This window comes from Dermacentor andersoni, chromosome 2, assembly GCF_023375885.2.
Source record: "Dermacentor andersoni chromosome 2, qqDerAnde1_hic_scaffold, whole genome shotgun sequence".
Classification (NCBI taxonomy): Eukaryota; Metazoa; Arthropoda; class Arachnida; order Ixodida; family Ixodidae; genus Dermacentor; species Dermacentor andersoni.
In genome coordinates, this window is record NC_092815.1 from 192719836 (window position 1) to 192791924 (window position 72089).

At 46.6% G+C, this 72089-nt stretch overlaps 2 long non-coding RNA genes and 2 pseudogenes across 3 annotated transcripts; 2 read left to right on the plus strand and 2 right to left on the minus strand.

Moving 5' to 3' along the window:
• Nucleotides 1-10053: 10053 nt before the first annotated feature.
• On the minus strand, nucleotides 10054-11247 carry LOC126540786 (uncharacterized; annotated as a pseudogene).
• An 8402-nt stretch (nucleotides 11248-19649) lies between these two features.
• LOC129387192 (uncharacterized) lies at nucleotides 19650-27353 on the plus strand. The gene is made up of 2 exons (XR_008614473.2): nucleotides 19650-25720; nucleotides 26617-27353. It is a non-coding gene; the product is annotated as an uncharacterized lncRNA (long non-coding RNA).
• Nucleotides 27354-28478: 1125 nt separating this feature from the next.
• Nucleotides 28479-41235, minus strand: LOC126540785 (uncharacterized; annotated as a pseudogene).
• A 3728-nt stretch (nucleotides 41236-44963) lies between these two features.
• LOC129387191 (uncharacterized) lies at nucleotides 44964-63076 on the plus strand. Of its 2 annotated transcripts, XR_011892623.1 has the most exons (5): nucleotides 44964-45182; nucleotides 45974-46072; nucleotides 48742-48866; nucleotides 62676-62783; nucleotides 62932-63076. It is a non-coding gene; the product is annotated as an uncharacterized lncRNA (long non-coding RNA). The 2 variants fall into 2 exon arrangements; XR_011892622.1 differs by lacking the exon at nucleotides 62932-63076 and having other exon boundaries at nucleotides 62676-62906.
• Nucleotides 63077-72089: the final 9013 nt, after the last annotated feature.

Below are 72089 nucleotides of genomic sequence, written 5' to 3' on the forward strand. Positions count from 1 at the left end.
AGTTTTCTCCTTAAATGAAAGGGCCTTCCGTTTTCACGACATGTTGAACAGTGAATGCTTCAGTCTTTCCGCGCACACTAAACTTGCATCCGTCACGTTCAGCTAGTCCATGTTACAGCACTTTTGCAGTTACCCGAAACACAGGGCTGCAGCAGCAGCAGTGCGCTGCCTCCTGTGATGGCGATGGTGATTCGGCTTTTCCTTTCAGATCTGGTCACCCTGTGCGAAAGCGCAGCGTAGCAAAAAGATAAAGAAAAGAAGAAAAAAAACTAGTGTACGCCGATGAGCTGCCAGTAAATGGGTGATGCAGAGTTGTCAGGCACATCACTTGCCCTGGCTTGGCAGGTTTCGTGCCGAGCGCACTATGCACGTTACGCTATGGTGACGGCAAGCTGGAGGTGAAAGTAGGCGTGCGGTGAGGAGGGCTGGTGGCCGCTGCCGCTCGGCCGGCAAAGACTGAAGGTGAAAGGAAGCGGGCATGAAAAGATGTGGAGGTGATGGGAGGCCAGTATGGAGAGGAGCGCCGGTGGCCGCTGCCGCTCGGCCGGCAAAGACTGAAGGTGAAGGGAAGCGGGCGTGAAAAGGTGTGGAGAGGAGGGCCAGTGGCTGCTGCCGCACGGACGGCAGAGACTGAAGGTGAAGGGAAGCGGATGGGAAAAGATGTTGAGGTGATGGGAGGCCAGTGTGGAGAGGAGGGCCGGTGGCCACTGCCGCTTGGCCGGCAAAGACTGAAGGTGAAGGGAAGCGGGCGTGAAAATGTGTGGTGAGGAGGGCTGGTGGCCGCTGCTGCTTGGCTGGCAAAGACTGAAGCTGAAGGGAAGTGGGCGTAAAAAGATGTGGAGGTGATGGGAGGCCAGTATGGAGAGGAGGGCCGGTGGCTGCTGCCGCTCGGCCGGCAAAGACTGAAGGTGAAGGGAAGCGGGCGTGAAAAGATGCGGAGGTGATGGGAGGCCAGTATGGAGAAGAGGGCCGGTGGCCGCTGCTGCTCGGCCGGCAAAGACTGGAGGTGCGGGCGTGAAAAGACATGGAGGTGCGGCCGTGAAAAGACATGGAGGTGAAGGGAGGCCGGTGTGGAGAGTAGGGCCGCTGCCGGTCGGCCAGCAGAGACTGGAGGTGAAGGGAAGCGGGCATGAAAAGGGCCAGCAGCCGTGCATTATGATGGCTACTCTCCCCCTCCGAGACCAGCCGCATCGCCCCACTCGCGTGCGCCCGTCATTGGCGCGTTTGTATCATCCGCGAAGGCTTGAGAAACTGTTCGTGTAATCCCCAATCGTAGCGTATTCTATATAACGTAGCCCATCCAAAACACTTTTGAAATTCGTATCATCGAGATTCTACTGTACATGAATAAAAAATGTCGCAGTTTCGCCCACAAGGTGAAGCATCGATTGCGATAGCAAATTAGTAGACAGCTATCTGAAGTAAAAGTTATCAGCCGTATAAAGTTGTAAATGTTCGCTTACTAACTAAATAAACAAGCACGATGTCACGCCTGTACAGGTAAACATGAACACATCTCGCTCGATGACCGCGGAAACTCGTCAAAACGCTGGAAAGCACGCCAGCAGCAGCAGGCAAATTGACCTTCGTGCTGTCTCTCGTCTCGCTTCAATGCGAACGTCAAAAGCACAGCGCATACTAAGCTACCGGCATTTGGCGCATGCACTTCGTACCCATCGCAGATTGCTTTGAAGATGAGGCCCTGCGGGCGCACACTTCGGCCACATAATAGATCACTTTCAAGATGCAGTGCCCGCGCAGCAGCTCCGTCAGCAGCAGCCACGAAATCAGTATGCACCCACCACCCCTACCGTCTCCATCGCCTCCTCCCTGTGCACCGTGGGTGAACGAAGTCTGCGCGCTTCTGGCCGCCTTCCTCTCTCGCAGGTATGAAATTAAGGTGTGGTTGGCGGCTCACTCTCACACGCTTTCACTCGCACACACAGCCTGCGGCGCGCGGTGACTGTTTTATCGCCGCTGGAGTTATACGGAACCTCACGGCGACAACAACGGCATAAATGCACTTGGAGTGTGCATATAACTGCTATCGCAATAAAAGTTTAGCGAACTGTTGCATAATGTTTAAATGGTCTAACAAACATCTAAACTACACCTTGAATTATGTCATTGCAAGATACTCTTGCAATGATAGGTTGCAAGATAATCTTGCAATTCTGAAAGTTTATTAAAAGTTACAAAAGCAGTAAGTGTTCAGGCCTCAGTTGTAAAATGCAATTTTTTTAAATTCACAGAAGTTTATCTCCCACTGTTATAAGTATTATGTGTTTATCTGTTTATATGTCATCCATACAGTCGAACCCAGATATATTGAATATGAAGGGAATCACAAGAACTCAATATATAAAATAAAAAGTTCTACATGAATTTTCAAGGGGATTTTACAGCTGTTCTATATACATAATAATTCGTTATATGTGGGTTTAGTACATCTGGGTTTGACTGTAAGTACTTTGATAAGTGGGGCTGCCTCTATGCTAGGAAACCAAATGCAGAGGCTGTACCGTTGAGCACGTAGGAGCGCTAGGTATGCATAAGTCGATTGGCAATTTACAGAAATCTCATGGAAGATTAGTTCATTAGTTTTAATATCATATTTGCATAAATTACTTGCCAATTCCATTCACAATAAATTCGTAGTATGCATCGAGTGAAACAGCACAAACATCGCTGCAAGTTCAGAATGCATTATAGTCAGTGATGGCATATCTTACAAACTCACGCACTTAATAACCATGACAGTCAATTAATACAGACTTCCGAACTGACATGCACTGCCTCGTTCATACGTGTCTAAAATTGGCATGTTCATAATGCACAAAACTGCAGGCAAGGTTATTGTGCAGGTGACAGCGAAGCTTATTTCCTATAGTATAGTGGCTTACCACTGAGTCCATGTGGTCTCGATCCAAGAGATAGTCATATGCCAGATGTTCCTCTATAGTGCTGATGGGGAGTGGTGTACAGTCACTGGGCAGCTTCACGACAACATGGCTCCCACTGGCGCTTTCCTTGCGCACACTTCTCACGTTGACGAGTATGTCGCCAAGGGCCTTTAGGACTTCCTTTTCGAATCCTAAAGAAAGTTTCAACGTCAAGATTTCGTAAGAAAAAGCACTCATATACCCAGAAATGTTCCCACAACCGCAGTTTTCCGTGGCACCTATAGATGCTCAATTACACTTGATACTGGTACCCAAAAGATGCATATCTGCCCGTCTTAAAAGACAGTATAATTTTTATGCTGCTGTAGAGACCGCTTTTTTTTTTTTTTCATAAGCACTGTCATGCTGCATACACACCGGTGCCAACCGTGGGCAGTCGGCATGCAAGCTTGGGTGAGCACTTCATGTTGTATGGCAGGTATACGTCCGGCGACAGCTTCTGGTGGCTGTTTTCGCATCTTGCTCTCTATATTGTATAACGTGGTGTCTTGAAGGAAACTGTTCAGTGAGATGTACTCCAGCAATTTAGGTCAGCATAGCCAAAGTTTCTGTAGCGTTGAGGTGGATGAAGCACCCAGCGCGATGTGCAAGCGCATTTGAGCCGACAATCAGCCTCAGGATTAGTCGGTACTATTTCTAAAAAAATTTTTCGCTAATGTAACCTCACTGCAGCTTTCTCACTTAGTTTTAAGCTGTAGTTAAGCAGCGATAGGTACTGTTCTGCTGCAGAATAAGTTGTACTGTTTGCTTTGACTAGCGTTCGAACTGTTATCTGCAGATACATTGTGGGACTACCTTGTTTGTTGGAAAAGGCTTCTGCCCGCGAATAAAATAGTTTTTGTTGGTAATAACAGCATACCGTGTATAGTGAATCACACTTGTTGAGTGCCCGTCTGTGGACTGTGCAAGCGTCCGAAGCAGTGGTCGCTGGATTAGAGATCTATTTGTTCCTTGCTGCACATGGTCCAAGCATGCGACGTGAGCATGCGAGGTCTTATTACGGCGTTAGCCCGTTTTCCTTTTTTTTTTTTTTCTCTTGCAGAAGAAGAGGATGAGAATAGGCTTTTTTGGGCTTTGTTCATCCCATCCTCTACGATGCACTCACTTGTCTTGCGGAAGTTGCGTCCGCAAATAGCCGCCAAATTCTTTCTATGCGATCCCCTTTGGACATTACTGCTTTACACAGCAAAAAGGCAATGCCGACACACCAAGCAATATTCATCATGCTGGTTTCCCAACCACAGTGATCGTTGTGTTGAGTAATGCCATACAGGAGGCTCGTGCAGATATACCGTATTTACTCGCATAATGATTACACTTTTCTGTCACAAAAATTGGCGCAAATTCAGGAGTGCATTCATTACGCGGGTTAAATTTCCCATGAAAAGAAAAATTTTCTTTTTTCATCCCGCATTTGCTGCGGGATGACAAGCAAAGTGGCTGCCGCTGTCTGTGCGGGGCACCAAAACAAGAATGGTGGGTGGCGGAGCAAGCCGAACGCACAGAATGCAATTATTTTTCTTCTCATGAGTACATTGCACGCATTGAAACAGTTTCTTCTGTATCGGTAATGAATAATATAGTTAATATCGGCAAGTTTGCGACAATAACATAGTCATGTCCACTTTGGGGGGACAGAAACAGAGATGGGCATGCTTAGCTGCCAGTGACATAGAAACACATGGTGGGAATGCTGCGGTAACTGTGGTATTTTTCTTCACTGCTATCCTAATGCGGCACTTTTCTGCTAAGGGTGGGTGAATATCTTAGCTGCATTACAAGCTTTGGCATATGAATAGGGTACACTTCTAACGTATCAGTGTAAACGTGGCCACTATCGCTGCCGCTCGCGATTTGTTGCTTGCCCACGAGTGCAGACGAGAAGAATCGAAAGGTGCCCTTTATGTTGTTGTTGACCAAAACCATTATGAAGCCTACAAATAATAAAGCCGAGGCAAGTTTGGTTGTAATGTTTTTTTTTTTTTTTCATGGAAGTGCAGGAAGTGATGAAAGGAATGAAATGGGGCATCTGCTTAAGAATGTTGGGTGCGTGCAGACCGCTTGGTATGTCATCAAGAGTCACTCGCCTAGCATTCGACAGATGGTAAGCGCAATCATCATAAGCTAGACTTGGCACACGATATATCGCTGCAACAAGTTCAGGGTGCGATCATTACGCGAGTACGATCATTATGCGAGTAAATACGGTTGCATGGTGATTTCAAGGACTTGATATGCATGAGAACTATGCCGGTGACCAGTGCAAATATTTTATAACGATTGGCACTTCTGGGTCGCACTGGGTTGACCATACACGAGCACTCTTATGTTTTAGTTCCCACAAGTGATCACAATGAGAAGATTTTCCAATTCACAATGGCCATTCAGACATCGCTGCTCCTCGTCGAGCGGAAAACGATACTGCGAAAATAGTTCACAGCATGTGCACACACCTAAGCTGCTGATGCACGACGCAAGCATATATGCAGCCAAGAGAAATTTCTGCACTTTGTTGTTACCACTGCACTGAAGGGCTACATGGTTTCCCAATGACCTCATATGAACTGACATCACTTAAATTACGTGGAAGACAAGCTAAAACATGTTGAAATTGTTCCACAGCATGCAACGGCAACACATTCAAGCAGCGCCGCGTCAGCTTGCACAAGCCAGAGAGGAGGAAAGGCTCACTGCGTGCCCTTTCCGCCTTGCCCAATAAAAAGGTCTATAGACAAGAACAGCACCGCGAGCGGTGCTGCTGCGCCGGCGTTGAGAGCACCGCATGCGGGGCAAAATTCAACTAGCAGGTGGTACGCCTCTCCCATCTCTCATTCGCACTGCCTTCATTGCCTCTTGCACTGCGCATGTTTGGGCACGTTTCGTACCGCGCCAGTGTGTGCCTATTTGTGTGTGCGTGGACGTTTTCTTCGAAGGACAATGTACAGTCTGTTTCACACTTAGGGGAAAACTCGGAGCGCATTGCATCGCAATGCGGCGAGCACTTGAGCCAGGCGGCGGCAGGAGCTCGCGCAGGAGCAGGTGTTTGAGGGGTGGGGTCTTGAACGGCGTCGTCTGCTGGCTGCATTGTCGGGAAGCGTTCTACTGTCAGTTGCAGTGCGCCGATCTCATCGTTACTGCGTGAAAAGAGCTGGTGTTCTTTACTATGCGTTGTGCGATGCCCACTGATACGCCTCGAAGGTAAATTCATCGCTGAAAGATGCAGGGCATCATAGACGACGTAGTGATTCCATACATTCTTGACGGCCCATTCCTGGAAGGCGAGTATATATTCTAACACAATAGGCTGCCGATCCACAGTTCTCGTGTTGTGCAAGAACTGCTGGAAGAGTGCGCTGTCACTCTCTTAGAGTGACTGCCTCAATCCCCGGGCGCCAACATCATTTAAAATGTCTGGGGCTTGTTGAAAGTATTGCTGGCGCACCATCCCCTCTATCAGTCGCCCGAGGTAGGCTTCGATCCACATCGTCCACGACTGAGACGTGCTGCGAATGAACACATCCCTGATCAAGTCACTCTACACTTTACTGCCTTCCAGGATGAGCGCTGTCATCGCTGCCGCTGGGGACATGATGGGATACTAACTGAAGTTTGGAGCGTGACCTGTCCAATTCCCCGGCGGCGTGCAGGGTCTGTCTGGTGTAGTGACTGATTGTCGAGAATAATCACTTCCAGCTCATTGTCTTAACCTAAAACATTCCTTTAATCGTATCTGTTTGTTTCATCGTGTTCGACCCCCGTAGTTATCATTGTTGAGTGCTTTGTTTTCCTTTCGAGTCAAACAAAGACTGAGCACGTTGCGCGCACATCTTGGTGCGTCTTGTCGCTGCTTATTACGGTAGCACACACAGTAAAGACATACGTGCACGCGCTCAGTACCCCGGCCTTTCAAAAGAACAAATGAAGCATGCTGTCAAAAGAAGTGTGTGGAACTCCATTATCGCCAATGAAGGGTCAGAGTTTGGCGACGCACAACGTTTAGTAAAGAATATCAGCTCAGTTCCCGCAGTACTGATGAAATCGGTGCACTGCCCCTGACAGTAGCACGCTTCCCGACAATGCGGCCAGCGCGCGCCGCCGTAGCAGACGACGCAGATCACGACTCCGCCCCTCGAGTGTCTGCGCCTGCTCGAGCTGCTGCCGCCGCACGACTCCATTGCTTGCCGCATCGCGATGCAATAGGTTCCGAGTTTTCCCCTAAGTGTGAAACAGACTGTACATGCTTCTATTTGCCTTTAAGAAGATCAGTACACTTGACGATTATTTTGATGGCTGCAATGCAGCGAAAGGGCAGCGTCTGCTTAATCATGTAAATGATGTTGAGCAGGTAATTGGAAACGACATCGTATGTGCCGCTGGAAAAATCGTCGGCACATACGATGCTGTACATACATACGGCAGATACGAGCTAGAGTCATTTTTGGAGTTTCTCACAAATGTTTGCTACAAATCTGTGTTGTATTTGATGGCGACAACGGACTTCCATCGACACTGCGGAAATAAACAAAATATATTGCTGCATCGCACAAGTACGGCATGCGCATACAACTTTAACTAGTACGTCCCCTACAATATAGAATGGAGGCAGCAATGTAAATAGCTTGGCCATTATTTAACAGTGCTCAAGAGATGGAAGTTCAAAGTATTAGTAATCATTTCTGCTTCAGCAATGCCGGCGCGACCAAGACGGGGGCGTGTATCGTCCAGTAACTCGATCGATCGGTGCAGTGGTGATGCAGGAATGAACTCCGGTCATGTTCAATGCATTGTGCACATATTCAGTTTCACGGCACACGTGAACTTCGGCCACTGCTAACGCATACAACAGAAGTGGTTTCCATTCTTGGACAGCGCACACATAAACGAAACACGAGAAAGAAGACAGGACAAGCGCTCGTTGAACAACTGAAAGTTTTTATATGAATAAAAGGAAATCATGTACCGAGTAATTATTAAATTCATGTGGGTTACATATAAAGACCGTCATACACTTAGGAGTGATCAATGAACGAGCTCGCTTCGTTTGCCAGTTGTTTACTTCGTTCGGCGCACCGCAGTAATCCATGTCTGTCGTCTGCTTTTTTCGTACCATTTTCTTGTGAATCAGCAGAATTTCACTTTTGGCATCAACCCTTTCATGTTTACATTGCTGTCGTGACAGTTAACAACACAATTATAATTTCCGGTCATCCGAAGAGGCGCCATCGCAAACAAGCGTTTCATGCGTAGCACGAACTGAACGTGGGCGCAATCGCGAAGCGAAGCGGCGGCGGAAACCTACACCCGTTGGAGGTGAAATCGTTCCGCCAGGGGAGAAACGAGCGCTGGCGTCTAGGATGAAGCTTGGCGTGCGGACGTCTATAGGTTAAGTTTTCCACCTTGCGATATTCTTAATTCCCCAAGAAAACAGTCTTTTCAGATATTTGTACTCTTTGATGTAACTACATCGCGCAAGTTTTGGCTACCCAGGCAATATTTCACATGACTAAAATGCAATATTTTCAAACCGCATGCAATTTTGTCATTCAAGATGCATTCATGTTCAAGAAAATGTAATCAGGGTGACCCAGCAAGGCTGAGATTTAAGCATGAAATTCGGTGTTAGTCCATTTACGACACACGAAAGTATCAGTGTTTGCTCTATCAAGCACTGCATTTAATGTGATTCTTACCAAGCTGTCTCATGTGAAGCTTTTGCACAAGATCAAATATTTGCTGAAGTGTGGGGCATCGTCTGCTTTCTTCTGTAAATAAAATATCGGAGCATTTGAGACTAATGGTATCATCGTTTTATATATAAAACATACAAGTATATAAAAAATACCTAGGTTTCTGTGAAAACCTCATTCAACCGGAAGGGCAATAAGAATGTCGGGTCTAATCAGTCAAACAGAAAGGAAAACCCTGAACAAAAGTAAGTTGCAAGCACTCATAAAAGAAACATTACTAAACATATTGTTACGCGAAGGACGAGTCAGTAATACGAGCAACTATTTCCAGGTTATATCTACAACAGCAGTTGCAGTGCTGACCGATTAGATTCACAGTGTGATCCAGTTCGTTCTTCCTTCTCTTTTCTCGAGTGATCACGCCCACGCACCTTGTTCAAACAATCAAATACCACACGCGTGTAGCATAATCCCCCGGCGGCAGAAGCGATGTCCCAGAGTGTCTAAATGTCATCACTGGGAGGGTGATAGTGCTTTAGTCATGTAACGTGCACGATATCACTGGACTGGGAAGCAGATGGGGTGTCGGGAGCGATCTCGTAGGTGAGAGGAGTCATGGCACGAAGCACTGGGTACGGGCCTGTGTAACGAGATAGCAGTTTTTCTGACAGGCCGACCTGATGTGACGGAGAGCATAGAAGCACCAAAGAACCAGACGGGAAGTGCATGTCTCAGTGTCGCCAGTCGTACAAACGCCTTTGACTCTCTTGGGATTGCAGAAGGCGGTCACGGGCAATTTCCCTTGCGTGGCCACAGCGAGCGATGGCGTCAAGTGCACATTCACTGGTCGGTGCTGCGTTAACAGGGAGGGTTGTGTCGATGGGCAGTGCTGGTTCTCGGCCGAACAGAAGGAAAAATGGGGAATAACTGGCTGCTTCGTGGCGCGAGGAATTATAAGCAATTGTGAAAAACAGTATAGCGAGGTCCCAGTCAGTGCAGTCTGACAAGACATATTTGACATCATGGTTTTGGCATGGAGCCAACCATAAATTGAATTTGTATAGATTAGCTATCTTTTAATGTGATCGCATTTAGGAGGCCGTTCCTTAAAAACTTCTAATTCTTTAAGTGCAGCATAAACAAAGTTCAACTAATGTTGATGGTGTGCACATTGCTTTCTTCCTCCATTTGTGCAATTAGTGCCATTATTTGCGCTTTGCATTTCAGTGCCACCTTACATGGCATCTTGTCTAAGCTAAGACCTATGGATATTCCAAATGCTTCATTTTCTGACATTTTGCTGTCGAGTCTGCACCACAGCTGCTCTTCAATGTTGTCGTTTTTTTCTCCTTTTTTATGCTTCGGTGTAGCCTCTTGCTTACCAGTTACCGATGGTCGTTCTGCCAATGGTGGCAGCGTTTGGTGTTGGTAGCTCCTGTGGGGAATCCACGAAACTTTCAACGCCTGAGGGTGATGGTGGCGTATTTTCCATAGATGCAAGGATGCTCTCAGCGGTCTCGCCATCACCATAAGTGGCTGGCTCCAGGCTGCATGTCGTTCTGCAGAGAAAAATCCTAAATTGTTGCAAAGGGAAACAGGTGCACAACTGCAAACTAAGGACATGCTTCTGTCCTCGTTACATTTGGATGCATCGCTCGCTCAGAATGCCGAAGGTTTTTTCAGACCAATAATATCATATGTAAACTATAATACCGCTCTGCTCACTTATATGATGCCTACTGCCATGGCACGGCTCCTTGCATGGTAGTAAAATAGTCCTTGAAAATTTCTCTCGTTCTAGCTGCATTGCGACTGTAGTTATGGCCCACCGGAGGCACCAATTCGTGCATAGCTTAGGTGTCTTCTCGCCACTGGCCTTCAGTCACGTTGCCGTAGCAATCTTCTGTGTCCGCATAGTTAGGTGGCATGTAAGCTGCATCTTCACTCAGAAAATTGTGCAGCACACATACAGCCATTACCACATAATCTGCATTCTCAGGGAGCCGGTTAATCACTTGGCCAAAAATGTGAAACCTCGAGGCCATCACCCCGAATACATTTTCAACACGCCTCCTGAAATGAAAAGAATTTTGATAAAGTACATTGCACTTGTGATCTTGAGGGGTACATCAAATTAAGTCTACATTTTCTGCCGCCAGGCCAGTGATGACACCCACGCCGTAAATCAATGTAGCACTGCAACAAACCTTGCACGACTGAGCCGATAGTTGAATATCCGTTTGCCTTCATCTAGGCCTCTACCTGGGTGAGGCTGAAGAAAGTCTGGGCAAAGCTGGAACACTTCATGCCCTACGAAAACATGGGGTGTCACCGTTGAAGACTGGTAAGCATTTTGGTGCTGGGAGACCGAGGAGGCCACGCTCTAAGAATTTCCCTAGCCTTGAGGCTCCGAGTGTTCCGCCATCGCTCTGCTGCCCATAGGCCCCAACATCTACAAGGATGAACGTATAATGGTTTCCAGCAAGTACGGATGCGAGCACAAGATGTAGAAACGGACAGGACAACGCTGGATAAAGTACATTGATACTGTCTACAAGGATAAACTTCAGGTTGCTGTCAGCTGTAGCCATAAGTACTACAGAGCACATACCCTGGAATGATGAATGGTTAATATTTAGAAAATAGTAATTTACAAACAAAAAAAGTGTCAATGTGTACATTGCCTTATAGTTGAAGTACAGGCTGCCTGGATTTGGTGGAACCTGGGTCTGCATGTATCTGCCATCCACGGCGCCTACGCAATGTGGGAAGTTCCATTTTTCGAAAAATCCCTCAACCACCTTCTGCCAATCGAAAGTAGTTGGCACCTGTGGTGGGAATGAAGCAGACATATAAAGGCATTTTTAGTGTAAAAAGAGCAGCAGTGCAAACCAAAGCTCGGCATGTAAAGTGCCATCCTGCAGTTATTTAACGTCCCTGTCTTTAGTTTGTTCTATTTATATGTAGTATGAACTGACAAGCAGAGTGTTGTGTCGGCAGCGGCAGGCAAGTGGGGGCCCGCGACCAGCGAACGCGCGGCGAGCGCCGACGCAGAGAGGGAGACGCGGAGCAAACTGCTCCTGATGAAAACCGGACAAAGACTGAGCCGGCTCGCGGCCGTTTATTACTAAAAAGGACTTCACACGCCAGATGACACCTCCTGGTAGGTCCAAGCTCGTCACATGACAGAAGGGGGGTGCGCCATCTAGCTAGACTACTACGAAACATAAATGTATGATAACACGGAGATCTGGCAGGGGGAGACACTATACCACACAGAGCAACATATCGACCGATAAAAACTGAATGCCTGAAGCAACTGATCACATACAACTTCTTTTTTTTTTAAAGGGGGGAGGCATGTAAGCTTAGGAACCATTGAGTAAACAATTACCACAGTACCACATGTACCACACATATAATTCTGGTATCTTTACAGTATTTAACCATGTGCCTGTTGGTGGGAAGACTGCATGAGCTTGCTCTTGTAGCATATGCGATACTTTTTGAGTCTTCACACTCTCAACACTATCCGCATGCTTCCTATCTTGTCTTCAGTTTGTACTTAAACAGACGCATGCCTTTGAACATATTACAATGGACATTCATGATATGCAGTTTTCCCTTCGCTCTCTTCGAATTTGCCCTTCCTCATTATGTCATTCACAATGTGCACATAGTGGGGATTCTCATCCGTGCTCTTGGGACAAAGGAACGACAACACAGTAGTGCCAACAATCACAAGGGCATTTATTGCACCTTTCATAGATCAATGCCTGCTAGTCGAGTTGCTATCCCCAAAACATGCCGATGGGCGCGCGACAAATCTAGAAGTCCAACTCACTGCGACCGGATAACGAGCGAATATTTTCGTCCCATGCTGGATCCCAACGCCTGGTCGTTCGCGCGTACGGTCACGCGAATGGTGGCGCGTTCGAAGGCGGCCACGCGAGACGGTCTCGCAGAAGCATGGATCGGCGCACGCTCGGCACGTCCGTGCTGCCAGCCGTCCCGAACCAAAGAGCAAGCGCCTCTCTCTTTTTGCGCCAAGTAACCCCGCCCGTAGGCGGCGTTAGCGCAACACTCGCGCCATCTCTCGTACTGCGCCTCAACCAGACCGACTGCCGCGGGCATCACGCAGGCCACGCGGCGAAACCGGAGCACTGGAGAGGGGAGCCACGCGGGAAAACAACACATCAGGGGACGCGTGAGAGCCGCGCATCCCCACAACATAGAGTGGACAGTGTCTAATTCACACGATGCTCATTGCTAAACAAAGGTCTTAGAATACGCAGTGATGTTTAATGAGCAATCATTATGTATTATGAATTTATCCCTGTAGTATTTTTGCAATATGTAGGCTACCTACTTCATATATGTGAAGAAAACAGAAAGATTAGTGTAGTGTATGGGGTCGTTTAACCCTTTCAGCCCTGAATTTTTTTTACCTCTTCGGGAATTTTTCTGTAGTGGTATTTTGCTTCATGGCCACCCAAGGAACACACTAATACAAAAAATTTCTCTAGGACTCCCTTAGTTTAAAAGACGGCGCCGCGTCCTATATATAGGACACCAGGGCTTAATGGTTGCAAGAAAAAAATAAAAGCAATGTTTGGCGTTACTGTTTATTTTGAAGCTTTCACAAATATTCAAATATTGAAAACAAACATGCTGCTTGCCTTGAGGTGCAGCTAATACTGGACATTGATTAGTGTGTGTGAAACGTTTTGAAACAGTTCTTTGTGCTTGATATGCACAAGTGGACGTTGCACTTTTCACACTTAGTTTTTGGCTTTCCTTTGCATCCTTCCAACTTGCATCGCTGTTGGTCTTCGGCCATGAGCGGCCAGTGCCCGACTTGATCATATCTCACGTCGTACACTGCTCGCTGGGCTGTGCAATTTTATGCCTTTTGAGTGGCTGCAGGGGAGAGGAGGATGGCCTTCCACGTTTGCGTGGCAGATCAGGAGAACCAGCTTTTGCTAGACTTTCCACGACACTTAGAGTAAATTCGAGCAAATCTATCTTCTCCCTTAGACCTTGAACTTCAGCGTTACGCCTGTACTCGAGCCAGGAGTTAGTCACGGACTAAAAGAAATGATCACCAACAAGCAGAAGAATGCTATCATTTATACATATTCGTTACGTGCACTCAGAGCTTTAAATTTAAGCTCCACAGGTGAATCTCTGCTTTGCGATATCATGAATGGGGCTTTATAACAAATACGAAAGAACCATACAATTCCACTGGGTCGCAAGCCATGTTGGGATACTAGGGAATGAAACAGCAGATAGACGCATGTCCATGAAAGTCAAAGGCATAACTCGCACAACACTTCCATGCAAGGACTGTATCCGAGCGATCCATAAGGCCCTGGCATCAAAATGACAAGAATGGGACTCTCGTACAAATAAGTTTCATGCAACTAAATCCCTGCTTGGTGAGGGGAAGTTGCCAGGAATGGTTCAATGAGGTAATCTTGCGTCAACTTGAAATTGGGTACATACCTGACACACAATCTTCTACTTAAAAAAAGAACAGCCTACTTGCAAGAAGTGCCATGAACTTCTTGCAGTAATCCACATTGTTATGGCATGTCCACATAGTGAAACGCAAAGATGGAAACTTTTGCACAACTTATGTAACTTGCACTTACCTTTACATCCCACGTCACTATTGGGAGATGATCTGTTAGTGCTATTCACTGACGTGTTCGACTCTTTAGATGAAACCGGTTATTTACATAGGCTATAATGTAACGCAGCTTTTGTTGCCTTAACAGTAGAGTTTGTAATATCTTGTGGCTGGTGCAACATGGCCTTAGTCGCTTTTGCGCCGTTAAACTCAAATTACCTTTTCTTCCTTTCATTTGAGCTCAGCTTCTGTCCATCTGCCTCTCATGATCTGGATTGCCCTCTTCATTCAAAAAGGATATGCGAAGTCCATGAGAGTAGGAATTTGTCAACACACTATATTTTTCCCCTCCAGCATACATATAGAATTTTTTATTATGCTGATTACAAATATCATATTGAGGTGTTACAAAACCAACGAAAAAAAACAGGGATAAGGATAAAAAACGGGTGTATATGCTAAAAGGTAAACAAAATGCCCTAAAAATGCTACTTAGTGGTGTTAGGAATATAAAAGGGTAAAACTGTATAGGTGTAAAATAACGCTTCTCTAAAAACATAAAACAGATTAAGAAAAGCCAATATGGGCTTTGTATATACAAGTCGAAGCGTAGATGATGCCACTGATGCGTAGTCGTTTCATTGTTCTCGGATACTGCTGACTGCAAAACCTGCGCATCAGACGATGATTCCCGGATCTCATGTCCAAGCAGCCGATGATGACAGCGTTCACCGTCACACGCTAGAACCGCCGGAAGAGATGTCGCTGTATGGGGGCGTACTTCTCCTTCGCCTTCCGGGCGTCTTGGAACGCCTGCAACCTGTTTTCAAATGGTCAACAGACGTCCAGGATGAGTGCTTCCTCTCCACGGGCTAGCACCAGGTCGGGCTTCAGAGATGTGGTGCTGTCAAGGATTGGTGGTTAAGCAGTCACACTGTCCGAGCCGGAGGGGACGGGGTGACAATCCCACCCCGCGTGCATTACGAGTGGTTCGACTGGCTGAACACACCTGTTATCGACCGTGGACCCGAGGCACGAGGCAACAGGTGGCGAAGGAAGAACAAAGTGTTTAATTAAACCCAAAATCGTATCAGCAAAGTACGATGACAATCCACACAGAATGCACCCGCATGGCAAGCCTAACCGACTGGCGAGGGGTCAGCTCCCACTGCGTGAAACCCCCGGGGCGCGTACAGGCCGAGCTCGTGGGGAGTTGGCTATTACCAATTAATAATACAAAGATAATACGCGACAAGTGAACTACACACCCGGCAATACACGCGACACCAACTGCAATACAAGTCACTACAACTGAACTCTGGCACAACACGCGTAATAAGGCCCATCACATTGGGATTGCCAACACTCGCGAAATACCAAAAAAAAGCAACGACACAAATGAAAAAATATCCACTACAATGAACGTGGCAAAGACTGCACTAACAGGGAATACAAAAGGAACATGCAATGGTAAGTAAGTTACAGATTAAAAGCGATTACAAAGAAGAGTCCCGACGGAGTGTCTGAGATATGCTGAACACGTAACGTAGGCTTATCTGCAGAGCGTTGTGTAGGACGTCCGAGCTGGAGAGGCGCTGGGCTACTGGGTTCGTCGTCACCGCATGTCGCTGCCGAAGAATGGAACGGATTCGCGGCCGCGTCTACAGTGGCCCCGGCTACGAGAACTCGGGCCACCATCCACCACTTTGCCTGACGTGCAATCCACGTGCCGCTCTCCTTGCCGCTTCAACAACTCTACCCGCTTGCTGCAGTTCACCCCAGGCTCTCTCTCTCTCTCTCTTTCCCGCCGAGCGCCGGCTGTCACATGAGGAACCAGTCTGGATGTAAGCAGGATCTAGGGACAGCGCTCCCCGCAGCCGAGTACGCCGCGGCCGGATCTCTTGGCGGGAGTGTGGTGACGCCGAGGAGTACACGCACTTTGTGACACCATCTCACTGACAAGAATTTTATAGAATAACATTCAGAACAAAACACGAAGTCATGTACGCACACTAGAAAGAACCCTTGCTCCCTACGCACCTGCTGGTTACCCACACCACCGTGTCGATGTGTGTTTTTGGGTCGCGCGAACACTTGTGCAGAAACCACTGCATCATGCTACCGCAATGTCCCCACACTGGTATGAAAACATGACATACAACATAAAAGAGATAAAATACAAGGCCTACCTCAACGAGACTACGAAGTAACACGACACCCGAATGAGTATTAATGGGGGGAAAAAGAAGGAAACGGAGACAACTAAAGTATGGCTGAACTCCTCTACCCATTCATACCAATTTAGACCCGGCTATGGTAGTCAGCACACACGTTCTCCGCACACTTGATGCTTAGCACGTTAAAGTCATACTCCTTGAGGGCAGGGCCCATCGAAAAACAAGCAAGTTCGTGAGAGCAAGTTCGTGGGCCTCCTTGAGATATCTTCTCGAGCGGTACCTTCCTTACTGACCCACGGCTGGCCGTCTTCTGACAGATGTCGCATAAAGCGACAAACGTGTTTGTATCTCCATGCACACCTGGCCGAAAGAAGTTGGCCAGTATGCGGTCCATGGTCTTCTTTCGGAGGTGACATGCCATTAGCTTGCAGTGCGCAAGGTGAAGGCCGCAATGTTGCCTCTGCACTATCAGCTGCATCGTGCTCGATCTTGAGTCTGGCACGTATTCATAGTACAGCAGACCGTCCTTCAATCGGATGTTGAATGATCTGCCCCCGCTTTCACTTCACTCTTCATTGCTCCCTGTGTAGCTGAAAGAACTGTCGCAGGGTAGTGTCTCGCTGCTGGTTCTCCTTCATTTGCTCGGGAGTGACCCCAGCCAGGGTGGACGACACCTGCAATCTCCAGAAGGCCTGGGAGTAAAGCTGTTGGGACTGCTGGCGCGTGATAACAGCCGCTACGGGTGGAGGCTGGGTTTCTGCTATCAATGGCTCTGCCCCGTTGCCTTCATCCCAGGCGGAGGCTTCACCCCACGCACCGTCTGGCTCGGCCGGCGCTCGGGCACCCTCTATGTTCCCCAGGATGAAGTCAAAGAGTGGGTCCTGCATGCATGCCTCCAACACCTCCTTTCGGTAGTAGGGCGTGTCTATCCTGATTCAAGCCTCGGGCAAAGGGGTTCTTACTGAACGGTCTATGAAGTAGACGGCTCGGCATCAGCCTGTCATATCCGATGGCTGGACAAGGTCCCGGTTGACTTAACGATGTTGCAGCCACTGTTCCTCAGAAGCTTCATGGTCTGCCCGGCAACGCAGCCTTCGACGGCAGGGAGATCACCCGTGGCCGGTGAAGTGCCCAAATTTACAACGGGCAAGTGCTGGCCATCCTTTAATTCGATGTAGCCTTCCTCCTCCAGGCAGGCCAAGACAATCTTAGTACAGGCTGGTTCCTGTTCAGCTGCTCCGGCTTTTTATTGGTGCTCGTGCATTGTGACGCAACATATCCCGGTCATGAGCATTCATGACCGGGATATGTTGCATTCCCGGTCATGAATGTAACTTATAAAGCCACATTCCATTGTTGGATTGTCGGCTGCCTCGGCTTACATCGGGATTCTCCCTGGCTTTGGCCTCCTTGTTTTGCTTCACGCTTGCCGAAGTTGGTTGTATCTCGGGCGCTCACATATTCGTCGGCACTCTGGAGCATATCCAGGATGTCCCGGCTTTTTTTTTTTCCTTCAAGAACATCGCCAGCGCGGGCTTGCAGTTTTCAAGAAACTGTTCCGCCAGGAGGAGGTCTTTGATTCCCTCGTAGAACTTTGTGGCCTCCAAGAGGTGGACCCATCTCTCCGAGTGATTCTCCAGCCGGGCGAAAAACTACGATAGCGCTTCATCGTCCTGGGGAGCTTCTGTCTTAAATTTCTTCTGGAAGCCCTCTTCTATCACGTGAAAGCGACACAGTAGGGCCTGTTTAACCTTGTCATAAGCCAATACCTTCGACGGTGGCATGCGGCCGAACACGCTAAGTGCTTCAGCCGTAAGCAACGTACTGAGGGCGGTGGCCCATTGTTCCCTCACCCATCCGCTGGCTTCGGCCACTCACTCAAAGCGAGTCAGGTACACATCCAGGTCATCGAACTTCTCGTTAAAAGGTACCAGTAGTCTTTGTGAGCTGACCCCCGTGAAGTGCACTGCCACTAGGCCTGCATTGAGCAGGCTTTCTGAGCCGCCACTATTGCTTGCGCAATTGCTCTTTGCGCGCAGTAGCTAGAGCTTCTTTTTTACTTCAAGGAGACGCCGGTCGCTCCGCACCTTGTCGCACTCATCGTCTTTGCGCTTTCTGTTCCTGTTCTTTAAGGCGCTCGCGATGCACCGCTCGTTCCTTGCGCAGAAATTCCTGAAGCGCTGTCCCTTCAAGGCCCAGCTGCTTCCCGACAGCAACAAATCGCTTTGCTTCCTTATCCATATCTCGGCTCCTTTACGCTTTTTAAATGAACGCTTCTGTTCTGCCCTATATGCCTCGTGGTCACGGCAGATCGTGGTCAGCAAGTCCTGTCCGCGGACGCCAGTTGTCAAGGATTGGTGGTTAAGCTGTCGCACTCTCTGAGCCGGAGGGGATGGGGTGACAAGAATCCCACCCCCCGTTTCTGGCACGTGCTTTGGGAGTCAAATATACATTATGCAGCACATGTTCTTTCTTCTGCTGCTATTTCAAGATGCCTCTGCGGTGCTTTGACACTTTATTAGAACTCAAGCCAAGGCTTCAGAAAAGTGATATGAACTACCGAAAGGCGATTCCTCCAGAGCATCGGCTAGCACTGGCTGTGAGGTAAGGCTTCAGCAGTAATAATTTAGGGCTTTTCGTTACTTGTGTTTTCTTAGAAAATGTCTCATTATACAGTAACTGAATGGCCCCATGCGAGCAGTTTCATGTTTCCTTTTTTCGACGCGTCTTTTGGCACAGGTTCTTGGCTTCGGGAGAAACACTCCGCTCCTCATCTTTCAGCTGTCTTTCTGGTCGCTCCACGATTTGCATGATTGTCGCCGAAGTGTGCCAGGTGATTTGGGAAGTGCTTGGGCCGGTTTACATATCACGGCTGTCAACTCCAGCTGAATGGCTCAAGGTAACCCGTTCATTGTGGTCTATGCCTGGTTAATGTCTGTGAGCTGTACACTTACTACATTGCACAAGTAATTGTTAGATTGTCTTATTAACAGGATACATGGGAAATTTATTTGTAAAAGAAACTTATTTCTGCACCGTACTTCCACAGATGTTGTTTGTCTGAATTTATTGCATTTTGTATCGCTGACCACAGGTTGCGAGAGTTCGTGGAAAAGTGGGACATGCCACATTGCCTGGGTGCAATAGATAGCAAGCATGTGAATGTTGAGTGTCCGACAAACTCCGGAAGCCGAGACTGAAATGACAAAAATACATTCAGCAAATTACTGCTCGCAGTGAGTGACGCAAACTACAGATACATACATTCAATCATACCATTTCGCATAGTGGCAGTTGAGCAAGCAGTCTAATTTACAGAAATGTTTTGTTTCCTTATTCTTCCTGTCATACTCGTCTTTCTTCGAAGCTTTAAATGACCTGCATAACCACCATGCGGTACTGCTTGGCGTTATTTTGATGACAAGTAGTTTCCCTGACATCTCGTATGCACCAATAAAAGGTATGCACAGTTCCTTCCAACTATTTTTTGCACTGCTGTATTGAAGGAGTGTTTGTTGAGACTGGAAGAAATATATGCAATAGATGCATTGCACAAAAACATATGTACAGCTTATGTGATGCTTCCTTACTGTTTGAGGGCCAATTATTTTCTTGAACGAGACTCATCAGGGTATATTTCTTTTTATATTGCAGATTTAAAATCTTGAGAGTAATGTAGATGTTTGGAAAGAAATACCGTGAGAAAGGCTACAGTGACACAACAATAATTTGCGAAGGTATGCACCTATTGCTTATAAAGAATAATAAGAGAAAAAATAATAAGTTGGAATACGAGTAAAAAACAGGATGCGTTCAAATAAACATGATTTACAGGATTACAAAAATGTCCATACTAGACAACTGTCACTTTTGTGCCAGTCAACATCGGTGCTGTGCAGGCCTCTCAGCTGGTGCTCGTCATATTTGTGTTTTTCGTCTTTGTTTAATTTGCGGCCTAAATTTTGCTTGGATATGAAAAGCCACCAACTAGCTCACACCAAGATTCTGCCCCTAAGTCACTCCTTGGTCGAATTCACAGCGAACTGTTTACTTCATCATTTCTAGGGCCGACATTGAAGTACAGCACAAGTCAGTGTGTTGGTATACCGATGAGTCACTGTGCTATAACAATTTAATGCTATATTCCTGGTACTTGTTTGTATTCCAGCTTCCTGTATGTTGAAATCGGTCACCATGGAAGCGAGTCAGATGGTGGGATCTTTAGCAGGAGCAACCTGCAAGCAAAAATTATTGAGGACAGCCTTGGAGTTCCTGCGCCTGCCAGTTCTTAAGACGATAGGCAGCTTGGTGATGAGGCTTTCCCTCTAAAGACTTGCATGATGAGGCAGTATTCCAGAAATGGTGAGCAGTGATATCACCACAATCGTTGCACATTCTGTAGTAATGACTAGCATTTTCTCATGTAACTAATGGTTTTTGGTCCTTGCTATGTTCATCATTTGCACTACAGATTATAAAATGTTGTCTTTGCAGTTTTATGCTTGCATGTCTGCATTTAGCAAACGTATTCAAGTTTGGTAGAATATATAGACTTGTAGTGACACTTTCGCTGTGTAGGTGCACTGATCATAAAAATGACATCCTGAAAAGTCTTAGGCAACACATAGCATTTAATACAATCTTATTAAAGCATTGCAATAAAAGTGCAAGCCAGAATATAACTCCAATCTTGTCATCTCTGTGAGTCTGCTATATTTTAAAACACCCATTGTTTTTACAGGTCTTCACCCTGTTCTCTCGGAGAGCTCATCGATAGCAACAACACAAGCTTGTAGTGCAGAGAGCAGCATCACCACACAATTTGAAGAACTACAGCAAAGGAGAATATTTAATTACCGATTGAGCAGGGCTCGCAGAGTTTTCGAAAATTCTTTAGGAATTCTGGCGCAGAGATGGCAGATCCTTCGACGGCCTTTCAAAGTGAAGGAAGAGAACATCAGAAGGATAGTATCTGCATGTGTCGTGCTACACAACTTTCTTTTGATAGAATCACCTGAATCAAAGGCCACATACTGTCCTCCGGGCACCGCCGACACCGAGGACTGGCAAGGAAACTTGACTGATGGAAACTGGAGGGCCGAAGGCACAAACGGTAGAGCACTGGTCACTTTCAATGGTGTGGGTTTCCACTCAGCCAGGTAATGTTGGAAGAGCTACGGAAGTACTGTTTCCATGCACGCACAAGTTGCAGTCACATAGTTAAAGCTAACAGCTTTTGCCTAGCTTGCGACGATTTCATGTCAGTCGGTGTGCCAGTACTTTGGCGCATCGGTGTGCACTAACACACACACATATCTGTGTATTAGCACTGGTATTTGTTACCATTGCATGTTTTCCACCAGTATACTGCGAGGGAACACCTATGTTCCACTTAAACAAGATATCACAACGTAAAACCAGTACATGCAGTATTGCCTCGTATGCATCTGCAATGAACACAGGGCTTTCATTGGAATAGTGCCTGTATAGATATCCCCTACAGACTTGAATTTAACACTGTCACTGCTGTGTTGAGCACATGAACGGAGCGCATCTATGTTCTGCATTTTCAAACAAGGTAATTCCTACAGGTAATCAAAGGCAAGATGTCATAGGTATCGCAATGCACTGAACTTTTGATTGTATAGTACATAATTTCAATGAAATCAGCAGTTTGCTAACATTTCTTACATCAGCAGCACCAATTCTTGTGGCACTGCCACACAAGCGTTATAAAATTTAAATAATTTTTCATGTGTTTACACCTGTCTGTTCTTGTGGCTCTCCTCTCCATCCTTGCCTCATCGTCCATTATAAAGCGCCTCACATTGTGCATCTGCCTCAACTCCTCTTTGCATTTATATCCAAATTGCGCAGTGCACTAACCCTGCACATAATGATGGCAGTCATAAATGTGATGTGATAACAATGCCCAAGGAACCTATGTTGTGAACGAACATTGCATGAGGTTACACATTGCATTGGACAAAAATTAGCCAGTTTACATAGAATTATGTGTGTCACGAATGCTTTGCTTCATGATTACGATGTGTATGATGGTTCTGCAGATGTTCTTGCTGTATTACACAGTATTTCAGATAACTTAAGGAAACAAACTATGTTTAAGGAAATTATGTTTTGTAAATAATGTGCTCTAATGGAAATACTTGGATTTACACGGTTGCTTATGCCATGCGCGACAAACTGTGCAAATATTTCATAACAGAGGGAAGGGTACCATGGCAGGAGAGCCACGTAAGAGACTACAGATGGTAACCAGCCAAGTAAGTTCGCACTTTACACAGTTTTACAGCGTAAAAACATCAGTGAAACAATACAACAAGAATAAATGGAAGCGGTATATCATGAATTAACTACTTACTTACTTATCATTTGCATTTTTATTGGCCTTGTTTCATAAGTGCGCACAGATGGGAATGCAGGTCTGCATTATATCCAGCTATCCAATACATTTAATGAGTTTATCCTACCCATTCCTCCTAAAAAATTCCCCAAAGGAACACGCTGGCTACAAAGAATATAAACAACACCGAAAACTAACCATCCAAACTCATTTTCACAAACATGAATTTTCTACAATGAAATTACTTAGCACATGATCATGCTTCAGTAAAGACCTTGAATTGACCTTGACAACTCTATGCAATTTTTTGTATATAGTAATCTCACCATCTAACCAATTTAATCTTTGTGTTCCTTTACGTCTAAAATTTTAATGTAGACCAAGTTGTGTTGGAGCACTGGAAATATTACAGCAATAAATAAAATACAAGAAACAGTACAATACTAACTAACTACAATCTATTCATTTGCATTTCCTCTTTGTCTGACCTTTTTGATTTTATCATACACTAAGTTGTGCACAGAATGCGTAATGTCAAATTGGTCATCCACGGGCAAAGTACGTAGCATAGCAACCATCGTATGTGCAAAATGGTGCAGTACATCTTTCTGCCACTCCCTTTGTTCCCGTTGTGCCTTTATGTGGCTCAGACATTCAGCTGCCACAGCCATGGTTCCAGAGTCATAGTCACAGGGACTGCAAGTGGCCATATATACATTTTCATAATGCCCTGCACAGAAATAGTTCACAACTTACGTCTTCTGGCTTCTTCAGGTTCTTCGACATTTTCGTGACCTTGATGCACTGTGGAAAGATTAAAATTATTGTATATACCTCCAACGATTTGAACTCGCCACATTCCACAGCGACTTCCTTGCCTTCTATTTGGCACCCCCACTTCTGGTTCCTGTGGATCTGTCTGTTGTGGCCTGCAGGAATGATAGCACAAAGTTATGCACTGGGTAGCACATTACAAAGCTTGTTTTCCATAAGTGAACACGCAATAAAATGTGATATTACGTCACAGAGGTGTCACTACTGGGAGTTCTATGAGAACTTCCGGCCGCCAAGGAGCTGCTGCCTGCCTCAAAATCCAACTACCCGACCTCATGGATGTCATTGAATGAAGGTTCAAGTTGAGAGTCATCTTGGCTTGAACAGGCACTTTCGGCGGACATGTCTGATCTGCATCAAGCATAAATAAAACATTTGCTGCAGTTCCGCATCCTGTGCTCTCATGACGCTGGCCAGATGTTTGTTGATTTTTAATAAACATTCGAGGCACATTCAATCTATCAAAGTCACTGCAGTATAGTAGAAAACGACATCACATATTACTATTGCGTTATGTTTGCAATGAGTTTTATGAAAATAACACCAAGTGGAATAATATTACCATGCAAAAAATTTATATAATCACATGCAACAGTGAAGTTGCAGAACAAAGTCAATTTCTGATTGAGATATTGTCTCCTAAACCTACCCTCCTGTCTGCTTGAAGACAGTATTGCTGCAAATACTGTAAAAGTAGTTTGTATTGACAAGAAATGAGCATACTCTTCAACACAAATAAAGACGTGCTTTAAAAAGCAAGAGTCACAAGCACTTGTGGTATAATTATGTTGTACATTGCAAATTAAACCGACAATAAAGTAGCACCATAATACTGTAGAAACGGGAATCAGTGTAACTGGTTACATCACTTACATGGGCTCCTCATACACTTTCTCCATGATTGGAATCATTGCCTCGAAGTGCCTCCATTTAATTGTGGGCACATCTTTGGCTCCGGCCGCACTTTTCGTCTTATCCCTTATTTTAGTTTTAATTTTTGTGAAATTGACCTTCAGATTTTTTTATTTGGCTTGGCAAATTGCATCTGCAAAGCAAGAACAAAAACATTCAAATGCTGTACACTTGTGTATCTGCATGGTAAAAGCGATACATCGCATGTTTCTTTGCAGCAGCATGCCGACTAGTCTAGTGCAGTGATTTTTACATATTTCATTTGTAATTTGTCAAGCAAACTCAACAAAAATAAATGCAGGCACGCTGTATAGCGTCTGCAGTGAAATATGAAATGAAAGAAAACGACGGAGCTTCTACGTATCCGTTTTCGCATCCGTGATGCTTGATTAATTTTCAGGCGTAGCTTCAAACTCCAGTGCACTTTAGCATACGTCTCTCTTGAGTTCCAATGACAGATCCAGATCAAATTTTTCTGCTCTGTATGGAGCAGTCCTATTCCAAAGGCAGAATCGGAGCTTGATTTGTGTGTTCCAGTGACAGATTGGGACCAGCCGCTGATCCCGGATCGCACCGTGGAGCAAAAATATTTGCTCCGCCGAAATCGGCAGATTTGACCGGAAGTCCTTGTGACGTATTTCCTTCACCCGCCTCTGCTTCCTGTCACGGTCGCCTGTCTTCGGTTGCGGGCAGTTATGGACGACATGGGCAGCGTGGACGCTGCTTCGCACCATGCGCTTTTGTTCGTGCTCTTAGACAGCTCCGACTCGGACAGTACAATTTCCAAGTCGAGTGATGATTCTTCCCGCACGGACAGTGAGTGTGACGCTGTTGTGTGCCAATGGGCATTTGATGTGATGTTCCGCCTGTCTGCAAAGAGGCCTGAAGTGATTGGCTTCGTCGAGGACATTGTTCGGCGATACTTGGACGACGAGGTACCGTACAGCTCAAGGTGGTACTAGTGTGAACAAAAAATGCCTTTTTCTGCAATGCTATTTTTTTTCCAAGTTCGGCAGGCACTTCCATCTGTCGCAACCTGTAGCGGAGCAACTGATTGAAAGATTTGCTGCTTCGCCGGCGTGCTCGTCAAGCAGCCATGGCGGAGTGCCTGCAAAATCTGGAGAAACTCATGTGCTGACTTTCATATGGTGAGTTTACTTATGTTTACATACTTTACTTGTGCCCATTTCTCGCGCTGTTTATTGATTGAAAAAAAAAAGCTTATTGCCTGATCACGGAGGTTGCCGTCAGGCACACCCTGGAGGCGGAGCATTAACGCGCTGCTTCTCGTCGAGAATGTGCTTACTAGTGTTGTGCGGCGGCCGGGGTGGGTGCAATGGTCTGTGTTCCAAGTCTGTCACCATGATGGGACGTAGATTAGGCTGCAGTCCACCTGCGTTCTAGCCGCGAAACACTGGTCCCGCTGTGACGAAGCGTCCCGGCTGCTCGCATTGCAGACGAATGCCGCTTGGAGTTTGTTTCGCAGTTACTTTTTCTTCGTGTATTTTTCACGGTTATTGCTTAATCGCTTGTGCACTGAAGCAGGGTGGAAATATTGTTAACATGTGTACTATTCCTGTAATGTCTCCGCTACTGTTCACAGAAACTGCATAACTGGAATATCAACCCTTAAAGTGTTTAGCCTCGCAAAGAAAAGTGAAAAGAGCGAAAATTCATTCTGCTTTAATAAATTGCATAGCAGAAGCATCATAATTCAGGCCGGCCTTCCATAATTCCGTGCAAATTTATTTATATTGCTAAATATTTGCAAGTATGCAGCCAATAAATTAAGCATGAGGGAGGTGGCAAGCCAGTTTGATCTGTCAGAGAGTTCTCTTCACAGAATCCTGATAAGGGTGGTTGACTTTCTCCTCACCATGGGTCCATCTATTGTGATGTTTTCTTCCAACATGAAAAAACTGTTGAGTGAATTCCAGAAGGTTGGCATTCACCTATTTATAAAATACTTGTGCTACAGATTGTTTGTACTGGAGTGCATCTCTGCAAGTATCAGCGATTACAGCATTGTTTTTCTTTCCACCAGGTGTCTGGAATCTATGGTGTTGTTAGCTGCCTAGACGGCTCCTATATCAAAATACAATGCCTAGACAACAAGGTCTCTTCCACCTACTGCAACCGGCACCATTACCTCTCATTAACCCTTCAAGCAGTTTGTGACCACAAAAGACGATTCGTTGACACCTGCATTGGAAGCTCCAGCAAAATTCACGATTCTCGAATCTTCAAGCTATCATCACTTTCAAAGAAACTTCCCAAACTATGCGAGGACAATGTGTACCACCTGCTTGGAGATGCAGCCTATCCCTTCAGGCAGTACCTTCTGACTCATTTCAGAGACTATGGAGTTTTGTCAAAGGCGCACATGGATTTCAGCAACGAGGGTGCTAATAGAAAACAGTTTTAGCAACCTAAAGAAAAGGTTCCATCAACTAATCTACCTTGAGCTGCGCACTGTAGAGTCTCTGAACAAATTTATTATTGCTTGTTGCATAGTGCATAATTTATGCATTGAGTGCGGAGATTTGGAGCCAGGTGAACCAGGTGATGATGTATCACCTCAAGATGTCCAGTGGCATCCACATTCATGCACTGATGACCTGGATGAGACTGCCGAAGAAACTTTGTTGCGCAGACTGGGAGAAATAACAAGGAGCAAGGAGCTGGAAGCAGTGCTGCAAAAGTAGTGGTGTGCAACAACTAATGAACTCATCAAAATGACAGGTGTGTAAGGAGTGTAATAAATTGCTACATTTGTTGTAATGGCTCTTTGTTATGTATAGTTAGTACTGCATGTGCCAGTTTCTCGGGCCCGCCTCGAGCACGGAAGTAACATGTGGCCCGAGCCCGATACAGTTCTGTGCTGTCCATTAGCCCTTGAGCCTATACAAAGTGAGGTCAAGTGCTCGGTTATTATGAAGAAACTGTCATGTGATTAACATGCGCCGGGTGGTCTTCAAGCTGCATCAAAGCTTTTTGCCTTGCATCCCATCTTGCTGGCTACATTTATCCACAAGGCTAACGCTTATGTGGAATCATATTTTCACATGGAACATGCCATTTTTATTGCTTTATTTGGCTTCCTTATAATGGTGTCAGTTTTTCATTTGACAATTTAGGAATCCTTGTTTTGCAAAATATGCAAATTCGAACTCTGTCTATTTTTGTTTCAGTACTGTACATGTACACTGTAGGTAATTCTCCCATCAGATTGGAGTGTGATCTGTTTGTTAGTTCATGTAAATTTGCGGGGAACCCACCTATAGTGATAGAAAAACATACAAGGCTGCGAACACGAGGGTTGAGCCACTTAACGTATGAAAACATAATTCAAAAGAAAAATTCACTGTACTATACTAAATACAAATGAATGAGCAGCACAGTGTGCTAGGTAACAGAGCTTTGTCAGTAGAAAAAAATATGAATTTATTATCCACTTGCACATACGTCCCAACCACTCCGACACGAGTGCTAATTAGCTTAGGGTAACCCCAAGACACGTTTGAGCAGTTCCATTTTTTGTTGGTGTCGTTCAGCTTTTTCTTTTCTAATTTCTTCTCTGTACTTTTTCTTTTCGTCATGTCGCAACCTTCTCTTTTCTTCACGAGCAGCCTTTTGCTCTCCTTTTAACTTTTGAAGGCGCTCCATCTATTCAAAAAAAAGTTTTATTTCTTCTGCTCTTGCAGTTGACACTCGTGCACTCTTTGCATTAGACAATTTCTTCATAGAATATGTAGAGCCTTCTGAGGCACTTGGCTGCGATTCCTCCAAAACACTGGCAGGTTCATCAGTGGTGTTGTCGGTGCTGCCTTGAGTACAGAGTGACAGTGATGAGGAGGAGGGGCTGTGTCTCGCCTTTTGTGAAACTATCCCATGGCTGTCACGTAGCTATGCTGGTTCCAGGCTGTCATCAAGCCAGCGAATTTTTTCAACTTCGTCCTCAAAAGGCACTGGTGTTGGGGAGTTCCCAGACTTGGTGTTGTGTGCCACTGCTGTCTTCTTACGCTTCATTACAGTCTTGTAACGTGTGCAGCATTGGTCTGCATTCCTCAGCACTCCAAGAGTTTCCTTCAGTTTGAAGGCTATCTGTGACCACATTTCCTTTTCGTTTCGAAATTTTTTCATGGGTCCCACTCGTCCAAAGTACTGTTCGTAATAATCTCAAAGTAATTTGGTTTCACCTACGTACGGTCCACTCACAACCACGGCTTGCAAACATGAAAAAGATAAATCAGTATAACAACATTTCCTAGCATAGTATAGCTCCTAGTTTCGTAGTATATTAGAGTTTCCAGTGCATAGCAGTTCCAAGACTGCAGCACAAGATTCATCAAAGCACCAAGTTACCGTAGTTACAACTTTTTGCAGCTTGAGATTCTCCTGAAAAAAATAATAGGCATGAAGCATGATTACAAAGGAAATTCCGTGTTTAGCAGTCCAACACCATAGCCACCAAGCAACCACAGCAGGTCGATATTAGCATGTTAAGAAATGTAAGCTACATAGTTTAATGCCACTTGAGGTCTTCAGAAATATACTGAACTCCACTTCATTCACTGACGCATTGTGCATATATTTGATTGCTTGTGGTTATTGTGCTCCATGCTGCAAGAGTATATTCTTACCTTGACTGGGTGTTTGTGCCACCTGAGAGGCTGAATTCGTCGAGCAAGCACCAGAGGGGTCTGAAATGCGTAATTTTTGAAATCAATCTGTGAGATCCAATTAGCATTTCAATTTCACAACAGAATTATCACGAGTCAATGAAACACTTCCTATACACAGCTCATAGCTGCGTCAAAGCTGACAGCTTGCGGTACATACTGTGATACAGCTCTAGGCAGTAACTGTAGTTTCTGTTTACGAAATGCAGCCTGCAGTATTCCTACCTTGTCAGATAAAGTATGCTGTGTCCCGCAAGATACAGCAGTACAGTGGAAGATGCCAGTGCTGAGTGATGGCATCCAACTATTGGCTCAATGCCTGACGGCACACGGATTAAAACAGTATCCTTGATGTCATGGTTTGCACACTTATTCGAACTCTGATACGTGAATGACGAATGTTGAATTGAAAAAAAAAAAAACTGCCTTGTAGTGTATACACGCGATGTCTACACAGAAAACTAAAGACCCTTTGCCGATATACAATTTCAGCGGCAATGCCGCGTTCCTAATCGCTTTGTGTTCACATCTGTTCAGCGCAGGGAGACCATAACATGAACACATACCTTGCGTTTCCTGCACTCCAGAAATCATCGAATTCACCAAAACACTCACTGCTGGGCTGGCATTCACACACGCAAAGCCGCCTGCATGATCCATTATTTCGATGCGTCCAAGCGCTCCAACACGTGTGATCCTCGTGCGAAATACCAGAAGAGAAACAAACGCATGGAACGCTGGGATCATCCGCATAAATGGATGGATGCTATAAGCATCTCCTTTGAAATGGGGTGGTAGGTTGCGCCTCCAAGCACTTGTTCCCTCTCTATTGGTGATGATGATGTGTGGCTGTTCCCTTTGTAACAGGTGGGCACAGATAAGCCTGCGCCCTAGCCAAGAAAGAAAAAAAGCCTACAAACAAAACAGGTGTCCGCACGCGCACACACCCACGTTTGCTGATCAGTGCCGCAGAGTGCTCCACCACTGCACAAGTCGGTCTTTAGTTATGTTGATGCTTGCATCGAGGTCGTGTAGCAGCTGGTTCTACTCAAGAAACCCCAGCGATTGCTGTATGGTGGTGCCCTCTGTGTGCCGTGGAGACATACATGCGCATAGCAATGCGAGGTGTGCAATGGTTTTCTCCTCTTCTCCGCAGATCCGGCACAGCACAGCTTGCACTTCGGGGGAGACATCGAAACTGCGCCGGTGTGTCAGGGTGCATAGGGCTCCCGCACGCGCCTCAAAGGACGGTGCACTTCCGACGCCATTGTTGTAGAGGCGTTCTGGTGCAATGGCTTGCTTGTGTGCCCGATACACCTGTAGATCGGACTTAGTAGTCGCCATCGCCTCATGCCACTGCGAGCTTTCCTCTTCGCTAACTCGCGTCTGCACTTCCAGCAACCATTTGTATTGGCTGGATTCCTGAACCGGGTGAGCTTGAATGTCTAGACTCACCCGCACCATCGAGTTCGAATGCCCTTGATGGATATGTATTGATACTGGCGGTGCACCCATCGCTCATCGTTCGTGAGGCGCAGTTGTCCCTCATACGCCAGTTTGCTTTGTGTTTCCTGTGCTTCAAACGACGACCACCCAATGTCACCTTGAATGGCCTCCACGGGCATGCGGCTATGGCAGCCTAATGCTACTCGGCCAATGTCTCGCTGTGCCCGTTCTAGGCATGCCCTGGTACTTGCTGAAATAGTGATAACGGCGTTCGAAAATGTCAGCACCGGCACGTGCACCTCTTTGCACATTTCGCGTACAAGCAGAAAACGATAGTAGCCCCATAGTGAGCGATGGCGTAGGATCCTGCTAGTGCGTCTTGAAGCCTGCCGAAGGTGGTCTTCATGCGTCCCGAGTGTGTCTTCTGATGTGCTGATGTTTACTCCCAGCTATCGGTACTGCGTCGCCCATGGAAGTGCGACACCTCCCACTTGCATACGTCTTCCACTGCATCCACGTTCACTGTTGGGAAGGGTAACTATTGTGTCTAGCTGGGGGCCCGAGAATTGTAGCATGGCTGATTTCTTGGCGTTAAAACGTAGGCTGAGGTGATCCAGCTGAGTCGCGGCCGTTGTCAGCAGAATTTGCAGCTGTGTTATATCCTCGGCAAGTAGAACCATGTCGTCCGCAAATACGAGTCCCGGTAGAGTCCACGTATCCGGCATTCCGCCCCACATGCAGTGGAGATCAAAGCCTAGACCCCACTAGCAATGCCTGCTCCAGTCCAGATACATAAATCATGTACAGGAGCGGGGAAAGAGGGCAGCCCTGTTGTAACCCTTTGCAGACCTCAACAGGCTCCGTTTAGACGTCAGTAAAACACGCTATGACCTTGTTCCCCGCATACAGTCTACGCATCAGGTCTACCCAGTGTGGCGGTAGCCCCAGGGCAGTCATGCTGGTGAAGAGGTGGCTATGCGGGACACTGTCGTATCCTTTTCCACCATCAAGGAAGCAGCCGACGAGGCCTCGTTTTTCTTTCCTTGCCACTTCAATGCAGTGGCAGAGCAAAAATAAATTGTTTTCGAGCCGTCTGTTCGGGCAGAATCTATTTTGAAGTTTGGTGAAGATTCCCTCAAGCTCCGCCCATGTGCCCGCCCATCCTTTTACAATGTGTGCAAAGATACAGTAGAAGACACTGGTGACAGTAATTGGGCGATAGTATAATGCATTGGTCACATCACCGCCTTTTTTGGGTGTACCTTGACTCTACCAACAAGCCAGTCTGTTGGGATCGGGTCACCTTTGATGATGCTGGAGTACATGATGGCCAGTTGTTCATGCACTGCTTCGCCAAGGCACTTGGCCAGCCCGGCTGGGATGCCATCGAGTCCTTAAGCTGTGTGCACACTAATATGGGAAATAGCACGGTCGATGGCCAGTCGCGACACCTCCCACTTGCATATGTCTTCCACTGCATCCATGTTAGGGTGGCCAGTAATATGGTCCTCCCCTGGCTCCAGTGGATGGGCGCTGTATACTCTCCGGAAGTGCGACATGAGATGTTCCGCCAGGTCTGTGGCTGTTTCAAAAGTGTTCGCATCACGGAGCTTGGTGTTAGAACGTTTGTGATGCAGTGTTCCCACGTACAACCAAAACTTCCGTGCTCCGTTGCATCCCGACATAGCGATAGATTGCAAGTGCTTGTGTGTGGTCTGGCTGCCAGCACTGTTCGAGTTGTGGTGCGTCTGCTTCGAGATCGGGCTCTTCTTTCGATTTGGTGTCCTGACACATTTCTTGCTTAAAAAAACCTGTACCACTTCTGCGATATCCTCTCAACGTAATGCACCCCGATTGGTTATAATGTATTCCATCTGTGTCCAACATGTCGGCATCCAAGCCCTTGTTGAGGTCAATGAATCGGTGTTGCTTTTGTGTACACCATTTCTTGAGTCTGGTGTTGGCGAGGATCGCTGCTGCCCGCACTTCACCACCTCTTTTCGTTGTTTCGGGTATCGAGCAGATTACCAGGTTCGTTTTGTGCTCCCCCCAGCTGGCCTTCAGGGTTTGAATTATCTGTTCTGGTTTGTGCATCAGAATGTCTGTCAAACCAACGTGGGTAATGTAGCTGTGCTTGATGTGTCGTGCCTTTCTTTTGTAGTCATCGATGGAACTCATTGCTTTTGCGACATTTACGCGCTTTCCATAGAGGAAACCTACAGCTTTACATGGTTGTGCTACTGACAGGATGGCATCAGCAAGTTTGCCAACGTTGTCGTCTCCAACCATAACTTCGCGATCAGTATCCGGGACTGGCACTATCATAGTTCCACTGCTCGTGTTGCCCTTGCAACGTGCCCACTTCTTGCTGTGTGGTCGCACCTCCAAGCCCTTGGATGTGTCCTGCTTCACCTGTTGGAGAACCGTACTCTGTTTCTGTGTAGCGTCGTGCTTCGGCTGGCTGTTCCTGGGCACTTTTTCCTCCTTGCTTCCATTCGTAGCTTCTCTGCTTAGGAGCATACCACCTTTGCTTTCCTTGACTGAGGTATCTGTCGCACTCTTGTGCTCCGTTTCCCCAGGGTTGTGCAGGTTGTGCACGTTCAGGTCAGAGTCACCTCCGGTCTGCGTCGCACTGATGTCTGTGTCTTCGAAAAGATGGTGAGATGTCTGTTCGTGATCCGGCCGAGCACTCGCGGTCTGACATTGGAATTCAACACGTCTAGACACCGATAATGTATGTATTCAAGAGATAATGTGCAGTTTGACCATATACCAAACAAACACACATCCGCAGCTGTAAAAACGCATGGTTTGTAAATGCATATCACAAGCTGAAGCCCGGGCATTGCCGAAGGAAACGCGCAACTCGACACGATCGTCGGACTGCGTAGAGCAACGCTCAAAGTCTATACAGTCGAACACGGATATATAGAACTCGAAGGAGATTGCGAATTAATTCGATATATTAAAAATTCGATATAAAAAACAGGCCCCGAGACTTTACCTGTGGCGGACGATGACCTACCAATCGGCGCATTCAAGAATGACAACTAATTCCGCACGCACGACGCAACATAGTGGTTTATTTGCATGAAAAAAAAAAATAGCTTATGTTGGCCTGTTTCTTCGCCTTGGAAATGAAATTAAAGACGCTGACCTCGATCTTATTGAGGCTGTTCAGGTGCGACAGCCCAGTTCCATGTCGCCGCAACAACGGTGAATCAAGCTGAACGGTGCCGCCACTTCAGCGGTGGAGTATGAGCATATAGCCGCCCCCTCGTCTGGACGATCTTCGTAGCCACTCGAGCTGTCAGCCTGGGTCCCTGCGACTGCAGCTATAATGTCCTCGTCAGCAAGGCATGCAACAGCCTGAACATTGCTGTCAACGTTCAAAAAATCGTCAGCAGACACTTCGGCTGGAACGGCAGACTCCCGGGAAAAGAGGCGACAACCCGCGAAACGCCTCGTCAATGCACTAGTTGTCGCCGTCACCATCTTCGCAGGTTTCTGAAAGTTTGGCTGTCACAAAGCCTGCCTTCTGGAAGCAGTTGGCCACAGTATCCAGTTTCACGTCTCTCCAGGCGACCGTCATCATTTGAATGGCCCCCGGCAGGTCAACCTTCAGCTCGGTGCCCATGCGGAGGTTCACTAAAAGCCTATCAATGAGTCGCCTTCTGTAACTGACCTTGAACAACTTAATGATGCCCTGGTCGAGTGGCTGCAGCTTTGCTTTCGTGTTCACGGGCAGAAACTTCGGCTAGATGTTTTTGAGCTCGCAGGTGGTGTAATGGGCTGAGCAGTTATCGACAAGAAGGCAAGCGTTGCACCCCGACTTGCCCAATTCGGCGTCCCACACTTGTAGCCATTCTGTAAACAGCTGACGCGTCATCCACGTCTTATTGAAGGCGTAGCAGACGGGGAGCTGGTTACAGTTTCTGAAGCAGCACGGTGCCCTTGCTTTGCCAATCATAAAGGGCTGGAGCTTTCGAGAGCCATCCATGTTAGCTGCGAGTAGAACGCCCACGCGGACTTTGCTCATCTTGCCCCCATGACACGTGCTGCCCCTGACGTCGAGCGTCTTGCTGGGCAGCATCTACCAAAACAACCCGGTCTCATCGGCATTGAAGATTTCCACGGGAGAAAACTGCAAGCAAATTTCTGGTCATTCCTTTGAAATCCACTGCTGGATATCCTGGCTGATGACGGCTCTGCTTTTGCCAGAAATGGTTTTGCCGAGTATCTTATGGCAGTTAATCCTGTGCAGCCACCCTGTGTTATCGACAAAGTTGTCTTCACCGAGTGCAGCAGCAAACCATTTGGCCTTAGCATTGGGCCATCCACCGTAACGTTCTTAGCCCGGACCTCTAAAAACCACGCATAGAGAGCCTATTCAACTTTCTCGTGGGCTGGAGCACGCACACGACAAGCTCCCGACGTTTGTTGCTCCGTCGCTTTTGACTTTATGTTCGCCTTATTTTTTAACAAGGTGCTTAGAGTGCTCTGAGGAATCCCGAAGTCGTCTGCCACCGTCGAACTTTTCTTGCCCACCTCAACGTGCTGAATGGCTTTCAGCTTTGTCACAAAGTCGAGGTTCTTGCGCTTCTTGACGCTGCTTGTGCTTGCTGCGGCCATTGCTTCTGTGTCAGCCCACCACGATCCAGTCACATGTGTTGTGAGACGCATGCAAAACAATAATGCGCGTGAAACACAAGAACGCACATAAAACAAGAATATGAACAGCCTCCGCCATAGTGTTCGAATAGGTTAGGTGAACGAACGAGTCTTGCCGGCACGGGGCAGCTCGTAGTGTGCCCGTCCTCCAGCAGGCGGCGCGCCGAACTTGGGGGCCTTCGACGCAGCACCCATGAACAATCAGGTAGGGTCAACGTGCGCACTGCTGGCTCCTTGCAATATATTATGAGGGCCAATTCAGCCTTAGTCGTAATAAACCTAACACCTTGTGGTGCTCTATATTAAATGCTTGTCATGAAAATCACAGGCCACTACAGAGCTGTTCACTCTTGTTCGCACTGAAAGTTAGAATTGGCGCGAGCTGTAACAGCAGCTATTTTGTGAGACATCTCAGTGTCCCTAATATTTTGTCCTTATATGAAGTTATAATGTGAGCGATGTTGTGTCAAATTATGCAAAACACTGTCTGTAAAACTGCCGACAGAGGGCTTCTGGAAGTTGGCTTCCGGAAACGAGTGTCTTGTGTTTTCATTTGCAGCTGTTATGTGCGCTAGTTTCTGCATAGGTTTTGGGCGCTGAATGTTGCTTTCATGCTTTGAGAAAAAAAAGAAACACAATGCTGCATCACCATTTATTTCACACACATATCTGCAGTCACAAAAGCGGCCAGCTATTACAGGCTTTGCGTAAAATTTGGGAGAGCTTCCGTAGCCGCTTTGTCGCATCAGATATGGCTACATTGAGCTATCTTCTGTTTAGTTCACACAAAAATATGCGGCATAAAAAAATACAGAAAAGTAAAAAATCATGTGTTAAACAAGTTTAGCAAGCTTCCGCAGCTGCTGTGTTTTTTTTTTCGTCAGCTTTTCTTTGCTTGCAGACTTGCCGCATTCTCATTGCTATAGAGTGATGCAGAAGACATGCCATCATTTCTTCTTTGTGTTCCAAACAAGGAAAAGAAAAATGGTAGCTTTCTAGCATGCTTTCGGCTGCTTGCAGTAGGTGGAAAGAGGTACTACTGGGGTGTAATAGTTGAGCTCGAGTTTTGCACTGAACTAGGGCACTTTCCTTTAGAGACTGTGCTGCAGCTTCTCCAATAAGGCACTCTCTACATTTTGTGCATGTTGTACTCTTCATAAGTTTTTGACACATAAAACCAGCAAGGTATAAATTATACAGTCAGTAACCTCTGGCCCTGTACATACATGATCAAAAACTTCTTCACACTCAGCTTCCGCATCCACTAAGCCATCCAGTTTTTGTTTTAGTTGCTGAAGTTGTGTCTTTTCTTCATTGTTAACCTTAAACACAAACTTAATATCAGTCAGTGTTAGTGCATGTGTATTATCGGCGGTTTGCACATCGTAATTGCCAAACTTTGGCGGCTTGAGCAAACTATACACTGAGAGCGTGTTATACAATTGCAGGAAAGTGGGTATAGAGGGGTGGTCATTTTGGCCACCTGCCTGGTGGATAATTCCAAAGAAGCGTTCAAGCATGTCCTGATTGAATGTTCCCGTCAAGACATACCTGAACCCACACTACTTGAACAAACACCGAACAAACACCAAGAGAGTTCCAGTGCAGATAAAACTGACACACGGCAGTCCCTCTGTGGTCTGCTCGGTGAGGCAATTTTTACAGGAAATCTTTTCAGATAATACATCTTGCTCCGACTTGTTTAGCCAATACAGTGAAGAAGCTAAAGCTCGTAGACCTTTGCTCCCTACAGTAATGCCTTCTCCCGGGCAGTTTCGATTGGGGGCGTCAAAGAGGTCATTGAGTTTCATGGTAAACTCCATCGCACCTTTCACATTTTCTAATCCTTGTGGGCCTCTCCTCAAATAAAACTCCAGCCCTTTTGCAACACTCCGGCTGAACAACTGGGTAGCCAGCTTAACTCGCATTTTTTCAGTGTTGGATTAATATGGGAAAATGTTAATTTAGGACAGGCATGCTGCGCCAGGCCAGGTTGCTTCGAATCTTCTGCAAACAATCTGTCATAGTGCGCCCAGTGCACCCTTTCACCATTGACAACCAAAATCTTTTGTCGATGCAAGCGGTTCCGCACACATTTCAGGAGGTGAGGCACATCGAAAAAGAAAACATTGCGCTTGTTGTCAACAGGGTGAGCAAAGAAGTGCTTAGTGTGCAGAAGAGCCCCACTCACTCCGAACTCTTTCCACATTAGCAGCTGCTCCATCACACACAATTCCATCAACCAACGCACCAGCTTCTTTCAGGAGAAAAATCGCTTTTAGTATGAGCTGTGCAAGTTTGGTGCCTTTTGTAGAACCCTTGCTCGCAAAGACAGCAACTGGTTGCGAGTAATCCCCAAATGCTCGAAATGTGAACACCAGTTTATGGTCACCGTGGTCATCGCTGGTTGTCGCACTGTCACCAAAATCGCTGAATCCACAATAAGTCATTGACTTTGAGGGCACTCTCATCTCTTTCCTTACCTGCATTTCGTTGAACACTAAAATCCCGTGTCGCTGAAACTCGTGCTTGGTGGCCATTGTTTTTCTTAAATCCCGCAAAATATCGTGTATCAAATTCGGACTTCACTCTCAACAAACTTAAGTACTTTCGAACTGTTGTGACACAAGGAAGCATTAGAACATTACTTTCTCGGAGGAAGGAATACGCCGATAGGCTGCAAATGTGCAGCAACAGACACAGCAAAAGCCAGTCTTCTGTGTAGCGCTGGCTCTTTTTATTTGCGAGTTTGGCAGCTGCCAAGCACTCTTTCACTGCCGTCAGCTGTATTCCTGGTAGCTCGGCTTCGGAAAGCTTCGCTTCAATGTCATTGGCAGAAATTGTCTGCAGGTGCTCATGAACTTGCTTAAGCTTGGCAGCGAGCATCTTCAGCCGGTTGCAAAGGCAATTCTTTGATCTTTTGAGGGCATAGTTAGCATGCCTGAGCACTGCAATTTTTTGACGGTGTTGCAAGTTTTTTGCGGAGAAATGAGCACCACTGGAATTCAACTTGCATTGCTTCTCCATTAGCCTCTTCTGGCAAATTCAGAATGTGTCTGAGAGGCTGAAGCACTTCTGGCAAACCGATTCACCAGCACTTAGAATTAGTGGACATTTCTTGTGGCGCCATTTATTATTAGGATTGAGAAACGCACTTTGCGGCTCAGCCTTAGGGTGAAAAATAGTTTTGACGTCCTCCAAAGATCTCACAGAGCTTGTACATTTTAAATCCTCCAAATAAACAACTTTACCCATCACCGCTACTCTCACCTCCATTTTGTCATCAATTTTGACGACCTTGGCAGCCATCAGAGAAGCAGCAGGGCAGATGCTGCCCTATGAGCACGTTGCTTCATTCATGTCTGATGTGGTTGTGTCGCCCGCTGATGCAGCACGTGAGGTAACCGACAGCAACTGGCTGGCAGATCTCTTGGAGCGTTTCAGTTGACGAAAGACAACACTTTTGACTTCGTCCATTTCGAGCCGGTTAAAACCCCAGCATTTAGGCGGTACGCACGAGAGTGGAGGGTTTTCAAACAAGCTTGCGAATGCTGAGATTGCCGCTGTTGCTGAGCTGCAATCGGATTCTTCTTCAACCGCTGTCACGTTGCATGCCTCAGCGGTATTCGGTATTCAGGCACTACTAGTTATATGTGGCATGACCTTCAGTGTAACGGTGTCGCTATCATTCTTCCAAGCCTCCTGGATAGGACCTACATGGACATGACCTTGTGGTATCTGTAATCCTTTTGAAACAAAGCTGTTCCGCACACATTTTACGAGATGAGGAAAGTCAGAAATCACGTGAAGGTGTCTTGCTGCGTCAACAGGATGGGAAGACTTGCATGTGATTTTCGCTGATGAGGCTGAAACGAGGGAGAAAATTATGTAAACGAAAGCAGGCAAGGAAAATATAAATAGTTTTATGAAGATGTATGGAATGAGGCAACCTACCCTTTATCCCAAGCAGCTTCCAAAGACTTCTGTTCCATGGTGCACCATCCCCCGTCCAATAATCAACACGAAGACCACATTTTCAGCCATTATCGTAGCTTCAAGTAGTAGCTTGGACAGAAGAGGTGCCTTCACGTTGCCTCTAGAAGAAAATATGCCGAGTATTTGGGCCCATTCTCCTGAAAAAAAAAAAAAAAAACAGAAGTATTGCAGTGTTAAGGACAGAGGAAGGCTTTTTGTTTCGTAGATGCAGAATGAAAAAGTGCGCGAAGACCAAATCATTGCTACTCTTAAGCCACATGTGACATAAATATTGTACGATTAGAAGAAACCACTCACCTTGGAAAGGCTGAAACATGATGACGAGTCCGTGGTCACTCAGAGAAGTCTCGTTTTCTGCTTCTGTGAAAGGGCTGAGGTCTGTGAAGCCACTCATTTCTCCTGACGCTCTCACTGCGATATTCTCGGAGAGCTTCAGTTCGTCAAAAACAAGTCCTCCATGGACACTAAACTCATCCATGTCCTTTGTTTTTTGCTCCAGGGCTGCAAACACCTTGGTGTTGAAACCAAATATGCTTTTAAATCCTTGCATGTGCTTCTCTAAGCATGACTTACTTGGTAGCGCCATGATTTGATGCCTTCTAATATGCTCGTAGAGCTGTGGGCTCTTCATTCGCATCAGGATACATTCCAAAACTCACAGCTTGTCGCAAGCCATACCACGGCTTGACTTTCTAGATGCGGCTTCAAAGCAGGTTCTTACAGCTAAGTGCTGTTTTGGCGGCAGTCCACTCATTTTCCGCTCGAAAGCGGTGCTGGCCACAGATTCATTTAAAACTTGCAGTTTTTCTACAGTTTATTGGACTTTTCGGAGCCTTCTCTTTGTCCGGAGCAGCTGAACAGACTTCCTGGTAGCTCGCTGCCTGAATGTTGGTTTGGGCTTCTGCTTCCGCTGGCGCATCTGATTCGCTATAAGCTTCCTAGTGTACTTACAATGCAAACACTGTTTTCCTACACCTGTTGTGCCAGAGCACTCATGCGAATAGTACACTGCACCAAACTTAGTGCACTGGCCAGACTTAAGGTGTTGAATATCACACCCAGGGCACAGCAGCAGTGCGTTAGCTTTCTTTAATGCCGCGAGAGCGTCACTTTCAGTGGCCACGAAAAATTCATGAACCTTGATGTTGCGGCAGTATATGCAGCACAATGATGCTTCTCGTCCCTGGGTCAGTTCAGAGCAACTGTGAATGTGACGTGCTTAATAACAAGCACATCTGTTTCCACGCAACCGTGCCACCCGAAGCAAAGCACCCCGGGGTCATTTGAGAGCACAATTCTGGTACAAAGAGCTGAAGGCGGTGAAACAATGCTGAACTGGCGCGGGGAAGTCTCCGACGCTGGCTGTACATCAATGCCTTCGGCGTGTTCGCAGTCAGGCAAGGTTTCACATAAAGCCTTGCGCTTCCTTTGGTGGTGGGGCATATTGGCTGGCGAGGTCTCTCTCCTTTCTTTTTTTCGGAACAGGCTTTGTTAGATATGAAGGTGCATCAGGGAATATAGTCGGCACAGCATCATCAGTAAGCGCTGGCCATTTGCGTTCTAGCTCGACAACATCTCCATTTATCACGTGCTTGAATGTTCTCTGTATGTAGCGTTCATCAAAATGACGAGAACACACTACGCATGTATTGTCGAGTACCTTGTCGTCACGTTTGATGTTTCTGGCCCATTCTTGCAAGCGAACAGGATCGGCAAGGGCTTGGAACAATGACACTTTTTCTGCTGACGACTTGTACCCACCCTTGCACAAAGGCACAAAGCACGTCCTACCCTTACGGGCAGGCATGGTCACTCACATTCAACACAGGCCACAGCTGATGTTCGAGGCTCCTTGATCTGACAACACAGCACCAGAAGCTTTAAAGCGCACAATCACAACAGAGCACACCGACCCGGCTCCCTCGTTACCGCGCCCGGCCGCGCACTCTCGTGTGCCAGAGGGCTGCAGCGCCTTCTGGTGGATGGATCCGAACATATTTCACTTCGCCTGCTGGGGGCACTGGCTGCTCATGACATTAAAAAGTAGTTCTAGCCTCTCTAACCCAAGCACACGCAGCCGTCAGGGAGGCTCTTTTGACAGGTCCGGTTGGCGTAATTTCGTGGTCTTCTGCCGCCAGCCACTCGTACTCACGATGGAGCAGGCATTTAAAACGCAAAGGTCCTGGATTGTTTCGTGACCATGTAGCACTTCACTGGCAGGGACCGATCACGCATTTCAGCGACTATGCCGCAAGCTTGGCCTACAGCTCCGGAAAGCGTCCAGACTTCGGAACATGGGAATTTTTTACTTGCCGTCACAGGTGAAAATTTCGCTTCGCTGCAGTCGCCACTCTCGCACCACCCGTTCAGAAACATCGAACTTGCGGCCCGCTGCGCAGTGATTCGTTTCTTCGGCGTAAAGGATGGCAGCCCTCTTGAATGCTGCTGTGAACGAGTGCCGAATGATTAGTGGGCCTGGAGGACTCATGACGACTGAGGAAGTATAGAAGCAGCACATAGCCGGCAGTCGAGTTGAACGCGTCAAGCCGCCGCAAATGGGAACAGCGGGGCTTCCATCAACTATCGACATCCCCCTATAAGTGTTGCATGCCCTGTAAAACTCTCAAAAATGTTGAACACGCTTCCGAAAAGCGAACAAACACGTGGGATAGCGAAAAGCTACGGGCAGGGCCATAGAGCAAACATAAAATTGTAACAACGTTGTAGCTCCTGTTGGTCTCGCTTTTTTGGCGGTGCCATGTTTTGGTTTTGAATGTAAGTCTGCCCTCCCCCCACCTCAGATTTTCAAATTTTAAAAAAGTGGTCGACTTACATTCGTGTAAATACGGTAGCATCTGTAGATGGCCTACCATGCCGTTTTCTTTCTTGGGAGCCCCTGATATGAGCTTCTGCTACCTGCATCCTGAAGTCTAGCAGGTGAAGCGCTTGACTCTTCGTGTAGCCTGCCTCTTTGGTGTCTTCTTTGTAACTCAGCCAGCTGTTAACCAAGGCGAGATCCGTGAAGTGGAAAATGACTTTTAGAGACCATTTCTTAGTTTTCATTTTTATGCGATACAGAGTGATGAGAAAGTCGTTCAGGTCTACTCCTCCCTTGTGAGTGTTGTAGAATCGGACGCTTGCAGGCCTTTCGACTTCAACATATTTTTTCTGTTTCTTGTCATAGCACCTTGTAGAGTCAACTGACTCAGCTCCACAACATGAAGACAGCAGCGTAACTGACCGCTTATCCCTCCATTTCACCACCACCAATTTTCTGTCAGCGCTCATCTTCTCATGACTCGATCCGCGTCCTTTAGCAAGTAGCTCTTTATCGGATTTGAGAGCTGTCTTGACTCTGTCATCACTGTGCCATGACCGAACATTTCCTTCTCAAGAAGGCGCTCAATTAGCGGCACGGACGTGAAAAATCTGTCAAAGCACAAGACGCAGTCATTCTGCAAGTCGCATGACAATTCCTCCGCCGATTCCAATATCTTTGTGCTCAGTGGGAATTGATGTTGTGGCACCCTGGTAGATTTCAAAGTCCAGTGTCCTACCAAGAGAGTCAGCAAGCACAAAGTTCTTGAGTCTGGCCGGGTTTGGCTTCCCCCGAACATACTGACGCAGTTGTGTTCTGCCTGTAAACGGAATCATCTATTCATCCACACAGGCTGCATTAGACCTGGGAATTTTCAGACTGGCTTTTTTCACACAGTCTAGGAGGGCCTGAACCTTCCAGCATCGATTGATTGCATCATAGTCAATGTCGTTGTTGCAGACGGGCAAGATGGTTCTGAGACGGAAGAGGCGATCTCTAGGCATGGCATCCGCAATTAATGATACTTGAGTTGCTGCTGTCCAATACATGCGGGCCTGAGGAAACTTCGGGTTGCCCATTACAATGTGCATTCCAAAGAGAGCTTTGGTTTCTTGACTGTCATACCTAGGGTGGTCCCATGCGTCTGAACCCAGTGCAAGCTCGTTCTGGTTGCTATGAACTCCCAAAAGTCGTCTTCAAGATATTCTTTAAAATATGTCAAAGGTGTCTGGGGCTCTTGACAGTGTTGCTCGGGTGCGGTTCTTTCAATGTCAATCGGCGCTGAAAATGCCTGTGCCGTCCACGACTGTGCTACCTTTTGGCGTGAATGTTGTGGTCGAGATACTTTGTCAAACTTTTCATTTTGGTCATTTTCATCTCCACTGGAAGAATCGTTGCTGCTTTCGTCCAGTAGAGATTTTGGCTGGAATTTCTCCACTTCGTCGCCCGAGTCCGAATCGACGTCTAGGTCGTACTGGTCCCCAAACAAAAGCTCCTGAAAGCTCCTGAATGCGAAACCTTTTGCTCAGCCACCTTATCCACCTATTACTAAAATGTACCTCATGTATTTTCACTACTGGTTGATACTATTAATGCATTCTTGGAATATGCAAATTATGCACACGGCAGGCAGGCTATATGCGGTGCAAGGAAAGTACCATGGCAGTGCATGTTGCAAGGACTATTGCCCTAGGCTATCGATCTGGCAAATCCAGCAGCAACACCGAGCACATTAGCTCACAGAACCTAAATGCCAAATACCATATCTTTTTGTTCACTGCTGTATTTACATGTGGGAATGTGCTGCCAAAAAACAGTCCTACGTTTAATTTCTTCAAGATACATTACTGAAACTGTAGGGAAATGGGAATTCCTTTTTCTTGGTGATCTGACACCAACTGTCTCTTCTAGATTGACAATTGTGTGACAATCTGAATTTTATGTGGAAAGATTATATTAAGGATTTATATGAGTTTAGGTTTGACATGGACATGTTTGCCTTTGGAAAAAATACACATGTGTGCCTATAAAAACTTCTGCTAGTGCATGTGTGCATAACATTGCTGATAAAAAGGGAGGATAGGAAACTTTAAATCTAAAGAAAATGAAAGAAACCGGTATAAGCCGATAAAAAATCACCGGTATATAAGACGGGGGTTGACATTTTGCCAGGGCATTTTGAAAAAAGTTCGACCAATATTCCAGTTTTTACGGTACTTATTTTGTCACATACAAACATAAGGCTGATGTTGTTGAAAATTCCTTCCAGACTGAAAAGAAAAAAAGAAAAACGAAAACAACAAAGTGGCTTACACTCTCTCAAAACTTGTTGTTCCACTCACAAAGCTGCCATGTTGTGGACCTCACAAACCCAGACATAACAAGCAGCTCCATTTTGAAAAGCAGTGCTGCTACATGTGCGCAGGCTTCTCCAAGTCTGCAAGGAAACAACGAATTGTGCATTCATAGCGATTTTTGCAAAGAAAAGCATGGCCATTTGTCTAAAGGAAAATCGGAAATTTGAATTGGGCTCCACAGAAGAAAATGTCAGAATTATCACTGCAGACTTTTCCGCTTTGCAACCAGCGAGGAGTTCTGGACAATGGCTCGAAGGCAAGTACGTGTATGTATACATTTAGTTTCCTATTTGTTGCGTCTCTTGCGCGCACCTTACGTCGCTTTTATCGTCTTGCAGGTGTCGTTCTTCGGTTTTCCAAACGATCCACATCTGAAGAAGAAATGGATTGTCATTAAGCGTGATGAAGGAAAATTTTTTGTCATGACGAAGCACACGAAGGTGTGCTCGAATCACTTTACCGCCGACAGTTACTTGCCGAATGTAGTCGGCGATTGGCGTTACCTCCGGGTTGACGCCGTGCCGAGAATGTTTGCCTTTGGAAAACCCAAACCACCAGCAAGAAAAAAGCCTAAAGAACAACAGCAGTGTGTCGCGAAAAGAAAACTGCTTTCTGCCGTCGGCCAGGCTAGCAGCTCCAGGTTTGTGTCACAACCACCGCTTTCTCCCAGTAGTGATGTCGCCGTGTCGCGGGATTCTTCAACAGCTGTTGAAACTATGGATGCCACAGAGTGCGAAGCAAGTGTTTCAACGCCGGCCAGTGCAACCCACGTCCGAGCCCACGAAGTGTGTGATTAAGCATGTGCAGTTAGAGTGTCGGAGCTCAAGAAGCAGCTTTCTGTTCTCCAAATGCGCATATACCAACTGGAAAGCGAACCTAGAAGGTAGGACCGAAGAGGCGAAGTCTGCAAAAGCAAGTGCAGAGAGAGTGCCTGAACTCGAGACGCAGCTCTCCCTACTTCAATTGCGTATACAACAACTGGAGAGCGACTTGGAAATTAGAGCCAAAGAGGTGAAGTCAGCACAAGATGTGCTTTATAAAGCTCTAAGAGAGTATGAAATACTCAATATGGAAACCAAAAAGCTTGATAGGCATAAAAGCAGGCAATTTTCTGTTGAATGCTTCAAGGAGAGCCCTGAGGACATTAGTTTCTACCCTGGGCTTTCAAACTTTGAATCATTCATGTGCTTCTTTCATTTGATAAACCCCAGTGAGTGTGTGGAAAATATAAAAGTGTGGTCTAGGAGCTACTCAAGTACATCAAGTAATGCAGGGAGGCCGCACATATTGACAGCTAAGGACCAGCCTTTTCTTGTTTTCGTCAGTTTGTGCCTTGGGCTCTTCTAAAGGGCCCTTGCCTATACTTTCAGGGTGCCCATTGCTACACTATCCAGAATTTGTACCACATGGATCAGCTTTATTTATTTGCAGGTTGGCCAGGTGGACCTTTGGCTGAGCAGAGACAAAGTTATGCCAGCCATTTTTAAAGAGCAATACCCATCAACAAGGGCCATTATCGACGCAACAGAGGTGAGATGCGAAGTTCCAAGCTCTGGTCCTTCAGTCGGCGACCTACTCAACCTACAAGTCAACTAATACAATGAAGGGTTTGGTTGTCATTTCACCTGATGGAATTATCACATTTTGTCATAATTATTTACATGGTCGGTGTCAGACAAAGAGCTCGTTGAAAAAAGCGGGTTTTTAAAACTCGAGTTTTGAGCCTGGCGACTCGGTAATGGCCGACAAAAGCTTTAAGATACAGGGCCTGCTTAGTGCAAATGGAGCTGCGTTGAACATTCCTCCTTTCTTCGGAGACAGCACCTTCCTGAAGAAGTTAGACAAACAGAGGAAATTGCAAGTCTCAGAATACATGTCGAGTGATGCATTCAACATATTAAGGCATTTCATATTTTCGACGCGCCCATCCCACTGTCAATTGCACCGATCATTAATGAAATTTGGGCATTGTGTGCATTCTTAAGCAATCTTCAGTCCTTTTATAGCAACCTAGGATCTGCAGCAGCAACAATCTTGCTGCAGTGATGCGCAAGGTGTTAGTTCAGTACGACATAGCCTTCACAGTGACTGCCAAGCTAGGATGGCCAAAGCCATGAGCACATGGCTTCGATACTCGTTTCAAGAAAAGGATATAAGGCATTGTCAATAGTTTCACAAATTTATTGATAAATACATAAATTCTCATTGATTTTGTTATCTCTTGAATTCAAGATTCATTGTTTGTACTGTACGTTTTTGCCATGTGCGGCAGAAGTGTGGAAAAAGAAAGGCTGTCCAACCTGTTTTTGCATTTCTACCATTCACTTTCACTGAATTCTTTCAACAACTAGAAACTACGGAGCATACATTACAGTCGGCCCAAGTAAGCCCTGAAAGGGCCCAAGAATCTGGTAGTAGTAATAGCAGGTGCGGTTTAGCCTGTACATGCCATAGCCGTCTTTCCCAAGGCACGAGCCTTGAGTACTTCGTATTTTCAAGTCTCATTGAATATGGGCACTTGACTTCGACAGTGCTATGAAGACTCTGTTCCTCTGGGTCCCACACCACACAATCAGGCGATGCACCGAGCCATGGGCACGTGGGATCCACAATATGGCTGCAGTGGAAGGTCTGAATGTTGTGCCAGATGGTTCGGAGGGTTGTTTCATATTTTTGAACAGCCACAACTTCACTTGAAACTCCATACCTTAAACAGAAATATCATCCTGTAAGTTCTGTTTTTTACCTGCATTCTGTGATACAATCCACGTTAGGCAGTACGTATGGTGTGTATACATATGTTAATATTGTAACGATGTTGAGGAGCACAGGTTAATAAAATGATATTTATAAAGGGTGAACCTGTGCCCACGACTAAAAGCCGAATTGACAATATAGTATGCAAAGCTACTCCAACTTCCAAAGTTTCTTGATCAATGTGTGACAACAGATGCACATGTGTAATCTGTTAATAACATTGTACTTGTGCATTCATTAATGCCAATCACGTGTAGCAACCGTGATTTACTGGAAGCAAGAGTATCCATAGCAGATGTAAACAACACAGTGCATAGGAAGTGCCTGGTCTGTACACTTTGTCTTCTTGTGCTATACTTTGTTATGAACTAACATGGCCAAGAAAATGTTTTTGGACCCGTACTTACTGGATGGCCCTTACTCTAGATAGATCTCGGTCTGTGGTGAGGTTCTCCAGGCCTTTCTCTGTCCAGTTCTCACGTGTAGCAGCAACACCAAAATTGGAAGCAGTCAAGCGGTTTTTGCGAGCAGCTTGCCATGTCGCACTGACTCTGCTGGCGAGAGGTCTGTTCAAGCTGGCGAGCATCATCAACAGACAGCATGAGAGCCTGTATATAAGGGTGCAGCACATGTTGGAGTTAACACACAGAAAGTGGACATAACAGAGTCAGGATAGTTTTGTAAACTAATAAAACTCTTTGGTAGCTAAGCAGAAGAAAAGGTGTTGTGAAAATGTAGAAGCTTAGTTAGCACAAGTAATGTATATAGTGAGTAGCAAGAGCACACAAAAAACACACGGGCGCTACTATGAAGTCGTGCACAATGTTCTTGCATTTTCTGGCTTCATTCCATGCTACATGTATACTATGCATAGGCTCGCTGGCAAGAGGCCTGTTCAAGCCAGTGAGCTTCATCAACAGACAGCACACAAAAGCCTGCGTGTAAAGGTGCAGCACATGTTGAGTTAACGCACAGAAAGCAGACATAACCATAGTCAACATACCTTTGTAAATATTATGTTTGGTTGCCAAACAGAGCAAAAGCATTATAAACGTGATGAAGTGGGTTAGTTAACACAAGTTATGCACCACGTAGCAAGAGTATGCTACATAGGTCGAAGACATAAAGAAGCGAAAGATGTGCACAAAGTTCTTGTTTTTCCTGTGCTTTATTCCATGCTAAATGCCAGCATGCTACATGCATGGATGTGCTTGCCTCGATTACAGCCTGCTGCGTTGGTGGCAGGCCCACGCACAATACAACAGTTTACGGGTTCTGAAAAAAAATGCTGGCTGCATGGGTGTCAACTGCGTAGTCGCCCCAACCTTAATTTCTGGGCATAAATAAGTGGTAAAGTCATTTGACACAAGTGGTTTCTGGCTCTACAAGAGGCTGCCTTCGCATATCTCACCAAACAAACTCTGCTTTATTTACTGTTGCAGACTACCAGTGTTCCAGAAGTGGACTCGCAGTATGTGCAGCCATCTCTCGCGAACTGCCTCACAGCTTTAGGAACATCTATGCTCCTCGGTCTTTTCCTGGCTTCATAAAGACGTGATTGGAGTGGGTAAGAAAGACTGTCTCGCCGTGAGGCTCATCAGTCAATTTCGTCGATGCTAGAAGCCGGTATTTTGTGCCCCCAGGGCCTCCTCCAGATTTGTGGCAGTTCCGTACATGACATTTCCAGCAGAGCCTCTGCATACCCATTATCAAGAAGCAGCACAAGGACTTTCAACAGTCCCATGACATGGTGACATGTGCCGTTCTCTCTAGCAGCGCATTCACATGAACACTCTTTCACAAAACCATAGTGTGTCAGGACGGCAGACACGGCATGCGGTGTTGCAGTCTTCTTTTGGCTTCTGAAGAACTCGGCATGTACGCGTACGAGCGTGGAATCACTGCATCGAAGTAAGAACACTTCTGCTGGCGCCAGCATGAACGCAGTCATTACAGCCGTCATATCGATCTGCACGTTATCCTTCTGCACGGCAAAACATCACAAACGCATGTGAATCGGCCTGTGTGCCTTATGAACTGTCGTATCGTTTAACAACAAAAACGCTAGCAAGCAAGCGAAAAGAAAAGGATAGCGAGGATACTTACTGCGTTGTAAATGAACATGTTTCAATCGTCGAGCATTGGACGCAGCTTTCTGCGACGAACTTATGGCTGCATAGTGCATTGCGGTTTCCGATGCTTCTCGACGTTCGATACGTCTCTATGTTGCCTATATCAAGGCTGTTCGTATGAAAGCGAAGCTCGTGGACCAAGACATGCTGTTCCTGCACGCCAACCTAGCGGCCAGCGAACACACTGCCCCGCTCACACAGACCAATTAATGGCGCACAGCTCATAGATTAATAGTACAGTGGCGAGATTTCTAGCCACTCTAGTAATAGAGTAACAGCACGGGGAGCCTCCTCTTGACGTCAGTGTTTCCAGACTGAATTGGCAAGAGGGTTTATTTTCTTCTCCGAAAAGAAAACCCACCAACTTGCGAAAAATGCGATGAACCTCTTACAGTGATACACATCCTTATGACATGTCCACATATTGAAACACAGAGATGGAAGCTTTTACACAACCTGTATAATTTACATATACCTGTACACCCTGCCCCATTGCTGGCAGATGACCCGCTAGTGCCATTTACTAACTTGATTGGCTTTTCAGAGACAGCTGGTTATTTACACCAACTATAATGTAATGCAGGTTTCCATGCTTTAACGTTGCGTTTTCTATTGTCTTGTGACTGGCACAGCATGGCCTGAGTAGCCTTTGTGCCATTAAACCCCAACTTACCAACCAACATATAGACTCGTGTAAGGGCTGCACCCGTGTAAGGGCTGCTTCCCCAACTTGGAAGCCCAAAATTTGGTAAAATATTTCCAGGAGAGAAGCAATTGCGTTTGGTGGCAGGGTGAACGTGCACGGGCATCTGAGAATTTTCGTGCACTGTGTACTCCCGTGTGCCACAACTACATGGCAAAAGCCATCTAGTATTCATTTGTTTCCATGCAAGGGCCACACCTCGTCAAAATTGTGAAAAGAAATGTGCACATACTCCATATATAAAAATTAGGAAATAAAAAGGCCTCAAGAAAGATTTATGAACAGCCTAAATTGTGGGATATTATTACATATGATTTTGAATCTACCAGACTAAATACAGTCTAATATGAATACAGTACAAGAGAGCAGCAGGCAGCGTGTCTCAACCAGAGCAGCTCAGGCAATCTCGAGCTCGCGCCTCCCGGACAACTGGCGATGTGGCTGGAGCGCCGGGCATTCCTCTTCACTACAATCACCCCCATAGGAAAAGGAGCCATCCTGGCGACTCATGGTGAGCATAGAATCATGGGGTCATAATACAGCTTCAGGCGTTGTATGTGGACTGTTTCATGACCACTGTACTGCACGAGCACAGCGCCGAGTCCAACGCCGCTGGCGTCTGTGTGTACTTCGGTCGTAGCTGTAGGGTCGAAGTAATGCAGTATAGGTGGCGAGGTCAGTAGACGACGCAACTCTTAAAAGGCATCGTCACAAGCGGACGACCAGGCATAATTGTTCAAGTGGCTCCGTAGAAGCTGATTCAAGGGAGCGGTGATGGATGCAAAATTCCGAATGAAGCGGCAAAAGTAAGAACACAGGCCAAGGAAGCTGCGAAGTTCTCTTACGGAGGAAGGTTTGGGAAAATCGGCAACTGCACGGAGCTTGGCGGCATCAGGAAGAATACCGTGTTTAGATACTACATGGCCAAGGATGGTGAGCTGACTTGCGCCAAAGTGGCATTTCTTCAGGTTGAGCTGAAGGCCGGCGGCAGTTAGGCACTGTAACACTTCCTACAGCCTACAGTGATGGGTGGGAAAATCGGGCGAAAAAATAACCACATCATCTAAATAGCACAGGCACGTTTTCCACTTGAGACCACGCAAAATGTTGTCCATCATACGCTCAAATGTTGCGGGGGCATTGCAAAGCCCGAAAGGCATGACACGAAATTCATATAGGCCATTTGATGTTGCAAAGGCTGTTTTAGGTTGGTCTTCAGGTGCCATGGGGACTTGCCAATAGCCGCTGCATAGGTCGATAGAAGAGAAGAACTCTGCGCCTTGGAGACAGTCAAGGGCATCATCAATTCTCGGAAGACGGTAAACATCTTTACGAGTTATGTTGTTAAGACGACGGTAATCGACAGCATCAAATCAATCCATCCTTCTTAACAAGAACAACGGGAGATGCCCAGGGGTTATCCGAAGGCTGAATGACTCTGCGCTTGAGCATGTGAGGCACTTGGTCGTCGATAACACGGTGCTCTGTCGTGGATACATGTGTGATGACCAAATGTGGGACGGGTGTTCGTGTACTCAAAGGTTCTGACGGTTCTCTTAGGCGGTGCCTCCGAGAACCCAATTGAGGACAAAGCCGTTGGTTTCGACAACACACACAAACTTTTAATGGAATTAAAAAAGGCTTAAAATAAATAGAAGAAAGAAATAGAAAGAATAAAATAAACACTCAAATAGACATCACTGCATTAAGACACACATTTGGGGCTAGTATGAAGCTAACTAGTGCCCGAGTCCGGGCTTGCCACGACGGCAGGGACGCATAACAGTCTCGACGCGGCGTCAAGCTGACGAAAGGAGTTGCGCCGGTCTCACCAAAGGTTGTGGTGTAAGTTGGTTGACTGGGCGACCGGAGCGCGCCAGCTCTGGCTTGGAGAGGTAAAGCAGGCGGCTTGGTGGCATGAGCAGACGGCGGCGGCGTTCTGGCCGGGCAGCTGGGTGTAGAGCTCGGGCCCGTAGCCCGACCGCTCTCGTCCTGCCCACGGACACAGAAGCTCGAACGCCGGCCTCGGGCAGCAGGCGGCACGACAGACAGGGGTGGCGTTCCAGCCGGGCAGCTGGCGTAGAACTCGGGCCCGTAGCCCGACTGGTCTCGTCCTGCCTACGGGCGCAGAAGCTCACTGGCCTTGAGCAGCTGGCGGCACGCTCGGGTAGGCTGGCGACGCACAGGAACGGGTTGCCAGGAGGCCCCGGTCGGCTGAAGTCCTGGTGGCTTGGGTCCGGAACCCGACGGCCCGTCTTCAAATCCCGGTCCGGTGGCCGACCTTCTCCTGGCGTCGCTTCCTGGAACTCTCCCGGCGTCTCCCCTGCGTCTTCCCCTTCTGGCAGCGCACCACTCTTTTTCTTCTCTCTGGCCAATTAGGCATTCTCCAATTGGCTGCCTGACGCCCCGTGGTCTTTCCTAATTGGTTGGCTTTTCTTCTTTCAATTGTTTTTCTTGCGCCGCGCGTTCACGTGCCGGACGCTCTTCGGCGTTGTCGTTTTTCTCCTTCCAGCACGGAATTCGCCTCGGCACACGCACTCCTTGTCGTCTGCTCCTGACCGTCCCAACCACCGCACCATGTCGCGCACCACACATCAAAACATGATATGGTCTTTGTTGCAGTGGCGCACTGGTACGCTTGGCGACGCGATGACAAACAGTTGACGTACTGCCCAAGGAAACATGGTGGCAGTCGAAAGACGAACGGAACTTGTCGAGAAGGCGTAGAAGCTGGGCGCATTGAGAAACAGTCAACGTGTCGGCGATGGAGCTATGTAAAACATCGGGCGAAGTCGGCTTCTGCACGGGTTGCAGGTCACTTCGGTGAGCTCATGAGTGGCGATGGGACAAGTTGGCATGTCGATGATGGCAGCAGGGTCAACACACTGGGCCCGGCCAACGCACTCCCCACGAAGCAAAGTGAGAGGACAGGACAATCAGTTGGCGACGAGTCGTCTGCTGACGCCCGCATGAACGTCCAGAAGAGCGAAAGGCAGCGGGGAACATCTGCGACAAGCGAAAATTGCAGATGGCGTAAAAAGTACGCTGGCATTAGCAACAATGTTGCATGACACTGTGGCAAGGGCAGATGAGTGTGGTGGAATTGTAATGTCTTCGGCAACAAATACGTTATCTTCAGGTTCACGAGCGTCAAGGAGTGGGGCATGACACAGCGTTTAAAATTCCACTTCAGTACGAGAAGTCGATGATGGCCTTATTAGCGGATAGGAAGTCCCAGCCCAAAATAAGGTCTTGGGAACAAGAACACACCACCAAAAATTCGACGATGTTGAAGAGGCTGTTGACAGCTGCTTGTGCGAGCAGCACACGTAGCTGCAGGCGTGATGCGGTCTGCGTTGGCAGTACGAAGTGACACGTTTGACAGTGGCATCGTCTTTGTGAGCGAACAGCAAAGCTTGGCTCTAATAACTGAAACTGCGGCACCAGTGTCAACGAGAGTGAGTGCAGTGACGCCGTCCACATATACATCAATAACGTTAGTCGGAGAAGGGAGAGGGCTTGGTCTGTTCGTGGGTGACGCAGTTCTTGCCTCTGGAACTGCGACGATTAGTTTTCTCATCCCAGCGTAGAAGAACGACAACGCATCGGCGAAAGCGAGCGGCGTGGAGGCGCTATAACAGCAGCATATTGAGGAATGCATTCACCAAGTCCATGGGCGCACTGGTATGCTTCATTGAATGCAGCACACTCCTTTTTGTGGTCCTGCAAAAAGTTACGTAAACGAACATGTTTAATCTTGAAAGTCCTTTAAGCCAACAGATGTTTTTTGCTTTGAAGTGATGTGTGTTAAAGCCAAGGCACTTACAGATGTGTTAAAATAAAAGGCCAAAGAAGGGAACAGGGACATAGACGAATGAAGCCATCAAAAATACTCGTTCGATAAGTCGTTCATGACATGTTGTGTTTGTGGACATCTGAACAGAGTACATTTTTTTAGCAATCTGCAAGTTATGGATAGAGATTGGATATTAGCCGTTAAAGAAGGCTATATTAAGCACCCAAAAAAGGCACCTAAAGGTGTATTTTAGGTGATGTAAAGGCCACTATATGCACAAGCTGTTTGCACACATTTTATTTGGCATGTGCGAATAGTGGATTTTGAGCTCGGAAGCAAATATTGATTTTTGATTAATATTTTTGAATCAAATATTGAGTAGCTGTTGTGTAGAGAATTCGCTGCAAACTCGAATGAATGAATGAGGGAACTTTTTTTTATTGATCGGGCAGAAACAGGGTTATGGAATGTAACTAGTCTACTGAATATTGTACTAATTGTTCTGTGGAAGAATGAGATCAAACTTTGGTGCGGTAGGACTTGTTAAATAAATGTCAAAGCGATAAAGAGATTAGTTGATAGTAAGGCATGGTGCAACTGTCTTTGTGAACGCAGTAAGTTAATAAGAAGAAACAAAAGGAAAACAGTGCACACATTCAAAATTAGACTATAGCTATGACTAGAAGTATAAAGAGGATGGTGCCATACCAGTCCTTTGATTTTGATTAGACATCTCGATTACACTTAATAGACATCTTGGGTGCTCATACAGACACTGTAGCCAGCAGGAGCACACATGTAAGCAAATACATTCCAAGTTCTGTTACAGTGTCTCTTGCATTCCTGGTATGCTTCACTGCATGGTATATATGCTTCACCGCATGACACACTAGTATTGCGACGAAGCGGAATCAAAAAGACCGATTATTAGGTTTGTGCGAATACTGTCTTTTTGGTTCGAAGCGAATCGTAATTCTCGAATAATTTCGAAGCGAATACTTCGCATAGTAGCAAGTAAAAAAAAAAAACGGCAGAGGGCTAAGGTCTGGGATTTATTCAAGGAAAGTAAACAAATTGATTCTGCACGAAAATTTGTAGATTTTCCTAAATAAACACTAGCTGTTCCACTTGCTGGGGTTTGAGGTGCTCCCTTCTGCAGCTTACAACGGCTCCTGCAGTCGAAAAAAGCCTTTCACTTCTTGTCTGGGTGGCTGGTATATAAAGATAGCTACGGGGCAGCTGCAACCAGAGTTAGGTAAAGGTGGCTGCCCTTACTTTTCCACCACACAAGGTCTTCCCGGTCTTCGGACCGAGAAAGTACCGAGCAACCTCATCCGAGATTGTATGGCTTGACTGATGATGTGCACGCGAACTGAAGTGTGTAAAAGCACTCCACACACAAAGGCGTGTACGCCTTTGTTCTGAGTATAGTTCTGTTTTCCTGGCTTGGTTTGGATTGGATTAGGAAAAGTATTACTTCTCTTTGCTTGATGCGTAGAGGTCTGGAATAATGGCTCTCTTCCCTGATGGGATTGCACAGCAGATGCTGTTCTCACTTGTTGCTGTACCATGTTGATCAACTGGCACAGTCTCTTCCGCTGCCGTTGTGAGTAGAGTGAACGGCCATTGCTTTGCGTGTCGTTCAGCATAACAGACATCTTTGTATCTAGGATCGACCAACATTGTCAATGCAGGAAGGCGTGACATCTTGATATCAGGGAACCTCGTCTTGATGCTGTGCAAAAGGCTTGAGGCAAGCAAAGCTGCCTCACCACCTTCGGAAATGTGTTCAGCAAGAACCACCTCAGTACACTGCAACAGGGGAATGACTTGTGACAGCGTGGGATATCTGTCCCCGGACTGTTCAGTTGTGGCATGGTCAAGTGACTTCAAGACTTACACTGCTGCATTCATAAGCTTCCACTCACTTGCGTTCGAGTTTGGAACTGCGTCAGATTCTGCAAGTTCTACAGTGATGACCGTACAGAGCTTCACGAGCCTGGCCATCATGGCATGCTCACTGTTCTATTGCGTCGGGACGCCTTGTATAACCTCGACAGGGTTCAGCTGCATGTTTCTCTGAATTTCCTGAAGCTGTCCTCTGGCCCAACACTCCGTTTGTATCTAGCCACAATCGCTCTGGCCTTAGCAGAGCTGCAAAAACCCTGACACTTCTCTTTTGGCATCACTCACACACAACTGAAGGGTGTGTCCGAAACATTGCACACCACTACAGGATGATCGCGCTACTGCAGAAGTAAAGTTCCTTCCATTATCTGTAACGACGAAGATCGGCACAGTATCGTGGGCTGGAAGTTCCCACTCCTCGATGACACCTGCGATAAATAGCTCCAGGTTTTCTGCAGTGTGAGAGTCTGTCATCTCTGTGCAAGCCAATGCATGCACGTGTTGCACGAAGTCGCTGTCCATGACGTGACAAGTTGCACAAACGTAGCTGTCATTTGCCCGCGATGTCCAACCATCAGTTGTGATTGAAAGCGACTCCACTCCGCTTGTAAAAAAGTCCCCGAGCTTCTTTTTCACCTTCTCTTTGCTTGATGCTTAGAGGTCTGGAATAATGGCTCTCGAGAATGTTGTCCGAGACAGCACGGCATAATCCGGCCTGTGAACTTCATCATGCAAGTCCCCCATGGTGCTCTCTGAAGTTGTCCAAGGTGACTGGGATTGATCAAATGCCGCCGCGGCAGAGACAGAGTCGCAGACTAAATGCAATAGGCCACACCACCACGCCAACGAGATACGCTTTTGTACGCCTTTGTTCTGAGTATAGTTCTGTTTTCCTGGCTTGGTTTGGACTGGATTGGGAAAAGTATTACTGAATCCAAAACCGAAACTTGGAAAAACGCCTTCTCCCTGCCGCGTGTGGCTATTCGTTCGAGCCGAATACTTCGAAATTTCTGAATAACAAAATTCGAATCGAAGTGAATATCGAATGGTGCATTGTTCGTTCAACTATTCGAAAATATTGAATATTCGCACAAGCCTACCGATTATTACACTTGGAAAAACTGTTTTCTTTTCGTTGCAAATATAGAATTGCACAATATTCCAAACTACTATTCAAATATTTGAATACTTGCACAGCCCTACTTTTTATATAGTAAACCTATGTATCTTATCTGTCTTAAAGAAAGTGCAAAAGCCTTCACTTAGGGGAGGAACAGTATTGTGCAACCCTTCATAGTCTCTACACTTAGTTGGATTTGTGATAGGCTACCACATGGACTAATAGAATGTTGCAGCAAACCTATCATTTCATACAGTTCCTGATGCAATGAGCAGGTAATGGAGATATAAGGGCTGCACTTTTACTTCATACAATGCATCAAGTGCCACTTGCTTGCACAGAAATTGAGATGCTAAAATTCCAGTTAGCATCTATAGGCACGTAGATTAGAAAATTGGCAAATCACAGGCACCATCAAATCTGTGCTAAATTTCTTCATAACCCATAATTTATGATCTTCTGCCTTTGATTTGAAAATAGAGAGATAACCCAGTGCCTGGTCATGAATGGCCGCTTAGTGATATTCTTCAAAAGTTGTAGGCATTTTACTGCATGCCAAAATTATAGTAACGTTTTTTTGTTAAAAAAATCCACATGATGTTATCACTGTTCCCCTTCCGGTTCTTTTATAGTGAATGCCTTCCTTTGGATGTGTTACCCATTATTGATGTTTGGGCACGAGCTGGTAATGGAAGCCCAGTGGCGCTGGCTAGGTTAAATAAGCTGAAAGGTGGAAAAGTTCTACGTAGCCCTGATTGGATATTTTTAAAAGTTATTCTAATTTCTAGATATACCTAGCATACTATAACAGCTGTATAATGCTAGACCTAAGCTGTGAGGCAGAAGCCTTTTCGTAGCAAATAAGTTTGAAAAGGCGGTAAGGGCCTGGCATTGGTTGACAAAAGGAAAAACTGTAGTGTATAGAAAAAAAAATAGTCTTCCCATTGCTGCAGAAAACAGAGAACAGCTAGTGAAATCCAAGTACCTAACTTTCAAATTAGTACTAAGAGGAATTAGTGGATGTAGACAAGTCGTGTAATGCATAGTACTATAAATGGTGGTGCAATTGTGTGGCGGATGCATCTTTTCTATGCTGATAGTGTTGAATCAAACCTGTTCAGAATTGAGCTCATCACATTTTATAGAGGAAAATGCCATCAAAACCTCGTACCAGATGCATTTGGGCCAAGTCAGCCGTCGCGTCTTGTACCTCTGGCTCTGTGGAGATTGTCTGCATCTCCTGCCCTACTTCTTGGTGCGAAGTGGATGGTCCTGCTTCGCGTACAGATGAGGGTGCCGAGGTGGGGGTATGTGCACTCAAAGGCATGAAAAAGCCTGCTGCTGGACAACGCTTTCCGAGGACAAGCTGGCCGAGCTCTGTGCGGTCTGCAACTGTCAGCTTCGGGCTGTTCGGGAAAGCACCACCAAAGGCATGTCGCACAGCTGCCTGGCGCTTGCAGAAAGCACCCTGGCTCCCTGCCCTGCAGCTGCATAACCCAATGTCCGCCCATACTTCATATGTCCCAGTTCCAGGCGAATTCGTAAAATTGTAGCAATTTTGTTCTACTTCTAGAATTGATCTGGGAGGGGGGGGGGGATTCCGGCATTTTCGCAGAAGGTGCCCGTAGCCAATCTGGTGGGTAGGTTCTCGAGTGTGTGCGTGGCGCAGCAGCCATGTTTCGAAATATTTCTCCCAATTAGTAATCACAAATTCAATTAAAGCTACTGCATTGCGGGCTTTTGTTCTGTTTAGGATGATGTCCTTTAGAATACGGACAGAAGCCTCCGAATAGTTATTTGTGTTTTGTCCTCTTCTTTGCACACCAGCACGATACATACGGCATATGAGGCAAGGACTGAAGCTCCGCAATGGCTGTCTCCAGTTCGTCCTCCTCCTTTGCATAGAGAATCTGAAACACAAGTTCAAGCATGCATTTCTTTATTAGCGTTTTGTTTTCAGCATATCTCATTATCTGCTATTTCCATTTTTCTGGTAAAGCACAGCTTTGCAGCCATTGAAAAGTATAACCTTTCCAGTAAAGATTTCCACATGGAAAGAGTACAGCAACATCATTTTTTTCATTTCATTGCACGTGTCAGTGACAGCTGTAACTTTGCTTTCAGTATGACTTCTCTTCAGCTACCATATTCCTTTACAATAACTTGTATGGTGTGTTTCTTTCCTCTGTGCTTTCTTTTGTTACTGTTAAAAAATTTCATGCTAATTCGACACTACAACCAATAAAGCGCAGCACCTATTACTGCCTTTTCCAAATGCCTATGCAAGTAAATTATCAAAAAAGATATTTAAGTGATTATAATGTCACTTGAAAAATAAATTATTACAAGATAGGGTTGCTGCATTGTTTTGGTATTTAATTTGTATAAAGTATGCAGCAAACAAGAAAAATGTAAAAATAAAAAGGGTATGAACACACTGATAAGACTGATGTCGCAGCAAGCACTGAGCGTTCTGGTATTCCGGTAACTGCAAGCAAGCTGAGCGTTTCAAAGGATGGGAGGAGGCATAAACTCAAGATGATAAAAAAGCTTTAGCCTAGACGTATGTGAGCGGCCTGATCGGTCTGCATGATCCAGCCAAACAAAGAGTTAATATTGCTCTAACCAACTGTAAAACATTTTAAACATTTACAAAAACAATGTTCACGATTACGCTCCTGAGGAAAATTTACACCAGCAGCAAAGTAGAATAGACTTCGTTACAGCTACTGTGCTTGGTTGAACTTTTGCAACCAGGTGGCTGCACCACGCAGACCATTCACATTTGCGCTTCTGCTCATCCTGTAAAATGGCACGGTCAAACGGCCGGGTCCAGTCCGCTTGAGCTTGCGTTTACCCGAATAACGGACAAGTGAAACACTATTGTGGTAGTAATCCTCAGGCATACAGTGACGGCCGCAAACGCGCACAATGGCGTCGATCGGATAGCGACAGTCAATGCGCTGTAGCCACTCCGCTCGTCTGCTACCTTGCAGAGGGACACGAGGTCGCAGCTTGACATATTGCCAATCGCTAGGTTTGCGGCCCACAAAGTGACAAGGGTGAACCATGGTGCTTGCGAAAATAAAGATCGAGATCAACACTGACTGTGGAGCTCTCATTGACACAGAGCACATTGTAACAAAAGCAGACAATTGCTTTGTGCCGTAAGTGCTTAAGTGTAGTGAGAAATTGTCCTGGTGCAGTCTCTTTCTGTTACTTTCATTCTATGGAAAAAATTAACTAACATTCCAATTATTACGAACATTTGTTCACCATAAAGTTAAAAAAATTATCGATGATGCGTCCTGGGCAGCCTATAGGATAGCTCACCATACTGCCGTCATTAGGACAAGTTGCGTCAAATAGTCAGGGGTGCCTGAAAATTCAGCCGAGTGGCATGCTGCGATTGGCAGCGATGTACGTTTTTAAAACCTTATGGTAAATTACAGGCTTTATGCGGATCACTTAAATGTCAATTAAGGATCACAAAGATCTACCCTAACAACTCAGTATGTTTGTACAATAGCGTTTCAGGGTCCCTGCAATATTAGTATCCAAGTTTACACAATAAAAGTATTATCTGGAACTTTGCTCTACCTTCTGGAAAGCGGCCATTAGCTGACGTCTTTCTGCTTTTCCTATGCTGTTCTGTGCTGATTTGAGCCAGCTCCACTCCGATTGCAACACATCAAAATGTGTCAATGTGTCATCAAAAGAGCAGCTGCCTGGCGGAGGGCCACACGTCACGCAGGGCATCTTTTTCCGCACTGGCATTGTCCGACATGAATGCACAGGGTGCCTGCGTATGACGAAAATAGCATCTATTTGTAACGTTATGCAGCACTTTTTTGTATATTATGACCTATTATGCAGCAACAGCTCATTGTTGACTTTTCAGTGCAAGTCATAAGGGGCAGATATTGGTAAAAAGCATGGATGCACACGAGCGGTTATTTTTCATTTCTTAGCATGCTCTGTAACCACAGAATTGTGTCCTGTGGTAAAGTGAATGTTCCACAACAGGTCCAGAGCCAAACAAAGGCACTTTTGACAAGAGTGCCGCCACCCTCCTATACTTTCCTCTAAGAAAATGTTAGGATCATTTTAGATCACAAAAGAAGACAGGGAGTCAGAGGCTTTAAGGAAAGACAACAAAGAAAACGTGAGGACAGAAATGTAGCTGCAAATTGTCCTGCCAGTATGCCACATTACCCTGATGTTCACACACCCATGAGTACATAGCTTTTTAACATGTTTCTAATTGGTATGTTAACTCATCTATCACATTATCATGAAACAATGTTGTACTTAGCGCAGTGTCAACAACTCTTCTATTTATTTATTTACCTGCTTCACCTTTGTACTTCTAATGCTATGCTTTATTTATGGCCTATTAAATTTGGCTGACAGTGTACGTTAACTGCACACTATGAACTCAAGGTCATCACAATAATTCAAGCAGTATGTCGTTGCTGCCCTGATAGATGAATTGCCAAGTGTCCTTATAAACCTGTTTGTTGTAAAGAAACATGTAGTGCAGAGTAGGCTGAAGTTTCACAATTTTTCCTTTACAATGCAACTCATAGCTGAACAGTAAATAAAAGCAATAAATCAGATTATTCAGATAAAATATTCCTTTAGAGCCTGCCTCTTCCCCCCTTTCCGTTTTGTTTCATTTGTTTGTTGTAAAAAGTCTGGTTAATGAAGGAGAAAGTAAACTGACAAATATTTTGTATTGAATTTTTTGCCACTTTGGGGCTACAGTTACAGCATGTTATCAGATTGTATAGCTTTTTCGCCTTTGTGGAATAAGACAAGGTGAAGTTTTTCGCCCGTGGGAGGCAGTGTAGCACTTTAAGATCAAACAGGTCTACAAATTGAAGAAAAAGAAGAACGGCATTGCCAGACTATGTCACTGCTCCCTCTTCATTTGCATTCTCTCGGGTCTTCTAACGTGCAGCACATGCTAATAATGTTGTATATGGTATTCTAAAAGGTCATTATAAATATTCTAGCTTAACTCACTGTGATAAGTAATGATGCCATTATACGTGCTTTGGCATAACTAATCTCTGCCGTTCTCATAATAGGCGCACATAATGTACCCGAGTCAGTGCAGTTAGTGCCCTCGCTACAGTGTGCCATTCCGCCCCTGCTGTGTGCTGGGTCTGGTTGTCACACTCTATGTTCCCCTTCAATGTTTGTTTGAGCTTTGGGACATCTTGGCCTTGTGGTTTTACGACTGTTCTGCTTTTAGCAGTTGCACATATACCAAAGCACTTGAACTGCTGTTCCATGTTAGTCACATGTTTCTGTTGAATAGCAATGCTGAGGCAGCTGTCACCTTGCTCCATTCAAAGATACCTTATTGGCTATTCATACAGCTGCCTACCAAGTGATGACTACCAGGTCTTGAGAGCAGTGCCTAAATTTTTCTAAAACAGACATTTCAATTTCACAGTTGCCTTGGATTCGCTTTGATATTGTTGGGCATTGAATGCTGTGAATAAAATATAAAAAGGGTTTTACCTTGTTGTTGCCAAAGCATTTGGGATAGTTGTTCTCAAGAAGCTTGAAGGCAAGCCTATAGGCTTCTCTGCTCTGACTGCGGTGTGTAAGCACAGCTATAGGAACTGCGCCTGCTTTAGTCGCTGTCAGAAGTATTGTAGCCGTATTGGATGATGTCGTACCTACAAATATGATGTTCTGCGCAGGTTCCAGGGACGGCACGGCCCATGATGGGCGTTACGACCAGTGCTGCCCAGCCACTATCTGATGTTTTACAAGTGATTACGTCTGCTCCTGTATATTTGCCACAAAAGGTACAATTTAACGGGGGCTAAGGTGTAACATACAAGTTATGAAGCCAATTTTGTTTTATCATAGGGAACTGCTGAAAGAATTTCTGCTACTTTTTTTATGTCATTAAATACAAGTCAAATGTTCTTTTTTTTCTTTTTCTTTCTTCAGCATCAATTCTTCCAGTTAAAAAGAAATAAAATGCTGGAGTTTATCACATGCTGGTTGGATGTACATGAACGGAATTCCCGAGCGGTGTTTTACTGCAATATTTAGGTGAGTCACATTAATACAAAAGCATTATGTGGCCCATTACGCGAGAATGCATCAGCATGACCAAATGATAGTACCAAAAATGGCCAACGCCGCAAAGAGTAAAAACGCCCTGCAGGGGCGTCTGCGTAAGCAGGCGTTTGGTGTGTTGTGACACCACGTACGCGAGCACACGAGGGTTGGACCCTCCCGCGTGTAGCCGTGCGCGGCTTAGCCGTGTCCGGGGAAAGGGAATCCTGGGGGTTGAGCCGATGCCGGGTGTTCGGACCGTTAAGGCCCCCCGGCGGAGGCAACACACCTCTTTGGCCTCTGCTTCACGTAGACGGCACCTCCAGGCTGACCAACCTAGGGGAAATCGGCAGTCGCCTTTTCCTGTCCTCCTCTCCACTCTTCGTCTTTCTCTCTCGCCTTTTTCATCTTTCCTGTCTTCTCTTCACTTCCGTATTCTGGGCGGCAAGGGTTAACCCGGTTTAATTATCCAACCTTGGGTATTTTATATTAGGTTATAGTGGCGATGCATGGCTGGCGTCTGCAGGCTTCCAATCTTGTAGCGTCCCCCTGTTGGGCTCGGTGGTGGGTGGCCACCATCGCCGCCGAATTTTCCAATTTTTTATGGCTGAAGTTTTCCCCTATTACCTGATCGCTTCCTGAAGAGGGGGCGCACCGATGAACAGTTCAACTTTTTCATGCAACCGAAAGTGTCCTTTCCTAAATACCACGTTGTCCACAGTCAGCACAAAACGAAGACAGTCCGAATGATATCACCATTTCTTGTAGCTAAATCTATCACTGAAGCAATAGGCCCAGGTTATAAAGTAACGAAGATGGGAAGGTGGCGATCTTCTACTATAAGTGCACGACGAGCCACAATATGACAATCTCTCAAAACGTGTAGCGTTTGGGGACATTCCCATTTCTGTAGGGACCACACAGGTCGATGAGCACAGTGCGCAGTGTCATCTCGGAAGATGACCTTATCAAACTTACCGAAAGTGAATTACTAGAAGGATGGCAAGAACAGAACGTCGACAAGGTACAAAGGATAAAAATAAGGCGAGATGACAAATAACCAACAAGGCATATAATCATCACTTTTGTAACTAGCAACTTACCAGACTCAATAGAAACAGGATACTGCAAACTGCGGGTAAGGCCATACATTCCTAACCCACGCCGATGCTTCAAGTGTCAGCGGTTCAGGCACGGTTCGCAAAGCTGCCGAGGTCGCATTATTTGTGCAAAATGTGCATCAAACGAGCACTCGTCCGACACTTGCACTTCCACCACATGTTGCGCTAACTGTGAAGGGGATCACCACGCACACTCTCGTTCTTGCCCATCCTGGAAAAAAGAAAAACCAATAATCGAAATCAAAGTAAAAATGCACCTTTCCTTCCAAGAGGCGCGCAAACGCTTCTCCATTAATCAATCTAGTCTATTCTGCACCGATGTGGTGCGCCGGGGGGCAGCGTTACATCCTTCGGCGGCCGCCCAAGTCACACGGAGTGTGATGGCGGTCACGCCATCAGCCCCCCTGGCTGGAACAGCCAGCGCTGTACCGGCCCCCGCAAAGAAGGACCAGCAGACCCACGGGCCTGTTGGACCCACGGCCACTGCCAAAGCAGATCGGCCCAACATTTCCGTGAAATTGCCCGCCGCGTGGGCAGTATCCACCGCCTCAGACGAGGTGATGGATACGAGCACAAATCCCGCGTCTCAGACGCCCAAGGAACGGCGCAGCTCCCTCGAGCGCGTCCGGAAGATAGAGAGATTTCGTTTCACAGGGCCTGGAAAGGTCTCGTGCAATAATCGAATCTATATTTCTTAGACACACAGCACAAAACACATACATTATGGATACACAGATAATACAATAGAACGTCAGGGGTTTACTCGAGAACCTAGACGGTATTAAGGAACTCTTACATAAGTACGGTCCAAAGGTGCTGTGTGTCCAAGAAACACATCTTAATCCTTCACGCACGAACTTTCTCCGGCAGTATACCGTTTATCGAAAAGACTGCAACGACGCCCTCGCCTCATGCCGGCAACTACTGCTTAAAACACCCCTAGAGGCCGTTGCAGTCCGTGCGGTACTTTTTAAGAAGTTGATCACAATTACCTCTATACATCCCCCCGAACTACCAACTTTCAAAAACAGAATTTCATGCCCTTATCTATGAACTGCCCGAACCCTACATTGTCGTTGGAGATTTTAATGCACACAACAACCTTTGGGGAAGCCGTCGTTGTGATGCCAGAGGACGCTTAGTTGAAAACTTCCTCCTCACTACAGATGCTTGCTTGCTAAATGGGAAAGAACCTACATTTTACAGTGTCGCAAAGAAAACATTTTCATCTAGCGATTTAAGCATCGCATCGAGTTTACTCTTGCCACATCCGGAGCGGAACCCACGTACCCGAGCACACGAGGGTTGGACCCTCCCGCGTGTAGCCGTGCGCGGCTTAGCCGTGTCTGGGGAAAGGGGGATCCTGGAGGTTGAGCCGATGCTGGGTGCTTGGACCTTTAAGGCCCCCCGGCGGAGGCAACACACCCCTTTGGCCTCTGCTTCACATAGACGGCACCCCCAGACTGACCCACCCGGGGGAAATCGGTAGTTGCCTTTTCCTGTCTCTCTCCCTCCAGCCTTCGTCTTTCTCTCACTTTTCATCTTTCCTGTCTTCTCCTAGCTTCCGTTTACTTCCAGTTTGTCCAGGCAGCAAGGGTTAACCTTGTGTGAATAACCAACCTATGTTATCTCATATTTAGTTATAGTGATAACGTACAGCTGGCGTTTGCAGGACTTGTTTTTACAGTCCCTGTAACGTCCCCTTGTAGGGCTCCACGGTGGGTGGCTGGCGCTATTGCCAAAAATTACATTATTCTATGGCTAGTTCCTTCCCTCCCCTCCCAGATCGCCTTCAGAAAAGAGGGCGCACCGAAGATGTATTTCAGTTTTTTGGACGACAAAGACCCAACTTCCCACGATTTCACGTCATTCATTCGGAAAAGTCAGATAAACAAGTACGCACAATGTCCCCATTTCTAGTTTCGAAGTCTTTAACTGAGGCTCTTGGTCCAGGTTACAAGGCATCAAGGATGGCAAGTGGAGATTTCCTTTTGGAGCTCCGTGATCTGAAACAATACGATAAGTTACCCAATCTGGTGTCTTTTGGGGACTTTCAAGTGACAGTGACTCGCACCGCACTATGAACACCACACGCGGCGTTGTCTCAGATGATGACCTGCTTCAGCTGACAGAGGCAGAGCTCCTAGAGGGCTTCAATGAACAAAATGTTGTTAATGTGAAAAGAATAAAGATAAGGCGCAATGGTAAAGAAATTGCGACCCAACACCTAATTCTCGCCTTCAATTCAAGTGTCCTGCCCGAATCAATCGTGGCCGGGTACATAAAGCTCCGTGTCAGGCCTTACGTGCCCAATCCACTCCGATGTTTCAAATGCCAGCGCTTCGGTCACAGTTCGCAGAGCTGCCGAGGCCGTCAAACCTGCGTGAAGTGCAGTGCCCACGAACATACTTCTGAAACTTGTGAGAACACTCTCCATTGTGTAAACTGTGAAAGGGAGCACGCCGCATACTCGAGGTCGTGCCCATCCTGGAAGAAGAAAGAAATAGTCACGATCAAAGTAAAGGAAAACATAACTTTCAAGGAGGCACACAGCCGGGTATCTTACCTGCCCAAAAACACGTTTGCCGAAGTGGTGCGTCAGGGGGCAGCGCCACAACGGCCTCCGGCGGCTGTCCGACCCCCACCCAGTGAGGCGGCAGTGACGCCATCCGCCCCCCCCCCCCCCCTCGGCGGATGCAGCTAGCGCTGCTGCGCCAATCCAGCAGACGGGTTCATCTACCTCCGGGCAGGTGACCTCAAAGGCCTCGTCCAACGTGCCGAGGCCTTCACGCCAAACAAAGCGCTCAGAAAAGCGCCTCCAGCACCTCGCAAAAGGCGATGGACACAACCACCAGCCAGACAGCGCCACCAGCGCCTAAGGAGCGGCGAGGCGCTCTCGACCGCTCCAAAAGAGAGAAAACTCCCATCACGGCGCCTTCAAAGCACCTGTGAACTGATCCGTTTCTTAAACACACAGCACCAAACACATTTATCAATATGGAAACACAAATACTACAGTGGAATGTACAAGGACTTCTACGTAACCTCGACGACATTAGAGAAATAGCCCCGCGGGGGCGTCTGCGTCAGCAGGCGTTTGGTGTGTTGCGACACTACGGACCCGAGCACACGAGGGTTGGACGCTCCCGCGTGTAGCCGTGCGCGGCTTAGCCGTGTCTGGGGAAAAGGGGATCCTGGGGGTTGAGCCGATGCTGGGTGTTTGGACCTTTAAGGCCCCCCGGCGGAGGCAACACACCTCTTCGGCCTCGGCTTCACATAGACGGCACCTCCAGACTGACCCACCTGGAGGACATCGGCAGTCGCCTTTTCCTGTCTCCCTCCTCGAATCTTCGTCTTTATCTCTCACTTTTGACCTTTCCTGTCTCCTTCTCTCTTCTATTTACTTCCTTTCTCCTGGCGGCAAGGGTTAACCCTGTGTGGCTATCCAACCTTGGGTACACCATATTCGGTTATAGTGACGGCGTACGACTGGCGTCGGGCAGACTTGCATGCAAGCTCTGCCGCGTCCCCTCGTTGGGCGTCCCCTCGATGGGCAGGAAGGTGGGCGGTCGGCGCTGTTGCCGAATGTATACATTTTTTCCATGGAAACTTCTTTCCCCAAACTTCCTGATCGCCCTCAGAAACGAGGGCGCACCGAAGATTTTTTCCAGTTTTTCGGACGCCAAATTCAAAACTTACCCTTCTTTCACGTTATTCACTCTGAAAAGACAGACAAACCAGTACGAACCATTTCCCCGTTCCTTGTGTAAAAGGCCTTGACTGATGTTTTTGGTCCAGGTTACAAGGCGTCGAGGATGGCAAGCGGCGACCTCCTCTTGGAGCTCCGCGACCAGAAGCAATATGACAAACTACCGAAGCTAGTGTCATTTGGGGAGACCAACATAATAGTAACCCCGCACCGTACAATGAACACCACCCGCGGTGTTCTGTCGGATGACGATTTGCTTGAACTAACCGAAGCGGAACTCCTGGAGGGCTTCAGCGAACAAAATGTGATCAATGTCAGAAGAATTAAGATGAGGCGAGAAGGTAAAGAGATTCAGACGAAGCACTTAATAATCACCTTTGGTTCAAGTGTCTTGCCCGAGTCAATCGAGGCCGGGTATATCAAGCTCCGTGTCAGGCCGTACGTGCCAAACCCACTCCGTTGTTTCAAATGCCAGCGCTTCGGCCACAGCTCGCAGAGCTGCCGCGGCCGCCAAACTTGTGCTAAATGCAGTGCCCAAGAACACACCACTGAAACTTGTGAGAACGCTCTCCACTGTGTAAACTGTGATGGGGAGCACGCCGCGTACTCGCGGTCGTGCCCCTCCTGGAAGAAGGAAAAAGAAATAGTAACGATCAAAGTAAAAGAGAACATATCGTTCAAGGAAGCACGAAGGCGGGTTGCATACCTGCCAAAGAAAAGCTTTGCCGAAGTGGCGCGTCAGGGGACAGCGTCACAACGGCCTCCGGCGGCTGTCCGACCCACAAACAGTGAGTCGGCAGTTACGCCATCTGCCCCCGCGGCGGTTGCAGCTAGCGCTGCTCCGCCAACCCAGCAGACGGGGCCATCGAACCCGAAGGTGGGCGCAGCCGAGGCTGCCCCAACCTCCGAGGCCCCTTCCAGCGCTGGCAACGGCCGGCGCAGCCAAATCCCTCAGGGAGCCCCATCGACCTCCGGGCTGGGGGGCGCAGGGGTTTTGCCTTCCGGGGCAGCACTCTCGCAGAAAACATCTCGCTCGCAAGAGCGCTTGTCCGGCGTCTCACAGGAGGCAATGGACACCACACCTGTCCCCAAGGCGCACCAAACGCCTAAGGAGCGTCGAGAATACCTGGAATGCTTCAGAAAGAACAAAACACCTATTACAGGGCCTCGAAAGGGTTCTGTAATCTAAGACATCCCTTACCGTAAACACCACTAATTTAATTTAAAATATGGATACACAAATCATTCAATGGAATGTCAGAGGTCTATTTAGGAATCTTGATGATGTTCAAGAACTCATCCATAAACACAATCCAAAAGTGCTGTGTTTACAGGAAACACACTTGAAATCAAAATACACAAACTTTCTTCGACAGTATGTTACATTTCGCAAAGATCACGATGATGCTGTCGCATCATCGGGCGGTGTTGCAATTATAATTCAAAAAAGCATAGCCTGTCAACGTGTACAGCTACGAACGGCCCTTGAGGCAGTGGCGGTTCGGGCTATTCTGCTAAACAAACTTATCACTATTTCCTCGCTTTATATTCCCCCACATTATAAACTAAGCAAACATGAATTTCAGTCCTTTATAGATGAATTGCCAGAACCCTATGTTGTTCTTGGCGATTTCAATGCGCATAACTACCTGCGGGGCGACCCTCGTATAGATGCGCGAGGACGTCTTGTCGAACAATTCCTTTTTTCTTCTAGTGCGTGTCTGTTGAATAAGAAGCAACACACATATTACTCTCTAGCAAACAGAACCTATTCTTCCATAGATCTTAGCATAGTCTCCCCGTCTGTACTGCCTGAACTTGAATGGGAAGTTACCGACAACCCTTACGGCAGCGACCACTTCCCTATACTGCTAAGATCACCTAAAGAAAACGAATATCCACCACACGCTCCTAGGTGGAAGATTGAGACAGCTGATTGGGAGAAATTTCGATCTCTTACTAGTATCTCATGGGCTGACCTGTCTTCGTTAGGAATTGATGCTGCAGTCGAGTTCTTTACAGCCTTCATAATTGATGTCGCATCTAAATGCATATCAGAAGTAAAAGGCTTGGCCTGCAAACGGCGTGTCCCGTGGTGGAACGACGATTGTAGTATCGCTCGTAAAAAACAGAACAGGGCGTGGGGGTTGCTACGCGCTGCTCCCACTGCCGAGAATCTTAGCAACATTAAAAAAGTAAAATCTCAAGGCAGGCGAACCCGCCGACAGGCCAGACGAGAAAGTTGGCAGAAGCTTCTATCGAGTATTAACTCGTTCAGAGATGAGGCCAAAGCCTGGAACAGGGTCAATAGGATAAGAGGGTGACAAGCATATGCACTCCCTTTGGTAAACACAGAAGGCGATACCCTACAAGATCAGGCGGACTCACTTGGGGAGCACTTTGAGAGCGTGTCAAGTGCCAACCATTACTCGCAATCCTTTCTGAAATATAAACAAATAGAAGAATGTAAGCCACTCATGAGAAAATGTCAACAGAATGAACCATACAACTGTCCTTTTAGTATTGCCGAGTTGAGAGCTGCCTTGAGCGCATGCAAGAGCTCTGCACCGGGATCTGACAGAATCATGTATGAAATGATCAAAAACTTACATAAAGACACCCAAGTTACACTAGTCACAATTTACAACACCATCTGGGCTGCGGGATACCTCCCGACTTCATCGAAAGAAGCCATTGTGATCCCGGTTTTGAAACAAGGCAAACATCCTTCCTCAGTGGCAAGTTACCGCCCGATAGCCCTGACAAGTTGCCTTTGTAAGGTATTTGAAAAAATGATCAATCGCCGTCTCGTGCATCTCCTAGAGTCCAGTAAGATGCTTGACCCATTTCAATGTGGTTTTCGGGAAGGGCGATCTACAACCGACCATCTTGTGCGCATCGAAGCGAGCATTCGCGATGCCTTCGTGCACAAGCAATCTTTCTTGTCTGTATTTCTGGATATGGAAAAAGCGTACGACACAACCTGGCGGTACGGAATCCTGCGCGATCTTTCCGCGCTAGGTATCCGTGGCAATATGTTAAACAATATAGAGAGCTACCTAGAGAACCGTACATTTCGAGTGAAAATAGGTCCTGCACTGTCGCGTACATTTATACAGGTAACTGGGGTACCCCAGGGTGGCGTACTCAGCTGCATGCTCTTTGTCGTAAAGATGAACACGCTTCGTGCATCTTTACCACCAGCTATTTTCTATTCCGTCTACGTAGACGATATACAAATAGGTTTCAAATCCTGCAACCTCACAGTCAGCGAGAGACAGGTACAGCATGGTTTGAACAAGGTGTCACAGTGGGCAGAGAAAAACGGATTTATAATCAATCCTCACAAGAGTTCTTGTGCTCTGTTTACAAGAAAGAGAGGCCTGGTTCCGGATCCTTGCTTAGAACTGTGTGGACAACAGATACCTGTAAACAAAGAACACAAATTTCTAGGTGTTATACTTGACAATAGACTCACTTTCATCCCACACATTAAACATCTTGAAGAAAAATGTCTGAAAGCAATGAACCTAATGAAACTTCTATCGCAGACTACATGGGGTAGCGACAGGACATGCCTAATGAATATCTATAAGAGCCTGATTCGGTCACGATTAGATTATGGCGCCGTGATCTATCATTCTGCCGCCCCGAGCGCGCTAAAGATGCTAGATCCGGTCCACCATCTAGGAATCCGCTTAGCCACGGGCGCTTTCAGAACAAGTCCCATTGAAAGTTTATACGTAGAATCAAATGAGTGGTCACTTCATCTGCAGAGAACATACATCAGCCAAACATATTTTCTGAAAGTGCACTCTAATCCTCAACATCCGTGTTTTAATGCCGCTAATGATATGACATGTTCTACACTCTTTCGGAATCGTCCCTCCGTAAGACAACCTTTCTCGATGCGTGTGAGGGAGCTTAGTGTTGAAATGGATGTCCCAATCCTCAAACATCGCCTAATCCCTCCAGCTCAGCTGCTACCTCCTTGGGAGTGGCAGATGATACAATGCGATATATCTTTCATGCAAGTTACAAAACACGCTCCAGAGATTGAAATACAAATGCATTTCCGGGAACTCCAATACAAACACTCCTGCACGGAATTCTACACAGACGCATCGAAGTCACGCGAGGGGGTGTCCTATGCAGCCGTCGGCCCATCCTTCTCAGAATCCGATGTACTGCATCCGGAAACAAGCATCTTTACGGCT